At 38.1% G+C, this 51822-nt stretch overlaps 1 protein-coding gene across 1 annotated transcript; it reads right to left on the bottom strand.

Moving 5' to 3' along the window:
* Positions 1 to 35418: 35418 nt before the first annotated feature.
* Positions 35419 to 41405, bottom strand: LOC120425190 (uncharacterized protein K02A2.6-like). The gene is made up of 2 exons (XM_039589621.2): positions 37244 to 41405; positions 35419 to 35519 (listed from the first exon to the last, which is right to left on the bottom strand). The coding sequence occupies exons 1-2, from the start codon at positions 41403 to 41405 to the stop codon at positions 35419 to 35421; spliced, it is 4263 nt and encodes a 1420-aa protein (XP_039445555.2).
* Positions 41406 to 51822: the final 10417 nt, after the last annotated feature.

A 51822-nucleotide genomic window follows, 5' to 3' on the forward strand; every position in this document is an offset into this window, starting at 1 on the left:
TTGATGGTGGGTTTTGATGGGATTTCAATGTCGTATTGGAAAGTCGAGTAGATTTGGTACATGTCTTTCTAATTCAAAGAGTTTACCGACATCTGTTTATTGGAAGAAATGGGGCAAATTGTTAAAGCCACGTTTAAAAATTAAGAAATTTTTGTTTAGTTTTGGTTAGAAGAGACACAGACCATGCAAATGGAGAGCCTATTAGGTTTTACGCCGACTCGGCTTTTAGGTTAGAAATTTGACAGCTTGGCTGCACTGTTTACATTTTTTGCACGTGTGTCTCAGCAAAAATGTGTGTGCGTGTGCGCTCGTGACGTCACGCTGTAAAACCTAATTAGGTTTTACGCCGTGACGTCATTTGACAGCTCGTGTGCACTGTTTACATGGTCTTCGTCGATTGTCGACGAATTTCCACGACCAAAATCGACGACCGCGTTGAACTCTGCTAAGACTTTGTAAACAGTGCACTCCTTCTAACCTCCAAATCGAGTCGGCGTAAAACCTAATATGAAGAGGCGAATGTCACTCACAAGGTTCCAATCGATCTGTCCAATCGTGATTCCAATCGAGCAACAAGACCATGCAAGAACAAGGTCGGAATCAATTTTAAATATTTTTGGCCAAAAAACGAGATTGATAACAATTAATAACATTGTAAAACAGTTGTTTATAATAATTTGATAGTTTTTGTTAAGTTTGTGCTTGTTCGGTACAAGAAACGTTCCAGTTTCCAAGAAAAACTACACATTTTTCAACATTAAATTTTAATGACTTAGGAAGTTTGAAATTTCTCCCAGAACATTTCCTAAGCCTAAACAGAAAAAAAATTCTCCGATTGGCATTCATAAGCTAAACAACATGCGACATCTAGTGTTGAGTAGCAGAACAGAGCGAAGGATGTCGATTTAATTTTTTGCTCTTTGAGGTTATGTATGCGAATTCTGTTTTGTTAAATTCTAGCGTTCAAAACAACTTTCAAGCAAAAAATCGAGCTGATACACTCAACCCCCGGTGGTTGGTCACTTTTTCGTTTGACACTTTTTTAGTTTGTACCCCGTTGGTTGGTCAAAGTCAAACCAAAAAGTGACGAACTGTCACTTTTTACATGGCGCTTACGCACACTATCAAAACAAACGTTTGGTAGTGTGTGTGAACTCCGTGTAAAAGGGGTGTCAAACTAAAACGTGACCCCGTTCGTTTGACAACAGTTGGTGTCAAACCATCGGGGTTTGAGTTTACTTTGTTAACTTTTGATGCTCTATCATTTTAACCAATATTTTTTTTCAAAATTATTTTTTTTTTCAAAATCTTTTTTATTGCGTTAATTTATAGAGGGCAAAATTTTACACTCGTACAACTTGATTTTTTTTTCTTAAAAGTTGTTCTAAGAGCTGTAAATTCAATTTTAAGTTTGCATTCCTGTATAACCGAACAGCGAAAATTTGAATCGTCATTCTTCGATGCTTTGCGCCATCTGTCGGAAATAAGGAGCTTTTAATCGCGAATCAGCTCAAAATTTTTCTGGGAGTTCCTTGGCCAAAATAAGTAGACCAGTATTTATATGTTTGGCCATTAGGGTGACCTACACCCTTAAAGGGTGGGCATAAAAATGGCAATTTTCGTCATTTTTAGCAAAAACCACATTTTTCAAAAAAATCATGACTCCGCTCCATTTCAACCGATTTTAGCTGTCTTAGACGCAAAAAGTGATTAGCTTGGCTATTTCGGAAAAATAGTAAGAAGTTTAAAAAACCTAGCTTAACATTTGAAAAGGTCGTATAAAAACTTAAAACGCTATTTTGACCGTGTCTGGACCAATCGCCGTTAAAGTGGATTGCTTTGTTTTTTTTCGCGTGGCGCGTCGAAAAACTCATTTTTTATTTTGAAAAATTATATCTCGAAACGTCAGTTGGACTCACAATCCACGTCCGTTCGAATCCCGGGGTGAATGGTAGCTTAGGTGTAAAAAGAGTTTCGCAATTGCATCAACAATCAAGCCTTCGGACACCTAGTTTCGAGTAGGAATCTCCAGTCGAGAACGCCATTGAGGTTTTGCAGCGCGCCTGTGTTTCAAATGTAGGTGACGCCAAAATGAGGTTACTTGTCAAAAATCGTATTCCTTTCTGCTGGATTGAAGAACAAAATCGCTTATTTCTTATGATTCCCTGGATCAATCTTAATGAAACTGGTTGCAAAAGACGAGAAAATTTGTTTGCTTTAGAATAATGAACATAAATTTTTGGGCGCGCAAAAATTTGTGAACTTGTTTCAGAACACGAAAAAATTAGTTTCCCCATATATATCAATGAAATAAACAGTGATATAGTTGATAACAGATGTGTTAACGAATATTCAACCATTTTTATTGATTTTTGACAGACTTTGTTGCCAAAAAGTTCGAATTACTGTCTTTTACTAAATTTACAATTTTCTCATAGAAAAATCAAACGAATATTGGAAAGTTGCACACCAAATTGTTGGAAATAATTTTTCTCATCCGAATCCGGCATAAGTTTAATAAAAATGTTGATTTTGAAGGTAAAAACACATTTTTTCGAAAATCATAGGTTTACACTATTTGTTCATAGGTGGCGACAAGTGTCTTTTAGCTTTGCTGCAAATTCTCTATTGCAATGCTGTAAAGCGAACATTTCGATTTATTAACTCAAGCTGGCCCGAGCAGACGGAAATAACTTGGGAAGGTCAGTTTTTGATATTGTGAGAAGATCGAAATATGTTATTGGGCTGATCGGATTAGTTGTTAAAATAACAAAAATCAATAACAAAGATTTGTTCGAAGAATAACTTTAACTGTTATTATGTTGTTATTGCAATAACAAACCAATAACACAGAAGGAATCATGAAGGATTTTTTTTTGTCCGCCTTGTGGGCAGATATTGGGATTAGTTCACCTCGACCGTCCTAGCGACTATCTTTTGTGATTCCCTGTTATACTCTTAAGGCTGCAATTTTTGCTCGAATCTTATTGAGAAGAATCAAGCTATCTGTTTACAGTCTTTTTTCCAATGCACATATACACTGGTAGAGTGCGCCTGAACGCAGTGCGTTGAAGCGTGGTTGTGCGAAAGGAAGAATTCTCCTCTCGTGTTTTTTGAGTCCGAACACTCATCGTATCTTCGGCTAGTTGGCCAGTCAACTATCTTCCGAAGTGCACAGATCAGCCGAAGCTAAGTAACGTCATGATTCGAATTCCCGGACGCTTCGAAACCCGGACACTTCAACTTGTTTTATCAATTATTTGGATATAAGTTCGCATTATGAATGTGAATGTGAATTCTAACATCAACTTTTATTTAAAGTTTGTTTGAACGCTGTAGTTAATGCCAAAACAATAAAATAAAATAAAATTATAAGTTTACCAAAAATGCGAAACATTTCAACGGAAATATTTCATAGGCGTCCGAAGCACCGGGAAGGCAAAGCAGAAATGTATGTTTTTGATTTTCCTCAAATTCTAGCAAATTTTTATATAAACTATCGATTGTTTTGATGTTAACAGCTTATTTGTGACCTAAAGAATGCCATTTACTAACATTTCAGTCCAAATTTGTGGGATTCATAAACAAAATCGAGTGTCCGGAATTCGAAGCAAAAGTGTCCGGATTTCGAATCAGCTTTTAACAGTGTCCGGGATTCGAAGCACAACAAGTCATTTTAATTTTCAAATTCTGATGAAAAATTGTTAGAAAAGACATATTTTGCATGCATTCTCTTAAACTGACTGTTTATACTAAATCCTGATGATATTTCTACATTTCTAACTCATTACATGATTTTTTGCCAGCTATAACAAAAATATTATGGTACTAAGTGTCCGGATTTCGAATCATGACGTTAGTTGTAGTTGACCTAGCGAAGGAGAAATGAGCAACTTTTTGAAGAATTGTTGTGGCTCGCAGGCTGTTGATGTCCAACTTCAAATGATGAGGACGGACGGGGACTGGAGCGGTCCCTGTTGGCTATTTTTAGATCTCTCCCCTTTGTCATCAGTTTTTCGGCTCTCTCGTATTGACCTGACTGTCGTCAGTTGGCATTGGAGCTCTTCGCCGAGTAGTCCATTTTTGACTAACTCGAGGTTTCTCCAAAGCGCAGACAGCAGGGAAAGAAAAACCTGTACTGATTTTGCGGGATGACCAAAGCTCCAAAGCTGCCACCCGAGGATTGAACCTCTGACCATCCGCTTGTTAGGCGGATCCCGTAACCACTCGACCACGGGAGGAATAACAAGATTTGTTATTTTGTGCGGAGAGGTGGAGCAGCATAATAACAAAAAATGTTATTGAGCTGGTATGTCTCAATAACAAAAAAAGTTATTGTTTTGGTTTATTTGTAATTTGCAAATAAACCTGCAGTTGTCATAACTCCTCTGTACTAGTCAGGGCTGCAGAGTCGGGTACCTCCAAGCGACTTTGAATCCATACATTGAAGACAACTCCGACTCTGGATGCACGATATGACGTCAACGACGACTTCAGCTCTCTAAAAATACCCGACTTCACAGATTCCGACTCCAAGTAAAAGTTGCTGAAAATTTGCTGAATCCGATGCAGTCTCCGAGGTCTCACTCCAGCTCGAACTTCAACGTCAGCTCCGACTTCCTGGCTCTGTGAAAATAATAACAGTTTTTGTTATTCACACTTCAAAAATTCTCAATAAATAAGTCAATTCCGTTAGGGAATATAACAAAATTAAAAAAAAATGAACTCTCAAAAGTTAATTTTAGCTTGAAACCCCATTTCATGGTGAAATAAATGACCCCGATGAAATTGGTCAAAATTATTTCATAGTTCTAGCCAATTTTAGTAAAATCCCTTAGGTAGTATATCAAATAATTAAAAAAATCAACTTTCAAAATTTCAACTTTTTAGAATAATTTTAGCTTAAGGACCCCATTTCATGGCCAAAATAATGACCCCGACGAAATTGGTCAAAATTATCCCATAGTTCTAACCAATTTTAGCAAAGTCCCTTAGGGGGTATATCAAACAATTAAAAAAATCAACTTTCAAAATTTCAACTTTTTAGAATAATTTTAGCTTAAGGACCCCATTTCATGGCCAAAATAATGACCCCGACGAAATTGGTCAAAATTATCCCATAGTTCTAGCCAATTTTAGCAAAGTCCCTTAGGGGGTATATCAAATAATTAAAAAAATCAACTTTCAAAATTTCAACTTTTTAGAATAATTTTAGCTTAAGGACCCCATTTCATGGCCAAAATAATGACCCCGACGAAATTGGTCAAAATTATCCCATAGTTCTAGCCAATTTTAGCAAAGTCCCTTAGGGGGTATATCAAATAATTAAAAAAATCAACTTTCAAAATTTCAACTTTTTAGACCCCATTTCACGGCCAAAATAATGACCCTGACGAAATTGGACAAAATTATCCCAAAGATCTTAACATATTCAACAAAAGAAAAAATAATAACAGATTGTGTTATGGACACTTCGAAACTTTTCCATTTGTGCGATTTGTGGTAATTTTATTTCTAAGTCAGTATACCGATCGAATAACAAATTTTGTTATTAGGAGAGTTTTTGAAATGTATAACATTTCCTCTTATTAGCGTGTTATTTTAAACATTTTCAATATAATATCACTTCAATACCAAATTTTGTTATTTTATCAGAAACTGTTATTATTTTTTCTTCTTGAAGTTTAACTTCAGGATAAAATAATAACACTTTTTGTTATTTTAACAGGATTTGTTATTGAAATATTATTAATTTTGTTATTACCGTCTGCCCGGGGGTCCACATTTCACGTGCGACAAGATAGCACGACAATGGCTATTTGTAATTCTAGATCTCTCCTCCCGAATGCAACCTAATTTTACCTTAAAATGTAAGTAATTTTTAATCAACAGGTCAAATTTATAATATTAAAACCCATTTTCCACCTAATTTGGCGAGTTGGGACCAATCTGTATTGTCTAACAAAACTTTTTTTGGACCACCCATTTCGAGCATTACCAAACAATTGTAGACATCACCTCTGTTGTTGAAAATATCATTTAAAAATCGAAATTAATCCAAAAATTAGGCTTGCCAGAAAATAGCCGTTAAACCCGAATAAACCACAAATCAACGCACACCAAAAACCTAATCTAATGAAATGTCAAGCTTTGCTCCGTTCATTAAGCAATCAATCGCTTCCAAACCGAATCAATTCCATTTAGATCGCATTCAACCATGCTTCGCCGCCCCGGCTAAATGGGGCTTGTCCGTACAGCGCAGTGCAGAATCTGTTTTTAATTTTTCAAGTTTACGGTACCACTGTACCGGCTTAGGCAGGGGGAGGGTACGACATGGTGGTGGCGTGGGAATAAAAGTAAAAGTGCTTTTTTTCCACATTCCTTCCAGAAGCTGCTTGCTGGCTGGCTGGCTGGCTGGTAGCATAAGCTTTGGTGTGGTTGATACTGCTAACTACACAGTGAAGTTACTAACGCACCGCACCATAAAACGCTATGCTCTTGGATGCTAATGGTAATGCGCGAGCGGAAATAAAGATTACGTTACTTTTTTCCGTAAGACCTTAAACTTAAGGCTTGCCCCCGGGTCGGTCGCAGCATCTCAAAGCGTTTTAACTTCTCAACTGTTTTAAATTGCATTTCTCAAAGATATGATTAACTGGAGCGAACTGTTGCTGTTCCACGGTGTTGGGGAAGCATAATTATGTGACTTTATTCTGCTACTGTCACTCATTTTGGTCAGGTGGGAAATGGTCGGAGCTGTGTGGTGGTTACATTTCTTGACTGTCTCAAAACGGTCCATGGTGCGGAACTAAACATGGTTTATGGTGCGATCGGAAGCGTTTCCTTACGTGGAACGGGCCTGCAGACCTAGATTCCGGGCTCGAGACAAATAAGTCGTTTCATTGAGCGATTCGAATCGGATCGGAGCGAGATGTCAATGATTGATTGATTTACGATGTTTCTTGGAAATTTATTTTGAATTACATTTAGCTGGCAACATTAAAAATGTAGCTTTTTTTCATTAGATACCGTTAGTGGCAGTTACGTTGTACCTTTTTTTTAACAAGATTTAATTTTATCATTTGATGTACCGTCAACTTATTATGACTATCTCTATTTTAGATCCGATTCCTCACAAATTACCAAGAAAGGATTAGAACCATCCCAAAATGTATAAATAGTTCAGAGTTCCTTCATTGTTTTATAGGAAGTCTGTGAATTAACAAAATGATTTGCTCCATAATTCGGTTCTAAGTTTTTACTATGATCTTTCGATTGGCCGCAATTTTCTACAAATTACAGTATGTAAAAAAGGTACTATACACAACATGTAAAGAAACATACGAAAATGAACAGTTTGACAAAAATCTAGTACAGACTCGATTATCCAAAGGCCTCGGAAAAAGATACACTTCGGATAATCGAATCCCAAACTATTTTTTTGATTGTCAGTTTTGAGTAAAGTGATTTAGAATTCTAGAATTTTTAGAAATTAAAGATGGTGGTGACAAAATATTTATAAATTGAATTTAAAAAGCAATATTTTTTTCAATTTTTTCCGAAATGGGGTCACAGAACTCGAGCTATATGTCAAAAATACGAAAATTAAAAGAAAAAAATAAAAAAATTATTCGTGATTCGATTAACCGAAGTCCCAAATAAACCTTAGGATAATCGAAAGTTCAGATAATCAAGGCTTCGGATAATCGAGTCTGGACTGTACTGCGTTTTGCTACAAAAAGCTCATAAAAGATGATTTATATGATAGGTTCCATAACAAATACTTAAAATAATGCAAATAACTGTGCAAAACATATTTAAAATTTTCCGAAAATTTAATATAAATGATGTTATTTGTTGAAAAATTATCGTAATTTGAGGTCCAAACAAAAAATAGTCATCCATAAACGATTTAGAAATGAATTTGCTGTGAATGTAAAGTTTACTCACATTTAAGTATATGAAACTAATCCAATCTTAACATTGCAATTTTTAAATTTGACATTCAAATTCGATTTTGGGTTGTCCAGATTTTTGATATTTTTAAAATAAAACACTATTTTTCTGAAATTATTGTCTCCAAAACTAGATTTTGATCTATCCTAGGCTCAGAAGATGTCTTTTTAAGCCCACTAAAACATAGATAAAATTTCCGAATTATAAAAAATACGTATTTCGGGAGTTCAATTTTTTGGCATAGAATAAAATAAAAAAATGTGATATTTTTTCCAGTGTACAGTCCAGACTCGATTATCCGACGCCTCGATTATCCGATGTTCGATTATCTGAAGGATAATCGAATCAGGAACATTTTTTTCTTTTTATTGTTTTAAACATCAAATTCGAGTTCTGCGACCCAATTTTAGTTAAATTTGAATAGTGCAGTGCTACTTAAATAATAAAATGCGCCGCTATATTGGCCGCCACATTTAAATCACTTTACTGCCCCTGATCGCATAAATGTCCCATATGCCTTTTCATCGCTTTTGAGTTATTGATGCAGTTTGGTTAAAAATCGAGTGCTCTTTCAAAAGAGCCTACAACATCCAGTACTTTGTTCAATAAATCAGGAGGAAATCCAGTTTTTTCGCGAAAACATAACACGTAGCTTTATGTGTGGGACAAACTTTAAAAAAATAAATATAATATTGAATATTACGCCCATTTAAAATGCTAGTCTTGATTTAAAAATTTTCAAAATACTTTTTTTCGAAAAGATCGGAGGATTTCACGAATGTTTCTTGTATTAACATTGAAAATCGTATCATCAGTTGCTGAGATATCGCCATTAGAAAATGGTGGGTTGTTTTGGTGAGATAAAGAAAACTTCAATTTTCGTGTTTCTTTTTCTTAAAGCGGCTCTATCTCAGCAACCCGAGGTCCAATCTTCAATGTCTCTTAGACAATTTTATAGCATATTTTCTGAACTTTTCAAAAAAAATATTTTTAGAAATGGTCACGCATGGTCCCTTTTTTTTAAATTGAAAAACTGCAAATATTTCGCTAAAATCAAACTTTCGGTGGCTAAATTTTGAAAACGGAGCCCTTTATCAAAAAATCTGTAAAGTAATTTTTGATTGAAAATTCAATTTTGCATTAAAAAATAATGTCAAACTTGTTTTTGCATAAAACTTTGATTTTTTCCAAAAATCACTATTTTATCAAAAATTCATAGCTCGGTGGCAGATTTTTTGACTGTGTTTCTCTATAGCTCAAAAGTTGCGAATTTTTGTCCTTTAAAACATATCAAAAAATCTCGAAAATCAAAAAAATATGTATTTTGGGAAACTGAGTTTTAGTAAAAATAAAGTTGATTAAAAATCTGCCATTTTTTTCCGTGAACCTATTTTTTCTCTCAAAAGTCGTCAACAATACCCACAGCTTTGCCGAAGACACTAAATTGATCAGAAAATTCACTCAAAAGTTACAGCTGTTTGAATATTTACATACCATTTTTGTTTGGACAACAGCCAAAATTGTATGGAGACTTGTATGGGTGAACCAATTACGCAAAATAGCTTATTTAGTCATGGGGAAAGCCCCCACAATGTTTGAGTCAAATCAAAAAATACAAAAAATAAAATTGGTCGAAATCGGCCGATTTCGTTGAGTGTTGCTCATGGAATGTTTCTAAGTTTCATACTAATCAAAAAAATCGCGAAAAAAAATGCTAAGTCCTGAAAAAATATATGTAAAAAATGAACTCAAGCAAACATAAAACCAGGGCTGTGGAGTCGGAGTCGGAGTCGGAGCCGGAGTCGGTGGAGTCGGGTCTTTTTGGGGACCTGGAGTCGGAGTCGGAGTTGGAGTCGTCAAAAATCGAACTGCTGGAGTCGGAGTCGGAGCCGGAGTCGGCTAAATTTTAAGAGCTGGAGTCGGAGTCGGAGTCGGAGCCGAAGATTTCTGATAACCCGGAGTCGGAGTCGGAGCTGGAGTTATCTTAAATTTAACAAAAAATATGTTTCTTTATTGTTCAGTATTTCCTATAGAACAGCTTAATTTAAAAAATATCTTATATTTTTAATTGATTTATCAGATGCCATTATGTTTTTGAAGCTTTTTATTGTGATTGAAAAGCTCTAATTGTGTTATTACACTATAATCACACCCAAAGGAAAAATATATCTCAAAATCTGCAACAGTGGATTTACTGCAGAAAATGTCACATTTTATAACATTTTTGCAGCAATCCCGTAGATCATTTTTGCCCGCGTGTAAACATTTCAGCGATCTGCATTTCTCACACCCAAACGAAAAATATACAGTGAATTTGCTGCAGAAAATGTTATATTTTATTACATTTTTTGCAGCAAGCCCATAGATCATCTTTGCCCGCGTGTAAACTAGAGAGCCTATATGGAGAGGCGAAATGTCACTCTCAGGGTTCCAATCGAACTGTCAAATCGAGGTTCCAATCGAGCAACAAGATTATGCAAGAACAAAGGTTGGAATCAATTGAAAATATTTTTGGCAAAAAAAGAGTCTTATAACAATCACAAGTATTTTAAAACTGTTGTTGATAATAATTTGGTAGTTTTTGATATGTTTGTGCTTGTTCGGTAAAAGAAAAGTGCCAGCACCAAAGAAAAACTACAAGTTTTTCAACCTTAAATTTTAATGACTTTGGGTGTTTGAAATTTCTCCCAGAACATTTCATTTCCCTATGTAGGTCCCTAGTGTAAACACGTCAGCGATCTGCAGTTCTCACCAACACATAGAATGCTGGCGCGTCCCCGAGCAACAATCTAGAGAGAACATTATGTTCGCGCTCTGTCCCTCACCATTCATCAAGCGTCCATGGCGCGGTGGTAGCGTGTCGGATCAGCAACCTAGAAGTTGATGGTTCAATCCTCGTTCTGTTAAGGTTTTTTTTTCTGCAATACAATCAATCTGCCGTCGGTAATATCGATAATTGTCGGTAACGGGCAAAAATGTCATACCCCTATATCGCAAAAAATGCATGAGGACAGTTTTCATGCAGATTCTGATATACTTTCATGCTGCCATGCATCAAAATCATGCGACCGCCGGTTGGGTGCACCAACACATATAATGCTGGTCCATCCCCGAGCAACACTCCAAAGAGAAGCATATGTTGGTGCTCTTCCACTCACTTTTCATCTAGCGTCCATGGCGCTGTGGTAGTGTGTCGGATCAATAACCAAGAAGTTGGTGGTTTAATCCTCGTTCTGATAAGGTTTTTTATTCGTGAAATACAACCAAAAAGCCGTCGGTAATGTCGATAATTGTCGGTAACGGGCAAAAATGTCGTACCCCTATAACGCAAAAAATGCATGAGGACAGTTTTCATAGGGACGTGGCGTTACATTGTGCTGCCATCTGGTTTTTTTAAGTGCAAGAGTGGAAAAGTGCTGAGTCATCGTCTAAAAATAGACGGCGTCCTATCTCGCCCAGCAAAATGATGTCGATAAAGTATTCGGTTTCGATAGAGAAAAAGTGGAAAACGTGGTCTAAAAATAGCGACGCCATCCTCCTATGCAGATTCTGATATACTTTCATGCCGTTATGCACCAAAATCATGCGACCGCCGTTTGGGTGTGAGTACAAGAAAATCAAAGTGTTACATTTAAAATAATTGAAACTATAAAAAAATATCAAAAGAAGTTGCAACAAATTTTGAAATAATCATTGATTGTTGATGTTGATTTTAGGTAAACTATTTTGATATCGTTGCAAATTATCGTTGAACAAATCTCAAGAATTAAGTACAAAAATAAACTAATAAATAATGTATAGAACAAAATATAGGATTTCAATTTATTTTTCAAATATTATAAAAAAAATTAAATCAATATATTATTAACTGGTATGAATTTTCTCATACTGCATGTCCCTCGCCAATATGACGGAAGGTGATAATCATTGCATATCAATGTACCTTAAAAAAATGAAATATTTGTGACGTAGAAAATATTTTACTTGTGGATATTTGTTTTTTATTATATTTTAAGTTTTTTCATATATTTTGATGGAGGCGCAAGATCATTCATAAAGCTTCGTTTTAGGTTTCACAAAGTATTGTGCGCCTCCTTTTTAATGTATTTTAATTTTTAAAATTAAAATAAATTAAAAAATTCCAGGGTAAAATATTTTCTATGTCACAGATATTTGAAAAGGACCTCTTAAGCGTCCTTTCCACGAAAAAAATTGTTCAGATACATTGATTTGCAATAATAATCTCCTTCCGCCATGGCGTGATATCCATGTACGTCTTAAAAAAAAAAACAAAAAAAAATGTTTCGTTTAAAATTGTCATTTAAAAAGCAAGGTGCCTGTCACTGTGCTTCTTATAAATGTCAGCCTGAAAAAGAGCAAATTGAATTTTAATGTTCAATAGATCATTAAGGCCAGATTTCTTTTAGTTATTCATTCAAAAATAACATTTTAATATTTAAATTTATTAGCTTTGAAAAAAATATTTTCAAATTTGAGGTTAAGCAAATAAATCCAAATTTACTTACAAAACTGGTCTTCTCAAAATGCCTCTAAAACTTAATTTTTTTTCTGATTTCTGTTTCCATAACGTATAAAATTTGTAACCTAGAAACTTTTTTTCTTTTTATTTACTTTTCTTTACTTTTACTTAACTTATTTTTCTTGAGAAAACCATGACGCCTAGAAAGTATTTAAATAACCCTTTTATCAATGTTTAAAAAATAATTAACTAATAAATAATAGTTAACTAACTTTTGAAACATTTAAAAATATGTGGAGTCGGAGTCGGAGTTGGAGCCAACCAATTGTTGAAAGCTGGAGTCGGAGTCGGAGTCGGCTAGAGTTGGTAGGCCGGAGTCGGAGTCGGAGTCGGAGCCAACCATTTGTTGAAAGCCGGAGCCGGAGTCGGAGTCGGAGTCGGCTAATCTGAGAAAGCCGGAGTCGGAGTCGGAGTCGGAGTCGTTTGAAATATGACCCGACTCCGCAACCCTGCATAAAACTAACAACACACCTGAAACATTTACATTTAATTTATGTTTTTTTCTGCCGCCTTATTTTTTATCGTCGAGTTATTTTGTATTTTTTTTCGTTTTACAAAAACTTTTTTTTTGTTTTACTTTACCCATTAAGCACATGAATTTGTTATGTTTAGTAATCATTTACTCTAATTTGACTCTAACAGTTAAGGCTTTTCTTCAACCTTCAAAAAGTATCTTTTGCCTGATTCGTCTATTTTATTATATGTTTGCTGTTACAATAAATTGCCTTGTAACAAAGTGTATAACATATCAAGTACAATTCAAGTAAAATATAAAAAATGATTTATTTTTTTCTAAACTAATGACCGATTCTTCGGCTCCTTTTCAAAAAAAAATTGTTTCTGTGTTTTGGCTGTAGTGGCAAAATAAAAGAAGAAAACCCCCAATGTTATTACATATTTGGAAATATAATTGATTTTCCTACAAAGAAATATCATGCAGAATGAACCATATAGTACCTGTGCTTCCCCTGAAATAAAAATGTAGCGTGACGGGACAACATCGAAAAACTGGACTTTTAAAAGGCACACTACAAAAATCGCTACAGTTTTGCCAGTTTGATTTTTAAAAACTTTTGCTCTTCTACACATTATCACAAACTAAAAAACGAAACTTTTGCTCCTTGAACTGAAAGAATTGGATGAAATTTGAGTTTTTGCCAGCCATTTCTTTTCGTGACGGGACAACGAAAGGAGCAGATTTATGAAAAAACTGCTCTCCCGTACAATGGCTTGCAGACCACTTTTGGTCAATGTTCTTGGCTTTTAAGGTAAGAAAACGCATTTAATGCACATTGTAATTATTGCATCATAATAAAAATATTTTTTTCATGTTAAAAATCATATTGAAAATTGAAAAATGTGACATTTTGGTGTAGCTTTGCTAAGAATCGGTCTAATAAGAATTTCTTTCCGATACTTTAAAAAAAATATCAAAAATAGATTTTTTAAAGTGACATCATCTTTAATCAGTGCAATTATTTGATGCAATTTGCATACAAGAATCAATTTAAAAACTTCTTTTAAATTCATTAAAAATTTAATTCTAATTTTGCTACAGTGTCACATTCAAATTCATATCATGGTGTCTACCAGTAGGCGAAATTGAACTTACTCGAGTCACAAAACGATTTCGTTCATCGATTCGTTTTATTGCGTTTCTTTTCAGCACGCTGCAATCAACTGGCCAGTCGAGCACTTATCCGTGTTGCCTACTTGATGGCGATATAAAAGAGAGGCATGGCGAGAGAAGTACATATTTGGAATACCTACTCGAAACGATAGCTTAGCTCGATATTTTGTCATGCTGTTTTTAATGTTTGTTACGAGTCAACTAGTTAGTATGAATTACAGTTCTTGAAGTAGATCGTCATACTCCTGCCTTTGGATTGATTTTGTCTTCTTGATCAGATAAACCATGTGTATATTTTTGGTATTTTTTCTGGTATTTTTTTCTCTAATATAAAAATTGTTTCACAGAAACCACCTAACATCATCCTGCAATTATGTTGCAAATCCACCACCAACAATGCACAATTTAAATTACTCAGTTGAGGGAGTATTACTCAACAATCACGCTTCCCGATCAACATACTTGCAGACCCATTTTTCCGTTACATTTCTAAACCCCCCCCCCCTTATTGGTCCACAAGAGCAGAAAAGAGGTAACAATCCCGCAAATATATGTGGGCGGCCCTCTAATTGTCATGTCATGTGCTTAGTGGGATGTCAATAGTGCATTGATTGCTTTTGACTCGGCCGACGGTGACTAGTACAGGTACCTACTCGTGAACTTTGTTGATGGTGCTAACGCGCGCACGTGAAGCCTGTCGTTCCGTTTCTTGTGTGTGGTATTGCATAATAGGAGAACCTTTGCATCGATTGGAGCTGCTGGAATATTCAGTGTTGAGTAGGGGATGCTAAATTTGTGTAAAGCTAGAAGTTTTTATCGTTTTTATCTTTCAATGAAGTAGCTAAAATTTAAAAAAAAGGGAAGAAATCTATGAAAATTGTATCAAGCAAACAAAAAACTAAATTTACCAAAAATGAGAATGATATAATCCATCAAACTCTACCAGAATTTCTCCACTGGCAGCATGTTTTGCACAAATGCGTCTCTAGCCAAACGGTTCACCTGGTTCGCGATCGAGCCAATTTATTTGCTTCCGACGTCATAAATCGCTTTGATTTTCCCGCGAGGCCAAGCCTCCTCGCAGCATGGAAGCATGCATTTTCGCACCACATCGTTGTCACGGGGCGCGTAAAATGCGATTTTTCTCGTCGTTGGAAGCGGACATGATGCTGATTTTGGAATACTGTGCCATACATTTCCCAGTTTTTAAATCAATAATTTCAAATTTAATATTTTGTTAAGTGCGGTCAAAAATAGGAATATTGTCAAAAATAGACGCTTATTACCAATCTGTTACAAAAAGGAACAAATAGAATGTCTGCACAAATGTCGACCACGTGTGTGATACACCTCTCAATGATCCTCATGAGACTTACCCTTAAGCCATTTTTTCACTATAGTAAAAAAGGTGCTCGACAGATACGACGCGATGGGAATCGCTTACGGATCACGTTTTTCACATTTCCTCGTTTTTTCCTGGTTGGAAGCTGTCTCTAGGGCCAGGAGCTTCTTGTTGTTTGGGGAAAATGTAGGCAAGACCAGAGTTATGCAATTCTTGCAACAAGATGGGACACACAAGCGAGTCACACAGAAATTGCATAAATGCGAAAGTTGTTGGCACGATCGATGTGTGGCAGTGACCAGTAGTACACTTACCTAGTTTTGCTTTCCTGTTTGTTTTAGGGCAAGAACTGGTTGATCAGTAGGCATCCGGATGATTTCAGACAAGTCTTTAAAAAATCAGCTTAAAAAGAATTACAATCTTGTTTGACTCTTGTTCTTGGCCTCAGGAAAGGCTGTAATCCTGCTCGAAAAATTAATCTTTCATAGAAACTTTTTAGACCCAACTTAATATACAGCAATTCCCCACGAAAACAGCATGGAAAAAAACAAAAGTGCTCGGATCGGGCTCAAAATTTGTCTGGAGGTTCCCTGGCCGAAATAATTAGACCCGTATTTTTTTGTTTGGCCATTAGGGTGACCTACGCCGTGTTAGGGTGGTCTAAAAAATGGCCATTTTCGTCGATTTTCGCAAAAACCACTTTTTTCGAAAAATCATAACTCCTTGCCATTTCAACCGATTTCAATTGTCTTATACGCAAATGAAAGGTAACAAGTTGGCCTTTCAAAGAAAAATAGTAAGGAGTTTCAAAAATCTAGCCTAACATATGAAAAGGGCGTATGCAACCAAAGAGCCCATGTCTGGAAATAATTTTATCGGATTCCCCGGACATTTTTACATAACATACCAAAAAATGGGAGGAGTTCATTAACAGGATTCCGAGATATGATTTTTTGAAAATAAAATCCGTGTTTTCTGACGCGCCGCGCGCAAAAACCGGAGAATGACGAAATTGGCAAAAAATCAACTTTTTTCACAAAAACTGCGATAACTTAAAAATTTCAGCGATGACCTATACATGTCTGGGTACCAAAAGTTGCGTCTTTTAATTACGAAAATTTTGGTACCCAGACATCTATAGGTCATCGCTGAAATTTTAAAGTTATCGCAGTTTTAGTGAAAAAAGTTGATTTTTTGCCAATTTCGTCATTCTTCGGTTTTTGCGCGCGGCGCGTCAGAAAACACGGATTTTATTTTCAAAAATCGTTTTTCACGGAATCCTTTTAATGAACTCCTCCCATTTTTTAGTAAGTTATGTAAAAATGTCCGGGGAATCCGATAAAATTATTTCCAGACATAGGCTCTTTGGTCCAGACACCGTCAAAACGGCATTTTAAAGTTGCATACGCCCTTTTCATATGTTAGGCTAGATTTTTGAAACTTCTTACTATTTTTCTTTGAAAGGCCAACTTATCACCTTTCATTTGCGTATAAGACAATTGAAATCGGTTGAAATGGCGAGGAGTTATGATTTTTCGAAAAAAGTGGTTTTTGCGAAAATCGACGAAAATGGCCATTTTTCAGACCACCCTAACACGGCGTAGGTCACCCTAATGGCCAAACAAAAAAATACGGGTCTAATTATTTCGGCCAGGGAACCTCCAGAAAAATTTTGAGCCCGATCCGAGCACTTTTGTTTTTTTCCATGCTGTTTTCGTGGGGAATTGCTGTATATCGTCAGCTGTGTGCTATCTTGTGACATAGACCATTTTGGTCGAAAATGAGTTAATGATGACGTTTTGTTATACGTAACAAACCCTACAAGATGCTTTAACCCGATTTTCGATATCTGTTTCCGTTTCCGGTATACAGCAAAGCACACTTGTGATATAGACCAAATTCCCAGTCAAATTTTTTGTGCTATCTTGTGACACGTGCAAAAGCAGTAGAGAACTATAAAACTGTATGGTACCAACAGATGTCACTACAACTTTATGGCGAGATTTATAACTAACCTTGTCACAAGAGTGCACTTCAAAAAAATGAAGAACATGTACTACGTGTCACAAGAGAGTTTCAAAGAGATTATGGTCGTTGTCACAAGATTACCACCAATATGTTGATGGGTTTGTATGGTCGTTGTCACAAGTGTGCAACAAATATTTTGATAGGAGTTTGTATGGTCGTTGTCACAAGTGTGCCACGAATTTTTTTGGTAGGAGTTTGTATGGTCGTTGTCACAAGTGTGCAACAAATATTTTGATAGGAGTTTGTATGGTCGTTGTCACAAGTGTGCCATGAATATTTTGATAGGAGTTTGTATGGTCGTTGTCACAAGTGTGCCACGAATATTTCGATGGAAGTTTTTATGGTCGTTGTCACAAGTGTGCAACAAATATTTTGATAGGAGTTTGTATGGTCGTTGTCACAAGTGTGCCATGAATATTTTGATAGGAGTTTGTATGGTCGTTGTCACAAGTGTGCCACCAATATTTTGGTAGGAGTTTGTATGGTCGTTGTCACAAGTGTGCAACAAATATTTTGATAGGAGTTTGTATGGTCGTTGTCACAAGTGTGCCACGAATATTTTGGTAGGAGTTTGTATGGTCGTTGTCACAAGTGTGCCACGAATATTTCGATGGAAGTTTGTATGGTCGTTGTCACAAGTGTGCAACAAATATTTTGATAGGAGTTTGTATGGTCGTTGTCACAAGTGTGCCACGAATATTTCGGTAGGAGTTTGTATGGTCGTTGTCACAAGTGTGCAACAAATATTTTGATAGGAGTTTGTATGGTCGTTGTCACAAGTGTGCCACGAATTTTTTTGGTAGGAGTTTGTATGGTCGTTGTCACAAGTGTGCAACAAATATTTTGATAGGAGTTTGTATGGTCGTTGTCACAAGTGTGCCATGAATATTTTGATAGGAGTTTGTATGGTCGTTGTCACAAGTGTGCCACGAATATTTTGGTAGGAGTTTGTATGGTCGTTGTCACAAGTGTGCCACGAATATTTCGATGGAAGTTTGTATGGTCGTTGTCACAAGTGTGCAACAAATATTTTGATAGGAGTTTGTATGGTCGTTGTCACAAGTGTGCCATGAATATTTTGATAGGAGTTTGTATGGTCGTTGTCACAAGTGTGCCACGAATATTTTGGTAGGAGTTTGTATGGTCGTTGTCACAAGTGTGCCACGAATATTTTGGTAGGAGTTTGTATGGTCGTTGTCACAAGTGTGCAACAAATATTTTGATAGGAGTTTGTATGGTCGTTGTCACAAGTGTGCCACGAATATTTTGGTAGGAGTTTGTATGGTCGTTGTCACAAGTGTGCAACAAATATTTAAATGGTAGTTTGTATGGTCGTTGTCACAAGTGTGCAACAAATATTTCGATGGAAGTTTGTATGGTCGTTGTCACAAGTGTGCAACAAATATTTTGATAGGAGTTTGTATGGTCGTTGTCACAAGTGTGCAATGGATATTTTGGTAGGAGTTTGTATGGTCGTTGTCACAAGTGTGCCACGAATATTTCGGTAGGAGTTTGTATGGTCGTTGTCACAAGTGTGCAACAAATATTTTGATAGGAGTTTGTATGGTCGTTGTCACAAGTGTGCCACGAATATTTTGGTAGGAGTTTGTATGGTCGTTGTCACAAGTGTGCAACAAATATTTAAATGGTAGTTTGTATGGTCGTTGTCACAAGTGTGCAACAAATATTTCGATGGAAGTTTGTATGGTCGTTGTCACAAGTGTGCAACAAATTTTTTGATAGGAGTTTGTATGGTCGTTGTCACAAGTGTGCCACGAATATTTCGGTAGGAGTTTGTATGGTCGTTGTCACAAGTGTGCCATGAATATTTTGATAGGAGTTTGTATGGTCGTTGTCACAAGTGTGCCACGAATATTTCGGTAGGAGTTTGTATGGTCGTTGTCACAAGTGTGCAACAAATATTTTGATAGGAGTTTGTATGGTCGTTGTCACAAGTGTGCCACGAATATTTTGGTAGGAGTTTGTATGGTCGTTGTCACAAGTGTGCAACAAATATTTAAATGGTAGTTTGTATGGTCGTTGTCACAAGTGTGCAACAAATATTTCGATGGAAGTTTGTATGGTCGTTGTCACAAGTGTGCAACAAATATTTTGATAGGAGTTTGTATGGTCGTTGTCACAAGTGTGCCACCAATATTTTGGTAGGAGTTTGTATGGTCGTTGTCACAAGTGTGCAACAAATATTTTGATAGGAGTTTGTATGGTCGTTGTCACAAGTGTGCCACGAATATTTCGGTAGGAGTTTGTATGGTCGTTGTCACAAGTGTGCAACAAATATTTTGATAGGAGTTTGTATGGTCGTTGTCACAAGTGTGCCACGAATATTTTGGTAGGAGTTTGTATGGTCGTTGTCACAAGTGTGCAACAAATATTTAAATGGTAGTTTGTATGGTCGTTGTCACAAGTGTGCAACAAATATTTCGATGGAAGTTTGTATGGTCGTTGTCACAAGTGTGCAACAAATATTTTGATAGGAGTTTGTATGGTCGTTGTCACAAGTGTGCCACGAATATTTCGGTAGGAGTTTGTATGGTCGTTGTCACAAGTGTGCAACAAATATTTAAATGGTAGTTTGTATGGTCGTTGTCACAAGTGTGCAACAAATATTTCGATGGAAGTTTGTATGGTCGTTGTCACAAGTGTGCAACAAATATTTTGATAGGAGTTTGTATGGTCGTTGTCACAAGTGTGCCATGAATATTTTGATAGGAGTTTGTATGGTCGTTGTCACAAGTGTGCCAAGAATATTTCGGTAGGAGTTTGTATGGTCGTTGTCACAAGTGTGCAACAAATATTTTGATAGGAGTTTGTATGGTCGTTGTCACAAGTGTGCCACGAATATTTTGGTAGGAGTTTGTATGGTCGTTGTCACAAGTGTGCAACAAATATTTAAATGGTAGTTTGTATGGTCGTTGTCACAAGTGTGCAACAAATATTTCGATGGAAGTTTGTATGGTCGTTGTCACAAGTGTGCAACAAATTTTTTGATAGGAGTTTGTATGGTCGTTGTCACAAGTGTGCAATGGATATTTTGGTAGGAGTTTGTATGGTCGTTGTCACAAGTGTGCCACGAATATTTCGGTAGGAGTTTGTATGGTCGTTGTCACAAGTGTGCAACAAATATTTTGATAGGAGTTTGTATGGTCGTTGTCACAAGTGTGCCACGAATATTTTGGTAGGAGTTTGTATGGTCGTTGTCACAAGTGTGCAACAAATATTTAAATGGTAGTTTGTATGGTCGTTGTCACAAGTGTGCAACAAATATTTCGATGGAAGTTTGTATGGTCGTTGTCACAAGTGTGCAACAAATTTTTTGATAGGAGTTTGTATGGTCGTTGTCACAAGTGTGCCACCAATATTTTGGTAGGAGTTTGTATGGTCGTTGTCACAAGTGTGCAACAAATATTTAAATGGTAGTTTGTATGGTCGTTGTCACAAGTGTGCAACAAATATTTCGATGGAAGTTTGTATGGTCGTTGTCACAAGTGTGCAACAAATATTTTGATAGGAGTTTGTATGGTCGTTGTCACAAGTGTGCCACGAATATTTCGGTAGGAGTTTGTATGGTCGTTGTCACAAGTGTGCAACAAATATTTAAATGGTAGTTTGTATGGTCGTTGTCACAAGTGTGCAACAAATATTTCGATGGAAGTTTGTATGGTCGTTGTCACAAGTGTGCAACAAATATTTTGATAGGAGTTTGTATGGTCGTTGTCACAAGTGTGCCATGAATATTTTGATAGGAGTTTGTATGGTCGTTGTCACAAGTGTGCCACGAATATTTCGGTAGGAGTTTGTATGGTCGTTGTCACAAGTGTGCAACAAATATTTTGATAGGAGTTTGTATGGTCGTTGTCACAAGTGTGCCACGAATATTTTGGTAGGAGTTTGTATGGTCGTTGTCACAAGTGTGCAACAAATATTTAAATGGTAGTTTGTATGGTCGTTGTCACAAGTGTGCAACAAATATTTCGATGGAAGTTTGTATGGTCGTTGTCACAAGTGTGCAACAAATATTTTGATAGGAGTTTGTATGGTCGTTGTCACAAGTGTGCCACCAATATTTTGGTAGGAGTTTGTATGGTCGTTGTCACAAGTGTGCAACAAATATTTTGATAGGAGTTTGTATGGTCGTTGTCACAAGTGTGCCACGAATATTTCGGTAGGAGTTTGTATGGTCGTTGTCACAAGTGTGCAACAAATATTTTGATAGGAGTTTGTATGGTCGTTGTCACAAGTGTGCCACGAATATTTTGGTAGGAGTTTGTATGGTCGTTGTCACAAGTGTGCAACAAATATTTAAATGGTAGTTTGTATGGTCGTTGTCACAAGTGTGCAACAAATATTTCGATGGAAGTTTGTATGGTCGTTGTCACAAGTGTGCAACAAATATTTTGATAGGAGTTTGTATGGTCGTTGTCACAAGTGTGCCACGAATATTTTGGTAGGAGTTTGTATGGTCGTTGTCACAAGTGTGCCACGAATATTTTGGTAGGAGTTTGTATGGTCGTTGTCACAAGTGTGCAACAAATATTTAAATGGTAGTTTGTATGGTCGTTGTCACAAGTGTGCAACAAATATTTCGATGGAAGTTTGTATGGTCGTTGTCACAAGTGTGCAACAAATATTTTGATAGGAGTTTGTATGGTCGTTGTCACAAGTGTGCCACCAATATTTTGGTAGGAGTTTGTATGGTCGTTGTCACAAGTGTGCAACAAATATTTTGATAGGAGTTTGTATGGTCGTTGTCACAAGTGTGCCACGAATATTTCGGTAGGAGTTTGTATGGTCGTTGTCACAAGTGTGCAACAAATATTTTGATAGGAGTTTGTATGGTCGTTGTCACAAGTGTGCCACGAATATTTTGGTAGGAGTTTGTATGGTCGTTGTCACAAGTGTGCAACAAATATTTTGATGGTAGTTTGTATGGTCGTTGTCACAAGTGTGCAACAAATATTTCGATGGAAGTTTGTATGGTCGTTGTCACAAGTGTGCAATGGATATTTTGGTAGGAGTTTGTATGGTCGTTGTCACAAGTGTGCAATGGATATTTTGGTAGGAGTTTGTATGGTCGTTGTCACAAGTGTGCAACAAATATTTCGATGGAAGTTTGTATGGTCGTTGTCACAAGTGTGCAACAAATATTTTGATAGGAGTTTGTATGGTCGTTGTCACAAGTGTGCCACCAATATTTTGGTAGGAGTTTGTATGGTCGTTGTCACAAGTGTGCAACAAATATTTTGATAGGAGTTTGTATGGTCGTTGTCACAAGTGTGCCACGAATATTTCGGTAGGAGTTTGTATGGTCGTTGTCACAAGTGTGCAACAAATATTTTGATAGGAGTTTGTATGGTCGTTGTCACAAGTGTGCCACGAATATTTTGGTAGGAGTTTGTATGGTCGTTGTCACAAGTGTGCAATGGATATTTTGGTAGGAGTTTGTATGGTCGTTGTCACAAGTGTGCCACGAATATTTTGGTAGGAGTTTGTATGGTCGTTGTCACAAGTGTGCAACAAATATTTTGATAGGAGTTTGTATGGTCGTTGTCACAAGTGTGCCACGAATATTTTGGTAGGAGTTTGTATGGTCGTTGTCACAAGTGTGCCACGAATATTTTGGTAGGAGTTTGTATGGTCGTTGTCACAAGTGTGCAACAAATATTTAAATGGTAGTTTGTATGGTCGTTGTCACAAGTGTGCAACAAATATTTCGATGGAAGTTTGTATGGTCGTTGTCACAAGTGTGCAACAAATATTTTGATAGGAGTTTGTATGGTCGTTGTCACAAGTGTGCCACCAATATTTTGGTAGGAGTTTGTATGGTCGTTGTCACAAGTGTGCAACAAATATTTTGATAGGAGTTTGTATGGTCGTTGTCACAAGTGTGCCACGAATATTTCGGTAGGAGTTTGTATGGTCGTTGTCACAAGTGTGCAACAAATATTTTGATAGGAGTTTGTATGGTCGTTGTCACAAGTGTGCCACGAATATTTTGGTAGGAGTTTGTATGGTCGTTGTCACAAGTGTGCAACAAATATTTAAATGGTAGTTTGTATGGTCGTTGTCACAAGTGTGCAACAAATATTTCGATGGAAGTTTGTATGGTCGTTGTCACAAGTGTGCAACAAATATTTTGATAGGAGTTTGTATGGTCGTTGTCACAAGTGTGCAATGGATATTTTGGTAGGAGTTTGTATGGTCGTTGTCACAAGTGTGCAACAAATATTTTGGTAGGAGTTTGTATGGTCGTTGTCACAAGTGTGCAACAAATATTTCAATGGTAGTTTGTATGGTCGTTGTCACAAGTGTGCAACAAATATTTCGATGGAAGTTTGTATGGTCGTTGTCACAAGTGTGCAACAAATATTTCGATGGAAGTTTGTATGGTCGTTGTCACAAGTGTGCAACAAATATTTCGATGGAAGTTTGTATGGTCGTTGTCTCAAGTGTGCAACAAATATTTTGATAGGAGTTTGTATGGTCGTTGTCACAAGTGTGTAATGGATATTTTGGTAGGAGTTTGTATGGTCGTTGTCACAAGTGTGCCACCAATATTTTGATGGAGATTTGTATGGCGGTTGTCACAAGTGTGCCACCAATATTTTGATGGAGATTTGTATGGTCGTTGTCACAAGTGTGCCACCAATATAACATTCATTACACCGTAACATTCGTTACACCGTAGTATGGTCACACCGTAACATTGTTACACCGCAATATTCGTTACACCGCAGTATGGTTACACCGTAACATAGTAACACCGTAATATGATTACACCGTAACATTGTTACACCGCAACATTCGTTACTTCGTAGTATGATTACACCGTACATTTGTTACACCACAACATTCGTTACACCGTTACATTCGTTACACCGTAACATTGTTACACCGTAACATTGTTACACCGTAACATTGTTACACCGTAACATTGTTACACCGTAACATTGTTACACCGTAACATTGTAACAACGTAACATTGTTACACCGCAACATTCGTTACACCGTAACATTTCTTCACACCGTAGTTTGATTACTCTATAAAATTGTTACACCACAACATTGGTTACACCGTTACATTCGTTACACCGTTACATTCGTTACACCGTCACATTCGTTACACCGTTACACCGCATCATTCGTTACACCGTACAATTCGTTACACCGTAGTATGGTCACACCGTAACATTGTTACACCGTAATATGATTACACCGTAACATTGTTACACCGTAATATGATTACACCGTAACAAAGTTACACCGTAATATTATTACACCGTAACATTGTAACACCACAACATTCGTTACACCGTTACATTCGTTACACAGTTACATTCGTTAAACCGTAATATTGTTACACCGCAACATTCGTTACACCACAAAATTCGTTACACCGTAACATTCGTTACACCGTAACATTCGTTACACCTTAGTTTGGTTACACCGTAACATTGTTACACCGCAACATTCGTTGCTTCGTAGCATTCATTACACCGTGGCATTCGTTACACCGTAATAATGTTACGGTGTAAGACTATTACGGTGTAACACTGTAACGGTGTAATAATATAACGGTGTAACTTTTTTACGGTGTAATCATATTACGGTGTAACTTTGTTACGGTGTAAAGAATATTGCGGTGTAACAATGTTACGGTGTGACCATACTACGGTGTAACGAATGTTACGGTGTAACGAATGTTACGGTGTAACGAATGTTACGGTGTAACGAATGATGCGGTGTAACGGTGTAACGAATGTAACGGTGTAACGAATGTAACGGTGTAACCAATGTTGTGGTGTAACAATTTTATAGAGTAATCAAACTACGGTGTGAAGAAATGTTACGGTGTAACGAATGTTGCGGTGTAACAATGTTACGTTGTTACAATGTTACGGTGTAACAATGTTACGGTGTAACAATGTTACGGTGTAACAATGTTACGGTGTAACAATGTTACGGTGTAACGAATGTAACGGTGTAACGAATGTTGTGGTGTAACAAATGTACGGTGTAATCATACTACGAAGTAACGAATGTTGCGGTGTAACAATGTTACGGTGTAATCATATTACGGTGTTACTATGTTACGGTGTAACCATACTGCGGTGTAACGAATATTGCGGTGTAACAATGTTACGGTGTGACCATACTACGGTGTAACGAATGTTACGGTGTAATGAATGTTATATTGGTGGCACACTTGTGACAACGACCATACAAACTCCTATCAAAATATTTGTTGCACACTTGTGACAACGACCATACAAACTCCTACCAAAATATTCGTGGCACACTTGTGACAACGACCATACAAACTCCTATCAAAATATTCATGGCACACTTGTGACAACGACCATACAAACTCCTATCAAAATATTTGTTGCACACTTGTGACAACGACCATACAAACTTCCATCGAAATATTCGTGGCACACTTGTGACAACGACCATACAAACTCCTACCAAAATATTCGTGGCACACTTGTGACAACGACCATACAAACTCCTATCAAAATATTCGTGGCACACTTGTGACAACGACCATACAAACTCCTATCAAAATATTTGTTGCACACTTGTGACAACGACCATACAAACTCCTATCAAAATATTTGTTGCACACTTGTGACAACGACCATACAAACTTCCATCGAAATATTCGTGGCACACTTGTGACAACGACCATACAAACTCCTTCCAAAATATTCGTGGCACACTTGTGACAACGACCATACAAACTCCTATCAAAATATTTGTTGCACACTTGTGACAACGACCATACAAACTTCCATCGAAATATTCGTGGCACACTTGTGACAACGACCATACAAACTCCTACCAAAATATTCGTGGCACACTTGTGACAACGACCATACAAACTCCTATCAAAATATTCGTGGCACACTTGTGACAACGACCATACAAACTCCTACCAAAATATTCGTGGCACACTTGTGACAACGACCATACAAACTTCCATCGAAATATTCGTGGCACACTTGTGACAACGACCATACAAACCCATCAACATATTGGTGGTACTCTTGTGACAACGACCATAATCCCTTTGAAACTCTTTTGTGACACGTAGTACATGTTCTTCATTTATTTGAAGTGCACTCTTGTGACACGGTGATTTACAGAACGTGCTATAAATCTGAAAAAGGTTTGTGTCTTGAATGATTTAATTTTCCATCATGGATTTTGTGTTTGCCATGGGAAAATCTTTGGTTTTCCTTGATTTTCATCATTTTCTGATATTTTATTTTATTGCACTGCTATGAATATGACTAATTTTTTTTGGATTGAGCTTATTTTAATATTTTTTAAAATATTTTAGATAATTTAAGAGAATTTTTATTATTACTCATTAAAAAATCGTGGAAAACTTCGGAAAAGCGAAAAAATTTTCCTCGTTTTCTAAACATTTTGATTGCTTACCGTTGTTTCAAGGTAATCTTATCATAAAAATTTCAAAAACTATTGTTTAACTTAACTAAACTATTGATTTGAGCTTATTTAATTTTGTATGGGAATTCTGTGCACACTTGTGACACGTAGTACATTTTTACTTTCAAAACACACTTGTGACACGTGCTTTTCAGATTTTTAGTTACATTTTATACTGTAACTTTTAGTAGGTTTCACTAAATTAGTCCATACTTGGAGCGTTTGTTCATCGATAGTATACGAACAGATCGCTGTATTCAAAAATAGTTTATCATGTATTGTTGTGAAAATATTCAACCTCAAACTTTAAAAATCGTTTTTCTCGAAAAGTACCAAATGGTCTATGTCACAAGATAGCACACAGCTGACGATATATCATTTACGTTCCGCCCAAAATTATACGACATCTAAAATTCAAAACGCTGAAACTTTTTTTTGTTGTGAATGAATTTGGCCGAAATTTGAGGTAATATTAAGAATATTAAGAATCTCAAGATAAGGTGATCAATACGGTTTCAGCAACTTTGGTACTTTCATCACAAAAACAGCTATATTTATACTCATGGCACAAAAAAAATGCAGTAAGGCTGATTAAAACAAGCATTTATTGTATGTTTAAGAAACACTATTTCTCAAATACAAAATTTTCTCATTTTTGTAGGTAAATTAATAAGGGTCCACTCTTGGAAAAGTTAGGATTTCTATTATGCTTTTTTTTGGAACCCTCATAATGTTGCATGAAATTGAGCAGTTCTCGGATTACTTTTCAAAAATACGTAAGAGCCATTGGTAAACAAAGTCCTTTTTGCATCGGTATTCGACGTACTCACGAAAAACCAATGCTTAAGATTGTTCATTTTCACGCCCTTCAATCGCTCTAAATTAGAATCAAATGAAATATTGTTTCAATTTGGAGAAAACGACAATTAGTGCTGGAGGTCACGGTGGCTCTTAAGGCTTTTTGAAAACTCACCCGAGATTTCCTGATTTTATTTTAGTAAAGTTAGTTCGATTTACTGAAGTAAAATAATAAGTCAAAAAAATGTGGGTAGTAAATTCAATCACAAAAGAGAAATGCTGTTTTGTTGTGAAAATGCTGGTAGCTGATTTGAGATGTTGAACTTTAAAAACAATTTAATCTTGTTTGGTTGGATAAAAATAATTCATTTTTTGCTAAATCTTTGGTACACGTTGGTCAACATTCATTTGACAGAGTTACCAATTTTTTGAAAAATCACGATCTTTTTCCTTAATTTTTTAAAGTAAAATCAAATTTTCAATTTAAATAGCACTTTTACAGAAATCGCCTCGTAACGAAATGTCCATGGATTTCTAGAAGTTTCATAAATAATGGTCCGAATTCATTTTTTACTAACCATTTCTTCGCTGTAAATCCGTCCTCTATATTTTCTCACCATCATGAACAAAAGTGCGCATGATCTCTCTGTCAATAGTGCAATAATGTCTTCCTGTTTCTTCAGGGTCCACCTGAATAATTCCAATTTCTAACGTCGATATCTCAGCAACTAATGGTCCGATTTACAATGTTAAAATATGAAACATTCGTGAAAATTCCGATCTTTTCGAAAACAATATTTTCAAATTTTCAAACAAAGACTAACATTTCAAAAGGGCCAAACATTCAATATTACACCCTTTTGAAATGTTAGTCTTGATTTAAAAATATTGTTTTCGAAAAGATCGGAATTTTCACGAATGTTTCATATTTTAACATTGTAAATCGGAAAAATAGTTGCTGAGATATCGACGTTAGCCGGGACCGTGGTGTCCCGAGCAGACGGAAATAACTTGGGAAGGTCAGTTTTTGATATTGTGAGAAGATCGAAAAATGTTATTGGGATGATCGGATTAGTTGTTAAAATAACAAAAATCAATAACAAAGATTTGTTCGAAGAATAACTTAAACTGTTATTATGTTGTTATTGCAATAACAAACCAATAACACAGAAGGAATCATGAAGGAATAACAAGATTTGTTATTTTGTGCGGAGAGGTGGAGCAGCATAATAACAAAAAATGTTATTGAACTGGTATGTCGCCATAACAAAAAAAGTTATTGTTTTGGTTTATTTGTAATTTGCTAATAAACCTGCAGTTGCCATAACTCCCCTGTACTAGTCAGGGCTGCAGAGTCGGGTACCTCCAAGCGACTTTGAATCCATACTTTGAAGACAACTCCGACTCTGGATGCAGGATATGACGTCAACGACGACTTCAGCTCTCTAAAAATACCCGACTTCACGGATTCCGACTCCAAGTAAAAGTTGCTGAAAATTTGCTGAATCCGATGCAGTCTCCGAGGTCTCACTCCAGCTCGAACTTCAACGTCAGCTCCGACTTCCTGGCTCTGTGAAAATAATAACAGTTTTTGTTATTCACACATCAAAAATTCTCATTAAATAAATCAATTCCGTTAGGGAATAAAACAAAATTAAAAAAAAAAATGAACTCTCAAAAGTTAATTTAATCGAATTAATTTTAGCTTGAAACTCCATTTCATGGTGAAATAAATGACCCCGATAAAATTGGTCAAAATTATTTCATAGTTCTAGCCAATTTTAGTAAAATCCCTTAGGGGGTATATCAAATAATAAAAAAAAATCAACTTTCAAAATTTCAACTTTTCAGAATAATTTTAGCTTAAGGACCCCATTTCATGGCCAAAATAATGACCCCGACGAAATTGGTCAAAATTATCCCATAGTTCTAGCCAATTTTAGCAAAGTCCCTTAGGGGGTATATCGAATAATTAAAAAAATCAACTTTCAAAATTTCAACTTTTTAGAATAATTTTAGCTTAAGGACCCCATTTCATGGCCAAAATAATGACCCCGACGAAATTAGACAAAATTATCCCAACGATTTAAACATATTTAACAAAAGAAAAAATAATAACAGATTGTGTTATGGACACTTAGAAACATTTCCATTTGTGCGATTTATGGTAATTTTATTTCTAAGTCAGTATACCGAACGAATACCAAATTTTGTTATTAGGAGGGTTTTTGAAATGTATAACATTTCCTCTTATTAGCGTGTTATTAAACATTTTCAATATAATATCACTTCAATACCAAATTTTGTTATTTTATCAGAAACAGTTATTATTTTTTCTTCTTGAAATTGAACTTCAGGATAAAATAATAACACTTTTTGTTATTTTAACAGGATTTGTTATTGAAATATTATTAATTTTGTTATTACCGTCTGCCCGGGGATTGCCTCTCACCCAGTCGGCCTGGGTTCGATCCCAGAAGGTCCCGGTGGCAAATTTTGAGACGAGATTTGTCTGATCACGCCTTCCGTCGGACGGGAAGTAAATGTTGGCCCCGGACTAACCTAAAAAGGTTAGGTCGTTAGCTCAGTCCAGGTGTAGGAGTCGTCTCCCTGGGTCCTGTCCTGGTGGAGTCGCTGGTAGGCAGTTGGACTCACAATCCAAAGGTCATCAGTTCGAATCCCGGGGTGGATGGAAGCTAAGGTGTAAAAAAAGGTTTGCAATTGCCTCAACAATCAAGCCTTCGGACACCTAGTTTCGAGTAGGAATCTCGCAATCGAGAACGCCAAGGCAATGCTGTAGAGCGAATAATTTGATTTTTTGATATCGACGTTAGAAAATGGTGGGTTGTTTTGGTAAGACTTAATAAACATCAATTTTCCTGTTTTTAAACCTTTGCATGGCAATATCTCAGCAACTTAAAGTCGTATCAAAAATCTAAAAAGCAATTTTCTCCGCTTTTTTAAAATTGCACTAATTTAAAAAAATGAAAAACTGCGACTATTTTTTAAAAAGTTACTTAAAAATGGCTTTAACTTGAAAATGGCGCACATTACCACAATTTCACTTTAGTACTTTTTGATTGCAAATTTGATTTTACATCGAAAAATAAAGTTGAAATTTTTTTGCGACCAATATTTCGATTTTTTTTTTAAATCAGTATTGATTCTAAAATTCATAACTCGGTCAAAGATTTTTTGCACAACCTGAAAATTCTGAAAAGTTGGCATTTGATATCCTCTAAAACATCTAAAAAAAACTAACAATTATGTTTTGCAAATCAAGTTTTAGTGACAAAAAGTTAAGTTAAAAATCACCAATTTTTTTACCGTGTATCATTTTTTCCAGTGTAGTCCTTATTCATACCTACAACTTTGCCGAAGACACCAAATCGATCAAAAATTCCTTCAAAAGATACAGATTTTTGAATTTTCATACATCATTTTTGTATGGACTGCTGAAAAATTTGTATGGAAAATTATATAGACAAACTAATGATGCAAAATGGCTTCTTTGGGCAATTTAGGATGGTTACGGATTTTGAAAAGTTCTCAGATCAAGTTCTGGTGTAGTTCCCCTTGTAGGGCATACCCATAGGAACTCTCACGCCAAATTTCAGCTCATTTGGTTGAAAACTGGCTTGTCTCAAGCGAGTTCAAGTTTACATGGGATTTACTATGGGAAATTTTGAATTTTTGTTCACTTGCTCCTAAAGGCCTGGGGGAAACATGTAGAAACTTCTAGGATGGTAAGAAATGAGCGGAATCGTCTGGGGAACAACTTTCCCGAAGGAACCAGGTCGATTCGTTAAACCCCCATCGAGCTCAACGGCAACACATCCGGGGTTTTCGGAACCAACGGTTTTCCCCAGAAAAGCATCAATTTTCCTTAGCATGCTATGAATGCTTGATGAACAGCGCGACGCCACATGTCAAACAGCTACCACGTGGACTAGCATCGCCTATAAAAATACTTTTTATTACTTTTTGAACTATAGAATCATCATTTATGGTGATCCTGATACTATTGAGCTGTATTCTAAACCTCCAAAAAAGAAAAAAAGACTGTTATGGTGCAAATTTTACAATCACGTGGTAGCTGTTTGACACGTGGCGCCACGCTGTTCGTCAAGCATTCATAGCATGCTAAGGAAAATTTGATGCATTTCTGGGGAAAACCGTTGATTCCGAAAACCCCGGATGTACTGCCGTTGAGCTCGATGGGAGTTGAACGACCTGATTACTTCGGGAAAGTTGTTTACCAGACGATTCCGCTCATTTCTGACCATCCTAGAAGTTTCTACATGTTTCATGCCCTACAAGGGGAACTACACCAGAACTTGATCTGAGAACTTTTCAAAATCCGTAACCACCCTATTGGGCATACCAAAGGCACCAAAAAAGTTTCTGACTGATTAAAAAATACAAACAAAATTGAATGACTGAAATCTGCGAGAATTGCTCAAAACATAATTTAATTTGTATTAAAATATTTAAAGTGCAAAATTTGGCATGATTTAAGAAATCTTTTTGCCTTCCTCACTGAGGTAAGGCTATAATCCTGCTCTAAAAATGAACTTTTTATTAAAAGCTCAAAGACCCACCTTCATGTATACATATCGACTCAGAATCGAAAACTGAACAAATGTCTGTGTGTGTGTATGTGTGTGTGTATGTGTGTGTGTATGTGTGTGTGTATGTGTGTGTGTATGTATGTATGTGACTATAATTCTCACTGAGTTTTCTCAGCACTGGCTGAACCGATTTTGATCAAACCAGTTGCAATCGACTTGGTTTAGGGTCCCATACATCGCTATTGAATTGTTTGAAGTTTCGATAACTAGTTCAAAAGTTATGTATAAAAATGTGTTTTCGCATATATCCGGATCTCATTTTAATGCATGTAAACGATGTCCGGATCCATCATCCGACCCATCGTTGGTTAGGTAATTGAAAGACCTATCCAACGAGTCCACAACATTGAAGATCTGGCAACCCTGTCTCGAGTTATGACCACTTAAGTGATATTTATGTACTTTTTTGAAGCCGGATCTCACTTAAATGTATGTAAACGATGTCCGGATCCATCTTCCAACCCATCGTTGGTTAGGTAATTGAAAGACCTTTCCAAAGAGTCCACAACATTGAAGATGTGGCAACCCTGTCTCGAGTTATGACCACCTAAGAGATATTTATGTACTTTTTTGAAGCCGGATCTCACTTAAATGTATGTAAACGATGTCCGGATCCATCATCCAACCCATCGTTGGTTAGGTAATTGAAAGACCTTTCCAAAGAGTCCACAACATTGAAGATGTGGCAACCCTGTCTCGAGTTATGACCACCTAAGAGATATTTATGTACTTTTTTGAAGCCGGATCTCACTTAAATGTATGTACACGATGTCTGGATCCAACATCCAACTCATCGTTGGTTAGGTAATTGAAAGACCTTTCCAAAGAGTCCACAACATTGAAGATCTGGCAACACTGTCTCGAGTTATGACCACTTAAGTGATATTTATGTACTTTTTTGAAGCCGGATCTCACTTAAATGTATGTAAACGATGTCCGGATCCATCATCCGACCCATCGTTGGTTAGGTAATTGAAAGACCTTTCCAAAGAGTCCACAACATTGAAGATCTGGCAACCCTGTCTCGAGTTATGACCACTTAAGTGATATTTATGTACTTTTTTGAAGCCGGATCTCACTTAAATGTATGTAAACGATGTCCGGATCCATCTTCCAACCCATCGTTGGTTAGGTAATTGAAAGACCTTTCCAAAGAGTCCACAACATTGAAGATCTGGCAACCCTGTCTCGAGTTATGACCACTTAAGTGATATTTATGTTTTTTTTGAAGCCGGATCTCACTTAAATGTATGTAAACGATGTCCGGATCCATCTTCCAACCCATCGTTGGTTATGTTATCAAAAGACCTTTCCAACGAGTCCACAACATTGAAGATCTGGCAACACTGCCTCGAGTTATGACCACTTAAGTGATATTTATGTACTTTTTTGAAGCCGGATCTCACTTAAATGTATGTAAACGATGTCCGGATCCATCTTTCAACCCATCGTTGGTTAGGTAATTGAAAGACCTTTCCAAAGAGTCCACAACATTGAAGATCTGGCAACCCTGTCTCGAGTTATGACCACTTAAGTGATATTTATGTACTTTTTTGAAGCCGGATCTCACTTAAATGTATGTAAACGATGTCCGGATCCATCTTCCAACCCATCGTTGGTTAGGTAATTGAAAGACCTTTCCAACGAGTCCACAACATTGAAGATCTGGCAACACTGCCTCGAGTTATGACCACTTAAGTGATATTTATGTTTTTTTTGAAGCCGGATCTCACTTAAATGTATGTAAACGATGTCTGGATCCAACATCCGACCCATCGTTGGTTAGGTAATTGAAAGACCTTTCCAAAGAGTCCACAACATTGAAGATCTGGCAACCCTATCTCGAGTTATGACCACTTAAGTGATATTTATGTTTTTTTTGAAGCCGGATCTCACTTAAATGTATGTAAACGATGTCCGGATCTATCATCTGACCAATCGTTGGTTGGGTAATTGAAAGGCCTTTCCAATGAGTCAAAATTATTGAAGATCTGGCAACCCTGCCTCGAGTTATGACCACTTAAGTGATATTTATGTACTTTTTTGAAGCCGGATCTCACTTAAATGTATGTAAACGATGTCCGGATCCATCTTCCAACCCATCGTTGGTTAGGTAATTGAAAGACCTTTCCAAAGAGTCCACAACATTGAAGATCTGGCAACCCTGTCTCGAGTTATGACCACTTAAGTGATATTTATGTACTTTTTTGAAGCCGGATCTCACTTAAATGTATGTAAACGATGTCCGGATCCATCTTCCAACCCATCGTTGGTTAGGTAATTGAAAGACCTTTCCAACGAGTCCACAACATTGAAGATCTGGCAACACTGCCTCGAGTTATGACCACTTAAGTGATATTTATGTTTTTTTTGAAGCCGGATCTCACTTAAATGTATGTAAACGATGTCTGGATCCAACATCCGACCCATCGTTGGTTAGGTAATTGAAAGACCTTTCCAACGAGTCCAGTATTTTTCTAGATCTAAAAAAATAGCTGAAATATTTGTCCAAACCACGCATATTACCCATTGTTGGTAAAAAGTGAGGAAGGCATCAACCACATAGGTGGATTAAGTTAGTTTTTCTGAGAGTGCTCGCCTACACATTCTGTCCCACGAGCACCAGCTTTTGATCTCAACTAACTCTCGGTAGGAAAGGTCCCGGTAACGCGGGGTGTCTGCCCAAGTCACAACAAGTCGCTTGAGGACATCGTTGGCGGCGGTGGCGGTGACGTCGACGAAATGTCCATTAGAGAAGTATGCGGTAGATGTGAAATAGTCGGACGACGACGGCGCGGTGGAGAAAAGTCTGCATTATTGAGTAATACCTACTTTTTCCAAAACTTGTTTTTCCTTCGTTTTTCCTCCCCCGATGGCCCAGTGTACTTGTCCAGCTGGGGCGGCCTCAAGTGGGAGGAACCTTAACTGGGTCCGACGCGGAACAGTAAGTCATCTGTGCGCGGCGGTGGCCAGTTTGTTATCGCGTTTGCGCGGGCATTGGCCTCGTCGCGTTTATAGGTTAGGTTTTTTTGCGGCACACTTCCTTGTTCCAGATTCTGCGTTCAACGTGGTGGGTCTGCTGGTGGGTTAGGGTTGAAATCACGGTGCAGGGAGGTAAAACTGTCCCGCAGATAATGGTTCATTAAAATGAATCAGGTTGTCGATAAAAGTGAACGCTTGTTTGTTTATTCGATGAACACGGAGGAGATTTTTCCAACAGTTGTTGGACTGGATGTTTAGTTTATAAAATGATGTCAAAATTGTAACATGGTTGATGGAATTCTTTAATTTTTATATTATTTTGTGACAAATTTAAGCGAGTTAAGCAAATTACATACCTTTGATATTACCAAGATAAGGGTAACTATTGAAGCTGTCTTTGGCTCCTAAAAAATAATCGTCTCCACTGACTCTGACTCCGATTCCGACTTCACAGCAAGTTAAGGATTTAAGCCATTTTTCATGAAACTTAAATTAACGTCAAATGGTTGATATTCAAAAATGACGTGCCCGATGGATTACATGCTGTCATCTCAAGGTAGTGTATGACTTGTACAAACAAAAGTTCTATAGATGGGCCATGTCATCACAGAAAACACAACTGTTAAGAACAAAACCTAGACAAACTTTCCGATTTTGAGATTTATTGAAAATATAATGAATAAGCGAATAAATGAATGTAATAGATTACTCAGCCAGTAGTATTATATTAATTTAAGGGTGCACAGCAACCAAGGAAGTTGTTATCTTCTTGTTCCAAAATTGTCAAATTTACGGACCCAATCCTGCAACAATCTGATTGTAAAAATAAACAAACTTTGTTGTAAATTATGTTGTAGACAGTACTTTAGGGGATGAATAAAAAATTATATCGATAGTTCCCGTAGTTTTGAAGATACTAAAATGTCTGTAACAAAAATCTTGGTGCAAAAGCTCTGCTTGATGTGTACCGTTAAGAGAAAATTTGAAATAAAACAAAAACTCCAACATCTGCAGCCGTATCTAAGGATATACGGAATCGACGTAACACCTTATAATGTGGCCCTCTTAAACCTTGCGGTTTCGTCAACGGTTCCACAGGTGTGTATCGTTCTTTTTGCGACAAGACTACGCCTCCCGGGTCTCCTAAGTGTGAAGGTATGGCACGGGGAGAGGGCACCGAATACCTATATTTACACTTAGAATTTTTTGCGTCCGCCTCGGGATTCGAACCAGCGACCTCTGGATTGTGAGCCAGTGCGCGGTCCGATTGATCCACACAGGCAGACATAAGGATATTAGACGGTATTTTAACTCTCTACAACCTTACTCCAACTCTAAGCGTATTCGATTTAAAAAATCGTCTAAATCAATTTTCAACAAATTTGTGATCTTCAAAAAGCATTGGAAAGAAGAACATTTGAGTTTTGCATTTTTGACTTGTTTTAAGGTGAAGCCATCAATCATTTTCAAAGAATATTGATCATCGTCATAAAATGAATTGTATTATGTTCAATTATACCAATTTTGCGCCAAAATAAATCAGCATTAGCTAGTTATACCTGTTACGGATGTGGTCCAGAGTAAAAGGCTTGAGCGTCTGTTCGATACAAGAGCTTTTAATAGAATGACTTTAGGAGGGAATCAAGAGTGTTCAGTGTTGGTGGGAATACAGTTTAGCGTGTGTGGTAACCCGAGTAATAATTAATGTAACATCCTCCTTTCTTTATAAAAAATTAAGTTTCCAAAACGTAGTCCGCAAACTTGCTTGGAATTTTTCTCTCGCGTGTTGGTCTGTTCGTCGCATCTGTGGTTTGCTTGCCGGGTGTGTTGGTCGCAGCAAGCTGGCTTCCTCTCCCACGCACCGACGGGGTGGCAGCAGCTGATTGGTTGACAACGGGTGGTGTTGTTGTTGCAGTTTCGTCGAATCTCATCGCAGCAAAGCGACGACGCTTCAGGTTCAGCTGTCAAATCAGCGCTAGTTTGTGCAGCACTTGATTCGGTTGGTGGATGGCTTTGGGCTGGAACGAGAAGGATTGTTGTTGGTTCTTTGCGCGGTCGCAGGTTGGTCAGGTCTCGGCGATAGCTAGCTCCATTCACGTCCACCACATACGAGCGATCATTCAGTTTCTCGGTCACAATCGCTGGCGTCCAAGTTTTGCTGATTTCGGGGTGAGCCTGGACGTACACCGGCGAGCCAGTCTCCAGTGCAGGTAGGTTGCGAGATTTTCGATCGTAGTAGTATTTGACCTTCCTCTTGTTTTCCAGAATTGCTTCCGGAACGTTCTGCACGATTCGAGGAGTGTATTTCTCGAACGAAGCGGGTACTCCACACCTTGTGCTGCGTGAGAACAGCCTGCTCGCCGGACTGCTGCCAATCTTGTTCGGGATGTTCCTCCAATGCAGCAAGACGTACCAAACGTCCTGGTCGGTTTCCTCCGCCTTTTGGATCAACCTCTTCGCAATCTTCACCGCTGCTTCCGCTTTGCCGTTTGCCTGCTGGTGGTGAGGGGCCGAAGTCGAATGCTTGAAGTTCCACTTGATCGCCATTTCCTTCATCTCCTCGTTCACAAAGTTTGTCCCGTTGTCCGTGACAACGATCTGGGGGCATCCGTAACGCGCAAAGTTCTTCTTGCAGGTCTCGACTAGGCTTCTGGCAGACATGTCCTTGAGGATATCCAATTCGATGTAGTCCGAGTAGTGGTCCACCGTCACAAGAAACTGGTGTCGCTTTCCCTGGTAGCTGGTGAAGAACACGTCCATCGAAACGACTTGCCACGGATAGATCGGGACTGCGTGACTCTGCATCGGCGGTTTCTGCTGACTTGCAGCGAATTTAGCGCAGACATGGCACTCCTTCACCACATCCGTAATCTGCGCGCTCATTCCGGGCCAGAAGATGTTCTCTCGCGCAAGCTTCAGTGTAGACTCGATACCGTTGTGGCTCACGTGCACTTTGTCGATCATGGACCGCTGCAGTGCACACGGGATCAGAATACGATCGTTCCTGAACACCAATCCGTCTTGCGTGGACAGCTCGCTTCGGTACTTGAAGTAGATTTTAGCGGCTGAAGGAACGCGATCGATGGTACTGGGCCAACCGTTCCGAATGAAATCAATCACCGTCTGTAGGGCTGCGTCTTGTTCAGTCGCCTTCATGATCGTGTCCAGGCAGTTGTCGGAGATGCTCAGGTAGCCGCTTACGTTGCAATCTTCGAGTTGCTTGAAGATCTTGTAGATGTTCAGCTTCTGGTACTCGTCACGCACAGTCGAGTCGTTGTGAGGTGCGCGAGAGAGCGCATCTGCCACAACGTTCTCCTTTCCGGTGACAAACTCCAACGCCAGATGGTAACGTTGCAGGTTCAGGAGCATGTGCTGCAGTCGCTTTGGAGCCGTCAACAATGGCTTGTTGAAAATGTTGATCAAAGGCTTGTGGTCGGTTTTCACCGTAGTTTGGGGGTTGCCTACAATCAGCTGGTCAAAGCGCACACATGCAAAAAGAATCGCAAGCAACTCTTTCTCGATTTGAGCGTAGTTTTTCTCCGTGTCCGTCAACGTTCTCGACGCGTAGCCCACGATGCCGTCCTTCTGGAAGACGGCCACTCCGAGACCGAAGCAGCTCGCGTCGCACTCGATAGTCAACGGCTCTCGAACGTTGTAGTACCGCAGCGTTGTGATATCGGACACTAGCGACTTCACCTTGGAGAAATCTTCGTCCTCCTCTCGAGTCCAACGCCACGGTTCTTTCTCCGAAATCAACCGCCGCAGCCTTGTGAAGGCGGCGCTCAAATTGGGAATGAATCGGCTGAGGTATGTGACCATCCCAATGAAACGGTGCAGTTCCGTCCTGCTGGTTGGCACCGGGTAGTGCTTTATGGTCGAGATCTTGGTGTGGTCCGGTTGAAGCCCTTCGGTGGTGAGAACGTGTCCGTAAAACTTGACGGATGTCTCACAGAGCTTGAGTTTCGAATTGTTGAGTTTGACGTGGTTTAGCTTCAAGCGCGCGAGGAGGTTCTTCAGATTTGCGTTGTGGTCACGTAGCGCTTCCTCCATCGTTGCACCACGGCCGTACACCAAGACGTCATCTGCTATGCACTCGACTCCGTTCAATCCTTGGACTATCCCCTGCAGTTTGGACTGGAAAATTTCCGGCGCCGGGGAGATGCCAAATGGAAGTCGCAGCCACCGATAGCGTCCAAATGGAGTCCAGAACGAAGTCAACTTGCTGCTCTGCTCGTCTAGCACCACGTGCCAGAAACCCTTCCGTGCATCCACGGTCGAAAAAACCTTTGCCTGACCCAACTCCGGCAAAATCTCGTCCAGCGTCACAAATTGCAGATTTGGTCTCTTCAACGCTTTGTTCAGAGGAATGGGGTCCAGGCAAATGCGAATCGACTCGGCTCCGGCGATACCCCGTTTCACGAGAAGAATGTTACTCACCCATTCGGTGTGGCTGTACTCTCGCGCGATGATTCCATCCTTCTCCAACTGGTCCAGTTCGGCTTTCAGCTTCGGCCGCAGAGCTATCGGGACTCGGCGAGGCTGCTGAATCACCGGCGGCACCGACTCGTCGATCTCCAGGGTGACTTCTCCGTCGAATTTTCCGTAGCCACGAAAAACGTCGCCGAACTCGTCGACGATCTTCTCAGCTTCGATGCGGTAGATTCGCATCAGATCTTGAGCTCCTTCCGGCGTCGCTTTAGCTGGAACCATGCTAACGGAGTTGCAGAACTTGATCAGGCCGAACGTGGTACAGACCTTCAGCGACAGCAACGGCCTGTGACTGACGTCGACGACTTGAAGCACGAGAATGTACTTCTTGTTCTGGCACTTGCACGGCAGCTTGACTTGGCCCATAACGTTAATGATGCCACCGCCGAACGCTTGGAGTTTGAACGGTGACGGCTGCAATTCGGGGTCCGACTCTCCCGTCAGCTTGCACAACCAGTCGTGGCCAATCAAGCTCGTGTTTGCTCCCGTATCCAGCTCGCACTTCACGCTTTTCCACTTGCCTTTCACTTTCAGGGACACTTCCGCAAGAACGTTTCCCCCTTTCTTCGAGTTATCGAAGATCTTGCCGATTTCGCCTTCAATCTCCGTCTCTGTTCCGGACTGATCGCTCCACTCGTCGTCCGACTCGCTGTCCTCCGAGGATTCGTCGTTGATCTTCTTAACGCGGCGCACACTGTTGCGCTTCGACGAACTCATTCGAGCCCGATTCTTCCGGCACACCTTCTCGAAGTGATTCTTGCCGGAACAAAGCTTGCACTTCTTTCCGTAGGCTGGGCACGATCCTTTGGTGAACGCATGCCAATCGCCACAGAACTTGCACTGGCGGGCCTTCGACGACGATGCTTTGAGCTTATTCACCTCCGACAGCTTGTCCGCTGATAGCACCTGAACGTGCTTGGCCGTGATTTCCTCCACACGGCACAGATCTACCGCCTTCGCTTCCGACAAATCCGCCATCGTGAGCATCTTGGACCTCAGATGAGGCCACTTGTTGGAGGTGGCCAGCTTGAAGGTGATTAGTTCTGCTTCCACGGCTCCGAGTTTGGCCGGCTTGGCCAGCGACTTCAGTCGGGATGTGTACTCGTCGATACTTTCCACCGGTGACTGGGCTGCCGAGAAGAAGTCCAGTCGGTCCACGATGACGTTTCTGGTTCGAGTAACCTTCTTCTTGATGGCGGCCAATACGGTTGTCGGCGTAGCCCTGTCGGCTTGCGTCAGATCGAAGTTGCTGAACTTTTTCAGCGCATCGGGGCCAACGATCGACAGCAAAAAGCTCACTTTTTTCGGGTTATCCGCTTCCGGCCAGTCGCCCATGCCCACCGCTGTGGCATAATTGTTCCAGTTGTCCTCGAAGAACGCGTAATTCTGGTCCATGTCCCCTTCCAAGGACAATGGCGGAGGGAGCGGCACATTGTGGGGCCCTGGTGCTACCGCTCGGGGCTCGGCCTGCTGCTTCTTGAGCAAATCTTCGAAGAGCTTGTTCTGGTTCTTTAGCAGCGCCTTCAGCTCGTCCATTGTTGTGGATTTTCGGCGGAAGTTTAAATCGCTTCCTTCACTCACTCTTCACGCGATCCCGGGTTGTACGATGCCCGACGATTCTCAACGTTTCTCGAACTTTATGCCGCAAAAACTTCTGACACCATGTTACGGATGTGGTCCAGAGTAAAAGGCTTGAGCGTCTGTTCGATACAAGAGCTTTTAATAGAATGACTTTAGGAGGGAATCAAGAGTGTTCAGTGTTGGTGGGAATACAGTTTAGCGTGTGTGGTAACCCGAGTAATAATTAATGTAACAATACCCTTCGTGAAGGCCCTGAAGAAATTATTGATCTTTTCAAAAGTTTTATAATTTTGTGGTACGATCATAGACTTCCAAATTGTTAGTCATTCATTTATGATGATTTTCATAACTTCACATAAGGAATTTTGTAAAAATATGTCAAACGAAGCAAAATGTATATCATCGAACGTAAAATTATGTCAATGATGTATGTTGTCACCTCATGTAGAAAAACGTTTGCAGTTATTCTTGTAATGTCTTGATGGACCTCCTTAGGGCTGCAAAAGTTATAACATTTTTATAGTGTGCCGTCAGTGGGGTGAGATTGAGTCAAATTGATTTTTTACGGATTTTACAATTTTTCAGATTCTTCTCAATGAAACAAAATTCTGTTAAAAGTCTTTTGTGTAGGGGACATTTGAAGATGACTATGCTGAAAAAATCTGATTCCCAGAACAAATCATGTAATTTTGGTAGCTGTCTAAAGTTGTGGTACGTTTTTGTCAAAAATTTCTTTTCGAAAAATCAACTTTTAATTTTTTTTGTTGGAATTTCTCGAAAAGAACCAAAATGTTTGAAAATTTTTAATTCAAACGATTGGCATTTAAGGTAGAGTTTATCAAATTCCACTATATGTTGGGAATATGTGAATAATCCATCTAAGAAAAATTCTACGTTAAAAGATTTTCGATGTTATTTAAATTGTTTTTATTATTAAGAAATGTATGTATGTAGAGGTGTATCGTCTTTTGACCCATTGTCATCCCCAATGACAGTACCTAAATCTAAGCATCATTTAATTTCCAGACATAAAACGTGTCCTAATCCACCATTAGGTGGTTGGTGCCTTCCTCATATTTACAAATAAATAATGAATATAAGTTTATGAAAAAATATATACCTGATACAGACTTTTCCAGAAAACATGCAGACTCTCATTTGAAGCAATGTGGCAACCGGGCGTTTAGCATCTGGCGCGCCTCCCGCACGTAAACAAAAAGACCCGGCCTTTTGAGGTTATGCAAAAAAAAACACCCTTTTAGATAGATATCTTTATCTTAGCATAACTTTTTAAATACATTACTAAACAGAATACATTTTAATAGGGTGTTATGGGACCCCAAAACGAATCGAATAAGGCTGACCCGGCCAAAATCAGTTCAGCCCGTTCTGAGAAAATCGTGTGGAAAAAAATCATGTCTCCACACATCCTTACAGACATTTGTTCAAAATTTGATTCTGAATCGATATGTAGACGTGAAGGAATATCTAGAAGGTATATTTAAGAAGTTCAATTTTCGAGTGATTCTAGGAAGGCAAAAAGGCAACGTATGTCTGCAATTTAAAACTGAGTGTCTGCTACCGCACGAAGTATAACTTATCTTGCCAGACAGCCTACCTGCAGCGCACTAAACCATGTTCCAGCTTTCAATCTTACGTCGGTGACGCTGTCGTCCTAGCTGGACCAACTCTATTTGGAGCTGCCCTGCAGCTCGCTAATAAATTAGGTTTTCAGTTTAATTTAAAAACGTAACGCACTTGTGGCCAACTCTTGTGCACCGTACACGCATTTCCTCGTGCTCCATTTCGAGATTACCTTCGAGACTTGGTTTCTCAATTAAAATTTGTAGTTCCACTCAATAAATTGCGTCATTTCCCAACTTGGCCTCGTTGAACTCCCAGTCGATCCATTTCCTGATGCCATCGGCCCAACCAATCAAGCTGCCGAACGTTTTGTAAATCGGTGCTCCCTAATCCAGGAAGTTGTCGTGAAAGCCAAAACAACACCACAGATAATCCCCTCCGTCTGGCCTCCCAAATGACATCGGAGAGTTTATCCTGCAGCGGCAAGATTGCCGATTCGATTTGATTCGATTTCCGCGCTTCAGGACCGTTTTCGACTGAGAGTGAGGCCGCTGCCGGTGTGTTAGATAAACAGCTTGAGCTACGGACGGACGGCAAGACCCGGATTGTTGATGCAGGCAGTTGGAAGTAGGGTGTGAACTAGTTTCTCACGAAGTTGCAAACTGGGTAGATGAAGTTATGATACACTTTGCCCAGGGGTGTTCAAGTGGTGTTGAAAATTGCATTCTTAGATGATAATTAGAAGTTCAAAATGTATATCTACCAAAACAAAAGTTTTTGGTAACCGAAAATGATAAAAAATATACATAGTAAAGTTAAATGAATAAATTATATGGTAATTCTATTCAAATTTTCATGTAAAATTAAAATGCAATTCGCAAAGTATACACTCAGGCCGTAAATGCAACCGATATAACCTTGTCCTGCAAAATCGACCATGTTTAGCCATCCTAATGCTCTACAAAAGGATTACTCTACAAGAGGAATCATTGATCTGAGATTTTTCTTCAAAATCCGTACCCACCATACAAAATTTGATAACATAAACAGGAACCCCTGTCCCTAGACGCCGCAATGCTCCAAATACGCTTTTCTTCTGGTGCGCCTTTTAATTAAATAACTCCCTCTGCGACGATGTGTGTCTAATCTAATCAAGCGCATAATGTATGCAAAATAAGGTGCACGATCTACAACCTGATCCGACGCACCCAATAATTTATGCCAACAGCCGCACGTGCGAAATTGCCGATGCTTAACCTAGCTGAAGGAAGCTGCCGATGAGCTGGTGAATAAGTTGTCTCCCTCTAATGATGGTGTGGCGGTTGATAGTTTGCTGGACATGAACATTACGTGTTTGCTTGATCATGAGAAATTATGACCCTTTGCATATTTACATCGTCTAGCGTCAGATGATTGGAGGACACTTATCGTGGTCTTCGTTTGTTGTTTAATAACGGTCATTTTTCAGTCAAGTGCCAAGCTGTTGACAATAATTGAAATTTATAACCATAGTTTACATAATTGTACGATCAACAATTTGATTAAACTAATGCTCTAAGAATCATTATGCATATTGAATCAAATGCCTTAATTTTTTATTATTATTAATTGACATCTATAGTGCAAATCACAATTTTAGTCAGGGACACTTCCAAAACATACCAAAGCTAAAAAAGTTACAGGAAATTTTGAGCATCTATCCTAAAAACCAAAATATTTGCACTTTTAATTCTATCCTTTTAGCTCGTAACACAACTGTGATAAGCAAAGCAAACATCCACATTTTTTTGTTCCAAATCTAGCTCAAATATGCATTCATATTGCATGATTTTGCACCAGCTTTGTGGCTTGGCACCATGGCGGAGATCACGGAGACAGCAGGACACGAACCTGGGCTGCACGCGCGGTATTCAGCAGTGCCACCGCGGTGGTTTTACACTTTTCCGGCCGATTTCCGCTGCAATGCTTTCATCACGAATATAATGAAAACACGCGAATTTTAAGGTTGTTTTTAGGTAGGTATGAGATCTAAGATTTAATTGAACGCAAAATGGGGTTTAGATTAATGTTTTATTTGACGTATTCCGAAATAAATAACAAATAACAAATAACAAATAACAAATAACAAATTCTGAGGATTGGTAAACAATAAAATATAGTTCAAGGTGTCAAAATGTCTAACTTGTCTCGCAACATTTCAAGCATTTGCAACAAACAGTGAATCAACTTGAGGATCAGATCAAACTAGTTCCCTTAAGCCTAAAAGTCGAAAATTGTGCCAACGACCGCTGCTACCCTGCCTGAAAAACAACCTCACCTCAAATCACATCACTACCCAACCAGGGTGAGGTCACTCCAGACCTGTTGCACCATTTGGACGGATTCAGGTCCACTGCTGGAGGAGAAGGTAAGCCTGTTCCAAAATAAGTAAATAAATAAATAAACTGGTATAAGGTTCGTTTGATATCGCAAAAGGGGGCTTAAGATTGCATAAGTCCGGCATCGAATAGTGCGCGAGCCTTTTTGTCGATTGCGCAATGCGTGGTTTGCAACGGTCAGGAAGAAGTTGGCTACCCCCGGGGTCTGCTGCTCAGAAGTCTGCGAATACTCGCGGCAGATTTCCATAGAGCAATTCTCTACGAAATCGGTCTTTTTTCTTCAATTTTAATTTTTGTATTTTTTAATCCGGCTGAAACTTTTTTGGTGCCTTCGGTATGCCCAAAGAAGCCATTTTGCATCATTAGTTTGTCCATATAATTTTCCATACAAATTCGGCAGCTGTCCATACAAAAATGATGTATGAAAATTCAAAAATCTGTATCTTTTGAAGGAATTTTTTGATCGATTTGGTGTCTTCGGCAAAGTTGTAGGTATGGATACGGACTACACTGGAAAAAATAATACACGGTAAAAAAAAATTTGGTGATTTTTTTATTTAACTTTTTATCACTAAAACTTGATTTACAAAAAAACACTATTTTTAATTTTTTTTATTTTTTGATATGTTTTAGAAGACATAAAATGCCAACTTTTCAGAAATTTCCAGGTTGTGCAAAAAATCACTGACCGAGTTATGAATTTTTTAATCAATACTGATTTTTTCAAAAAATCGAAATTTTGGTCGTAAAAATTTTTCAACTTCATTTTTCGATGTAAAATCAAATTTGCAATCAAAAAGTACTTTACTAAAATTTTGATAAAGTGCACCGTTTTCAAGTTATAGCCATATTTAAGTGACTTTTTTGAAAATAGTCGCAGTTTTTCATTTTTTTAAATTAGTTCACATGTTTGCCCAGTTTTGAAAAAAATATTTTTGAAAAGCTGAGAAAATTCTCTATATTTTGCTTATTCGGACTATGTTGATACGACCTTTAGTTGCTGAGATATTGCAATGCAAAGGTTTAAAAACAGGAAAATTGATGTTTTCTAAGTTTCACCCAAACAACCCACCATTTTCTATCGTCAATATCTCAGCAACTAATGGTTCGATTTTCAATGTTAATATATGAAACAATTGTGAAATTTTCCGATCTTTTCGAAAAAAATATTTTTGGAATTTTCAAATCAAGACAAACATTTTAAAAGGGCGTAATATTGAATGTTTGGCCTTTGTGAAATGTTAGTCTTGATTTGAAAATTCCAAAAATATTTTTTTCGAAGAGATCGGAAAATTTCACAAATGTTTCATATATTAACATTGAAAATCGGACCATTAGTTGCTGAGATATTGACGATAGAAAATGGTGGGTTGTTTGGGTGAAACTTAGAAAACATCAATTTTCCTGTTTTTAAACCTTTGCATTGCAATATCTCAGCAACTAAAGGTCGTATCAACAAAGTCCAAATAAGCAAAATATAGAGAATTTTCTCAGCTTTTCAAAAATATTTTTTTCAAAACTGGGCAAACATGTGCACTAATTTAAAAAAATGAAAAACTGCGACTATTTTCAAAAAAGTCACTTAAATATGGCTATAACTTGAAAACGGTGCACTTTATCAAAATTTCAGTAAAGTACTTTTTGATTGCAAATTTGATTTTACATCGAAAAATGAAGTTGAAAAATTTTTACGACCAAAATTTCGATTTTTTGAAAAAATCAGTATTGATTAAAAAATTCATAACTCGGTCAGTGATTTTTTGCACAACCTGGAAATTTCTGAAAAGTTGGCATTTTATGCCTTCTAAAACATATCAAAAAATAAAAAAAATTAAAAATAGTGTTTTTTTGTAAATCAAGTTTTAGTGATAAAAAGTTAAATAAAAAAATCACCAAATTTTTTTTACCGTGTATTATTTTTTTCCAGTGTAGTCCGTATCCATACCTACAACTTTGCCGAAGACACCAAATCGATCAAAAAATTCCTTCAAAAGATACAGATTTTTGAATTTTCATACATCATTTTTGTATGGACAGCTGCCGAATTTGTATGGAAAATTATATGGACAAACTAATGATGCAAAATGGCTTCTTTGGGCATACCGAAGGCACCAAAAAAGTTTCAGTCGGATTAAAAAATACAAAAAAAAATCGAATGACCGAAATCCTAGAGAACTGCTCCATAACAGATGAGCATCACGGTCAATTAGGACATGCGAATGAGATGATGGGGCGAACCGAAACGTGTGCGACCTGGTTTTAACTAATAGGATGAGGTGTTAAGCAAAGGTGTGGCTTATAATTTGGGCTTTCGTTTAGGTGGATAACCATGCGATAATACTCTTTTTTTGCCAAAAGCTTTTGAATAACAATTACAAAATCCAAAATAATGTTCCGTAGCAATGAACACAGACCCCTGATAAGAAAAAAATATCCATCTTTGAATACTAATCACCACCTTATGTCATCCATGTTAACTGCCATTCAACTAACAAAGTTTGTGGCCAGACAATTGCGGTCCGCCCTGGGTGTACTTAGACCATAACGGTCACAATTCATTACTTTACAGCAAAAAAATTTAGCTGATATTAATCACCTCGCCTCGCACCAAAGCAAAATAACGTTACGCGGTTCAATGGCGTTATTAGCACATGCGCCATGCGTTTGAGGTGGCGATAGTGACTAATGAGCAGTGGCACCAACCTATCGTCTTACCTATAGTGTTAAATAATATTATGACAAGTCTTTTGCCGAACTTGACTTAGGAGCACGAGTAACCGCTTGTCGGTCCACCGTTTTATAATGCATTTGCAACGAACTGCATTTGGGCTTTCAAGGCTGAAAAAATTTGCAACTTGCAGCTTTCGTGACTACAATTAGCACTGTTTGGAGGAGTTGTCTAAAATTTTCAAATGATATAAAAAGTGACATCATGATCATGGAAGCGTTTAACCCTCTAGTGTCCAAATTTTTTTTCGATTTTTTTATTTTTCCCGTATTTAGGAGGTTATTTTGAGCAACTTTTTTTCTACGAAAAACTTTACTTCTCTTGATTTATGTTTTTCTTGTTTCATTTTTAGTATTTTAATTTGCATTTATCTTGTTTAGTTTATGTTTGTTTTTGATAGTATTTCGCCTATTCATTTTGCCTGTCTATTTTTCACGTTTTTACAGTAACTTTTTCAATTTTTTGCTTGTTTTTCAAATTTTCTGCTATAAAATGGCCCCATTATCATTTCAATTGTAAAAAACGCGTCGAGGCATAGACTGGGACACTTGAAAATTATTGCATACTTCTTTTTACTTAAAATATAGGAAATGTTAGTAAAAAACACAGCCAAAATGACATTTTTAAAAACATTGGCAAAGTCACATAAAACAAGTAAAACTTCCAACCCATAAATTTTCTAAAATTTTAGGAGTTCTTTTTTCCAATGCTATTGAAAGATCAAATATAGGTTGAAATTTTTTTGGCAATTTTTTAAATCGAACCCCGTCTAAAGGCTGGGTTGGGTTGTAGAGGGTTAACCAATGCAAATTAAATGATTAGTTATCATCACTGTCACAATTGCTGTTGGGTCTTTTTTCTTTATTGAAAAAAATAGAGGTATCACGAAATGTCCTAAATCAAACACTAAATTTGAGATCAAGGACCCCAAAGGCTCCTCAGGACGAAGTTTCAAAATATTCTTTTCTTAAATTGAATTCTTAAGTATGTTTACAGCTCTGCACAAGACAATTATATTTACATATATTTTAAATGGTTTTGTAATGCACCAATCGATCGTAAAATGATTTGAATATGATTCGCTTATATTTAAGTTCCAGTCTTTTTTCATAATTTTACAGTTTATATGAACACTTTGACTATAACTGTAATCATGTCTTGAACATTTTGAGACATTTTGTTGACATTTCTCTTAAATTTTTCATAAAACTGGCTGGAACTTTTTTGTATTCCCTCTTCTCCTTAAAGTTCTCCTCTTTCTCAACCAAAGCCAATGTAGCTCACGGTGTATTTTTTTAGCACATAAGATAAAAAAAATCGATGTGTCTGAAACTTGCCAACGTGAAAGAAGGGCTCTTTTCCGTCATTTTGCGGGGTATTCCGAAATATTTTGTCGTGGGGTCTAGAGCAATTTTTTTTCGATTTTATGGTATATTTCTTCTGAAAAGTCGCCGAAAATCGGTACATTCATCTGGATATCACTCTAATTTCTTATGAATATGCCTTGGGAGACTCTAACTTAATATTTTTGACCAATATTTGACAGTCAATAAAAAGTATTCGAACCAAATTTACCAGATTTCTCCTGTCTCGTCAGAGGCGCTGGAGCAGAAATCCCACGTTAGAGGAAGGCCATGCCCCGGGGGGCGTAGTGCCAATAGTTTCGTTTCGTTTTTTTACCAGATTTCCAGCATTCTTTGATTTTACCCCAAAATCCAAGCTGGAAACCCCAATACGACCAAAAATAAATCTTTTCTCTGTACAATTTGTCATGAAAATACAGCAAAACATTGTCCGTATACCAATTTGAGCAGTAAACCATGTAAAACATAGATTATTTAATTAATGAGCTGTTTATTACCTAGCTCCTTATAAAAATGTGAATTTATTTTTGTCACAACCATCGTCACATCAACAATGGCACAATCTGAGTGTTTAATGCGGTTTGTCCACGCATCCTCCCTCCTTTGTAGATTCTGTGAAATGTTATCCGTTCTTAGTAGTAGGGTTGGCGCTTTAATTTTAATACATTTTCGGGTGTTCTCGGACGTCCTGCAATTATTAATATTGACTAGAAAAGTAATCTAACCTTAAGACTTTCGAACTGGCTGCGTTTGTGTTGGATTAGACTAGAAAATATGAATTTATTTGTGTAACTTTTCTAAAACATTCTCCATTTTCAGGATGAGTTGAAAAAATTGTAAGATTGCATGGAACTGGAATTTCGATTATTATATTATTATTTACACTTTTTTTCAGGAGAAATTCGATCTCACTACATAAATAATACGTTCACAAAATAATGCTGTATCTACTTGTAGAATGTATTTACTTATAGACAGTTGTAGTGTAGTAACCAAATCAATTATCCATAACATGATGAACTGACAGCAAATTGAGTTTGAAATTTTGAAAAATGAACAGTTGAGATGATTCCATCTCAGACAAAAAGTAAAACTAAACTCAGAAATTTTGACCTGCCCACGCTCATTTTGAACGACATCTATCTTGAGCCGGTTAACGTGACGAATCGCCACGCTCCTCCACCACAGCCCAACTCGGATGTATCGGAAACCTCCTAACCTTGGCACATTTCTCGGACGTTACACAACACTGAAACGCGGCTGCACGGAGAAGACCTTGAAAACGCTCGAGTTGAACGAAAATAAAAACGTTATCTTTTGCGCATGATTTACGGCACGAAGAGTTGTCGGCATTATGTAACGCCTGAATATCGGTACTTGACCAACTCCACCGGCGGATCCTCACGAAAGGTGCCTTCATTTCTCCAATTTTATTACACTGTTGTTTCTGTGAAGCCACCTCATGTCGAATCGAGTGCCGATGACGGAGGGGTTTTTTGCCTTTCATTATCCATTTTGGCGAATTCCCCCTGCTTGTCATTATTATTGGCCACCCCAAGGGCCCTGAGCCATTATTTACGTTTTGTTTCAAGTGGAACGACGACCGGCGTCTGCTAAGGTAAGCGACGAAAGAGACGATCAAAACAAAACCGCTGCAACGTGAAATTATCGAGCGGTCTACGTGAGGACGCCGTCGACGCCAATATGAACGGGGGTGTCAACGTAAGAATCGGACGCCATTAAGACGCCATGCTTTGGTTGCTGCACCAACCTCAACAAGTTAGGTATAGGTCAATGAGGTAACCCCCCTTTTGCTGAGGACTTTTGATGCAATTACAAGATATGACAAAATCAGTAGGCCTTGTTAAGGTCCGTCCACGAGGAAATTCAGATCTTTTTTGAAGAATTCGTTGGCGTGCGCAGATGTGTGCCAGTGGGTAGAAAAAATATAGTGGACTTATAAAGGAACTGATCCATTAAGTTGTTTACGCATGTCTTGCTCGGAAGGTACGTTACGTTACATAACCTAGGAGAATGTGAATGCTACAACTCGCAAGATTGTGAGCTTCGGATGTTGAGGTGAATGAACTTTTGGAGAATAAATCTCCAGAATATCTCAAAAATATTAATGTGTATGCCAAGGCCTGCTAAGCATAGTTGTCCCATCTGAATTTGACATTTTCTGCAATAATCAATTTCCACGGAAACAATTTTGTTTGACCATAAGGGTGGCTTATGCCACGTTAGGGTGGTCAGAAAAAGTGCCAATTTCATAGATCTAGCCTTACATCTGTAAAGGTCGTTTAAAATTTAAAATG

This window comes from Culex pipiens, chromosome 2 (assembly GCF_016801865.2).
Source record: "Culex pipiens pallens isolate TS chromosome 2, TS_CPP_V2, whole genome shotgun sequence".
NCBI classification, from domain to species: Eukaryota; Metazoa; Arthropoda; class Insecta; order Diptera; family Culicidae; genus Culex; species Culex pipiens.

Excerpts from the sequence above, each read along its gene's own strand:
- LOC120425190 (XM_039589621.2), bottom strand. The coding sequence starts at position 41,405 with ATGGACGAGCTGAAGGCGCTGCTAAAGAACCAGAACAAGCTCTTCGAA. Across the intron at positions 35,520-37,243 it reads CAGCTGCTGCCACCCCGTCG|TTTTACCTCCCTGCACCGTG; the intron begins GTGCGTGGGAGA and ends TCTGCGGGACAG.